Raw genomic sequence first — 69,547 nt, 5'->3', positions numbered from 1 at the left:
GATTTTCTGAGTATAGAAGTTAGCAAATTTGTTGCAGGCCCTTGTGGAGTGGAGTTCAAATGCCAGAGACAAAAGAGGGTCTGTTAACCTGATATAAAGTCTCTATAGATTAATAAATAAAGCACAAGTGTCTTGATTTGAATTAAATACACTGGGTCAAATCCCATCTATGACTTTCCATTTATTCATTTATTTTTCTGTATTTTGTTTCTGAAAAGGAAATTCATGTTTAAGAAACACTGACTCTAGAGCAGCAGAACTGCATCCCACAGAGGTTAGTGTATAAATGTACACCTGTTGTGTTAAAGTTTGGCTGTATTGACAAATGCATTGTGTCTTGCTTTCTGTATTTTTTGGTTCAAAACCTCTTTTATTATTACCTGTTAGGACATCATCCATGAAGCGATACAGGAGTATCAGGAGGCATCAGAGACTGCTATTTATGAAAACAACCCCAACAATGATTCAGGCTCGCTGGTATACTCTTTAATCACCTTTCATTCCCCTCCAACCTCCCAGACTGATCAGCCATCCAGATCTACAGACAAATCTCTTTAATCCAACAGTTAAGAAGACACGGCAAAAACAATAAAATAAAGAAACTGAACTTGTGCTTTAGATTCTAACCATGACCTTAGAAATGGAACTCAGTAAGAAGTGGAATCAGTCTTGAATTAACATCTTACATTTCAGTTTTCTTCTGTTTTAAATTTGCTCATTTTAGCTCAATATTTTAGCCTGTTCAAAATTTTGTTCAATTCCAAAAATGCTTTGTTAATCCCAAAGGGAAATGAAATGCTGGTGTGACTCTGTCATGATTTAGGGTTTTGTTTTTGGACTGTTTTGTCTTCTGAATGAAGACATTTTGTTGTTGCACAACAGTCCAAGGAAGAGGATGCTTAATTGTACACGAGCAAATTGTGCTTATGGAAGATATAAACATGTTTTAAAATGTTTCAGATCAAGTAAAAGTTTATCATTCTGTGTGTATTGCTCCTCCATATGTCAGCGTATACTTTTTCATTGCTTATTGGAATATATTTCTCTAGCTTGTTTACATTTTGCACCCAACACCCATCTTTATATTAAAATATTAAAAAAAAAATCCCCTCACTAATTGGTTTGTCTTTTCAAACTGAAGTACAGGAAAAGTTATGCCGGATGGTTACACATGTAAAAAGTAGATGGCCACCCACTGATTTTACACGTTTGCTTGCAGAATAATGACTCCCAAGCATTGATTATATACCCATGTGGCTAACAGATCAAATACTCCTGGACTTATGTTTACAGCACAGTTATGCACACGGTGACGCTAAAACAAATGCACAAGGCCAAAGAACCGTGAAAGGATGCCAGGGTAAAGATCCCGCCCGAGGCTCAAGGATAACCATCAGGACCCCATTTCAGAAAGAGTGGTCGATCTACCCTGAGTAGAAAGCAGCTACTCCGAGTAGTTCTACCTTATGCTGTTATACTGAGCGTTTTCAGTTTCAGAACAGGTGATATGAATTATATTATCATGGGATGGCACGTTCTTGAAATAACTGATATGTTTGTTCATCTTTTTGCCAGCATTCATCCATCTTCATCCATCGGCTTCATCCATCCTTTTCAAAATGAGTTGACGTGATGTTCTTGTAGGTGTATAATTTGTGCCAACCTCACTTTATATTAATCATATAGGCTATATTTAGAAGTTCAAGTAAAGGTGCTGTTATTTAAGTGAAGAAATGTGCTGTAGCCCTAATGGTGTGTGCATTGTCTTTGTTCGGAAATATGCTATACAAATAAATTTGCCTTGCCTTGCCTTGTGCAGATCTCTAAAATTTGTTGCCATAATGTGACTGAGGGTAAAGGCTTCTGAGCTTTCTGAAACGGAAAAGCCAAGGTATGCAGGAATTTACCCCAGAAATTACTCTGAATATCCATTAACCCAACTTTCTGAAACAGGCCCTGATAAGTGAAACATCAACCCACAACTACATGGGAGAGAACTTTTAAATGTTCGAAAGGCAACTAGGACCAGCATCACAAAGGATGTCATTGTAATCTTTACATGAATCTACAACATCAGAACACAATTAACAGGTAAATAACTGTATTTTTGCTACAAAAAGGACATTAAAAGGAGTCTAATGCTTTGTCAGTGGCAATGAAACTTTATCTGCCACTCAAAGAGTAAAAAAAATCTGCATAATTTATTTCAAGTTTAAAAATCTAATGTTTCCTGGGAAATTTTCCAAAATGCCACTGCTACGGTAAGGTTTTGTGAAAGCACATTTACCTCACAGTATAAAATGTTTGCAATGATGATGGCACAGTTTAGAATTTGAAGCACTTCTACTGGAAAAAGCACTATTTGAAAAATGTATTTCAAAGTTTATTTAGCCTTCTTTGACAGTATATAATAAGATCTATGTAGGCATATTAAAAAGTCCACACAGTAACAAAGCACCCAGTATTAGAACAACAATTGGAAACACGTTAAAGATTAAATTAAATCTAAATCTATGCCCTTAAGCCAAAGTTTTCTCTTCCAAGGCAGTTAACTCCTTCTATATATAAAAAAACAGCAGCCAGTGTTTAGCTCATATCCATGCTCTCTGTGGGGCCCATGCCCCCTCCCTCTCCTCCCTGAACGCTCTGGTAGATGGATGCCATGTCAGCGTTGGATCTAATCTGGTTGGCAAATTCAGCCATGCTCGGACTTCTCTCCACCTCCGGCACAGCCAGCAGGGCGGCGACAGCGCGCATGGCCGAGCGGCGCAGCTCCTCCTGCTTCTCAAACTCCTGCTTTACAGAGCCGGCCTTTACCTGCAGACAGTAGGATGTCATAAAGTTGAGCTCATGTTGTTATTTTTTTTCCACTTATTTGGTTTTCCTGTTAAGTTTCACGGCACTATACAGTGTCATTTGTCATTTGAAAATGGTCATAATGTTGGGTTTCAGTGATAATTTCATAGGATGTGTGTTTTTTCTGTACTTTGGTGGTGCATGTGGCCTTAAGAGGTTCCACCAGTCGGTCCAGTCTTTGGAGAACAGCAGCAGGACACAAAGAAGCCAGTCTGGCCAACATCAAGAAGGTCAACATCTACAGAACAGAACAAAAAGTGAGCAAATATACCAAACAGCTGAAGGGCTGGTTGCAAAAAAAAAAAAGAAGTACAAGCAAACTTTCCCTCTAGCAGATGTAATTCAACTATTTCATTTTCAGTCTATTTCTTCCTCACCCTGATGTCATAGTGGTCTTTAAGTCCTTCCACCACATGATCCAGAAACTGCAGGATGTCCAGCCCCTCTAGACAGCTGTCCAGCAAAGTGTACATACACTCAAATGCTGCTTTACGCACATCCAAACCATCATCCACTGTGTGTTTAAAGGGACCCATCTCCACCTGCAGTGCACATGCAAAGCATTACATCTGCACAGATCATTATTATCCTCAGAGTCCCTCTCAGCTAACACACCTCCCTGATGAGGTCCTTCTTGATCTGTGTTTCCTTGTAAAGGTGAGGCAGGACTGTTCCCAGCAGACCCTGGACCAGCGACGGTTTGTTATGAGCAGCAGAGTTAAACATCACCAAAGCAACACGGCGCACGTTGATGTCACTGTCTTGCAGGGTTTTGAGGAAGTCGCCTGTTACAGAGTGGAATAAAGGATATTTTTGTGAGACCAAAGTTGATCTCATGGGCTTTCATGCTATGTATAGAAAACTATGTATATGCATAGGAAAATAACACTTTGAATGGTTTCTTTGGCTCCTGAATGCACCATCTCCACCTTAAAACATTAGGCTGGTGGCATACTGCTATGGCAATTTCTTTCTAGTATATAATTATGCCCTAATTTGAGTTGGTCCCTCACATAAAAGTTAAAATACATAGCAGTTTATGTTTCCAACAAAAGACTAAATAAAGTTGAAGGTTTATGAATGCTTTTGCAAGGTATGATATATTCAGAATCTTAAAACAAAAACAGAGCGGCAGCTAAGTCCAACACTTTGGTGGCTGGGAGAAAGCTAAAAATGACTTTTGAGAAATATTTAGCTGAAAGATCAAAAAGTCTTAAAATAAATCAAGCTTGTGGCTTATGGGCTCTGACAGTAGACGACTACCTCAGTCGTCTGAGGCTTCAGTAAGCGCAGGCTCATCACAGCTGAGGAATGGGCACCAGACTGAGTCTGCAGAAGTCGATCAGACTCAGCAGAATTAATCCAAAATGGTAATATGTTCTATTTTATTTGTGCCCACAAGACCTGTTTAATGTGCCAAAACAAGTCTGAGTATTTCTAAGTCAGAAACTCACACTAAGCCTGCAAAATATTTAAAAAGGTTATAAAAGAAAGTAAGGCTCTTTGGACAATAACGGAGGCTTAACATTAAGTTCCCCAGAGATGTTGTGGTTGCATGATCTTGAGTCTCTTCACAACCATTTTTTGTGTGTAATATGTTCAATAAAAGATGATTGTAGGACTTGTTCTCAAAGGGGAACTAACACACAAAGCCGCTGATCCTATGTTTTACCTATGCAGTCTTTTAAAAGTGAGTCTATGGGAGCTGGATGGTCAACGATAGTGAACTTTACGGCTGTCACCACTGTGCTGCGAGCCAGAGGAGAACCTGTAAGACAACAAGGGAGGGAAGAGTATTAAAATAACTTCTTCATGAGAAGGATTATGTACAAATTACTATTATTGTTATTAATAATATGGTTAATGTGTCCTGTCTAACAGTGTAGCATTAAGATTTGCATAAAGAGAGCCCAACAGATTTTACTTAATCTGAAAGCATTACTGCTTTCGCCATCATGCTTCGCTTGATTTATATATGCAAAAAGCTTTATATCAATCAAGCGGATTCTGGGACTATTTCATGTTCAATGGACACAAAAACAGGATGGCAGAAAACAAAGGAAGTGGAAAAAAAAGAGACAAAATGCTAGAAGGGAGAAAAGGTGACAAAAATAGAGGAGAGGAAAAGGAGAGAACAAGGTAATAAAATTCAGGACCATGCTGGTACTGGGAATTACAAAGGGCTTGTCTTTTAAACGGACTCTTCATCAACCTTACAAAAGCTGTTTCAACATACATGCAGCAAACATAATCCATCCAACCCATGACATCACTTTTGAGTCATGAAAATTAAAACACAAAGTCCATCTGACAGTCCCTGAGTCCATCAGTAAGCAGGCTTCTCCCATAACTCTCTACAGGGAGCAGTGGTATGTACTAGTGACATCACTAATCATAACTTAAGCTGTCTTAAAGAGACACCACACAATTCGGACTGTTACACCTCCCTCGGCGGTCACCTCTTGGCGGACGTCCAGAGGTGGTAGGAGCAAAATGTTCACAATACCTGATGAAAGAAGGATCTAATGGTGTGTTCACACAGAACGCGGTTCCAGCTAAATTTCCACGTGAACCATGTTTTGTTGGCCGCTGTGCATTTCACATTCATAAATGGAGACAGTGGCTTCACCACGGGTCACAGCATCATCAAATAGGAGGAGCTTCTATCCGCTTGTCTTTTCAACCTAACAGGGCGGGTCGGGATTTTACAGAGCGAGTCACGGTGCTGTTTTTAATGGGGAAAGTTAAACCATGGCGCCGGCGTCCCTGCAGGTCTACCAAATCCTCCATAGATGCTCCCAGTTTGGTGAGTCCCTGCGCTACGGCTGGATCATGGTTGCTTCCCGCAGTGCCTTTGTCTGTCCAGGATCCGAAACTGTTATTCTGCTTCAGGGACGGAACTCCCATGCAACAGAGGTAAGGACAGAGGCAGAGAGAACCTGAGCGGGGCAGATGCAGCGGCTGGCCAGACCAGTTATGGCGCTACAAGAGGACGATTGATAAATGATTTAACAGTTCTTTTAAGGAGTAAATTGAAACAGATTTTTACAGAGCCATCCACAAACCTCTAACGAGGCCTCCTTACGTCATCCCATGTCAGCGTAAGTTTTTCTATCTCCATTGAATAATGTTTTGTCTTTCACCCTATGTCACAACCGCATCCAGTCCCTGATTGGTTGCCGTGAGGCAATTTGATAGAGAGGTTCATATGTTTTTTAACTCCAGCAAAACTCACCACTTTGCTAGTTCCATGAGGTCTGCAATTATATGTAAATACCCCACTCAGGCCGCCTCAACCGGGTTCGGTGAGAATGCACCATAAGAGAAAGGAGAAAGAAGAAAGGGATACTGGAATCTATGACTAAGAGACTGGAAATCCATAATGTGCAGAGCAGTGAATGCGGAGTCAACTTTAATGACCCGGATAGGTGGAGGGGGCTCAACTAGAGGGCACAAAAAACAGGTTTAATCTGTGCCATATTTAATGTGGGCTGAATACAGAGTTGAGGCGGTGGTTTGAGACAGACAATAGAAGGAAGAATGATGAACTCGATCTTGTATAGACCTAGAAATCTGAGGGAGAGTTTCCTGGAATACAGGAAATCTCTAGAAGAGAGGCAAACCTCTGGTCCAGGTTAATAGGTGGATGCAGTGTTATGCATTTTTGTTTATGATACTTTTGTGTGGATGACAGTTGAAGCATGTGGCTTGGGTCTCATTCCAGAATTCCCATTGATGGAGAAGATCTGACGGATGGAATAATGGTGTCAGAGAAAGATGAAAGGATGAGAGATGGCTAGTATCCAAGGGATGCTTCAACAGGGATAATGCAGAAAGCAGAGATGTGGGAAATGTGGGCAAACTCAACCCAGGTCAGACGATGGTTCCAGGAAGTTGGGTAGTTGGCGCATAGACATCACTGGGTGTTTTCCAATGCTTGGATTAAACGTTCACACCATCCATTGGTCTAGAGATGAAAGCCAAATAAGAGATGGGCTTTAGCTCCAAGATGAACAGAAGCCCTTCCAGACTTGTGTAAAAAACTAGGTGAGCTCTGTCTGAGAATATTTCAGTGGAAATATCACTGAGAACTTTTGTTCAGTGAAGGCCACTGGACAAGGAGCGGGATGTATGGTAGTGATCTCAGAAAGATTCCTCCAGTGATCCAAGGAGCGAGAGCAGTGGAACAGGGAACTTGGAAATGATCAGGGAACTGGTTCCTGGAGGAGCGGGAGACCAACTCTTGTTAGAGTAGGAGCAGGAAGACAAGATAATGCTGAGAAGAGGAAGGCCTGATTAACACACTGACTGAGCAAAAAATCTGCCATCTGCCTCATGACATCTGCTCCTCCTTAAGCTCCTCCTGATTATCCCTTACAAGCTGCAGTGGCAGTGCCACACCTGCCAGTCACACCCTGCATAGAAAAGGTAAAAGAAACACAACAAACACGCACCAACCTGCAACCTGACATCCTACTTTTCTTGTTTTCCTATAACTAGGTATATTAAAGCTCTTTATGTTTTACAGTGAGACATCAAAATATTTAAATAAATAAAAAAATGCTGTAAAACTTTGCAGGTGAGACAAGATTAAACATGCTGAACCATACCAGTTTTAATATGTTGTTTTAGTCTGGGCAGAAGCTGTGCAGGGTTGACTAAGGTCAGTTTTCCCAAACATTCAGCAACTAGATTCCTGGTCCCCTCCTCCTGACTTTCACAGTGCTGAAACAGCAAAGCCCAGATCGACTCCACATGAGGCGAGAGACTAGAGCCCGGGCATGCACTGAGTAGAGAATAAGAAAAAAAAAACATGTAGGCAAAGATCATAAATGAGACATTAGGGCATTAATGAGCATCAAACATAGTTAGCTTTGTACAATCAATGATATAAGAAAAAACATTTCAGGTGATGGAGAGGGAAAACCTCAGCAAGATCAACAACAACAGCAAATAAGTAAAAGATGTGACTTGAATATGTTGCCCAACCAAACCGTGAACACACCTGATGACCTCTTTGAGGGAGTGAAGCAGCAGGTATTGTCTTCGCGGCTGAGCTGAGATCTCCTTCAGCATGAAGGGCATAAAATCATTCAGGCTGCCGACTGCCATGCCTCCTAAAGCGCAGGAGGCCGCTGTTTTTATCTGGAAACACAACAGGATGATGCCCCGCCGCTTATAAAAGAAACTTGTGTAAGCATGTACACATTTTTTTTTTACCCAAGCTGTGGTTTCAAGGGTAAACAGTGATGGTGCTGCTCTGAACGATAATTTTTCTAACAGTCTTTTTTCTGAATATGTGAGTGTGAAATATGGATTTGTCCTTCATGTCTTAATGTTTTTTGCAGGTCTGGAAGACTATCAAAATGAATAGTAAAACTTAATATTGTTATACAAAACATTTTAGATGTTTAATCATCAGGATTTTAACAAAAGGCCTTGACGTATAGGTAATGTGGTAGACTAAAAAGGTGCCAAATATGTGGATTTTACATCAAAAACACTAGTCAACCAGAATATAAAAAGAAACCCTTATATGTGGATTTCATGTAAATTGTTTTATTGATATATATATAATCTATCTGAAGTATTTTTCTAGTATTATTTGTGGCTTACCTCCTCGTTGGTTGAGGAAAAGGCCTCTAAGATGACTCCCTGAACCTCCTTACTCCCTCCCAGACTGCCGTTCCTCCCCACCTCACCCAGACACAACAGAGCCAGGACACGAGCTGACTCTGGAGAGCTGGAGTTCTTCACCTGAGTGGAGAGAGAACTATTTTTATTGACAGACAAAAACCCAGGACCGCATAGTTGTGCCATATTTCACAAAAAGAAAAAAGAAAAAACTCTGTTATACATAAAAGGCATAATTAATGCATAGTTTTTACTGTAATGTAACAGATGACAAAAAACAGATTTGAGCTGTTTTTGTCATCTGTTAATTGTTTTCTGAACAAAAGCAGGTACAGAATGATTCATGCCACAGAACCTTTTTCTTATTTTGTCACATTACAACCACACACAACTATGAATATCACTGGGACATTATATGGCAGACCTTTACATCATAGTACCAGATACTTTGAAAGACACTTCATACATATTTTGAAAGAATTCGATACTTTGAACCATTATTAAGTGGATGCTGGCTTTTCCCTGCGCTTAAACAGAGTCACATACCTGCTGTAAAAGGCTGGTCACAGTGGCAGGCGTCTCTTTTGGAGAAGCAGAGCACAGAGCAGCCACGCAGCGAGCCACAGAGTAGTAGGACTGTCTGTGCAGGATGTCTGCAGAGGACTTAGAGCTCTGAAAAGGCTCCACGAGAGACTTCAGCAATTGACTAGAGAAGAGAGGAGGATAGGGCAGTTTTAAGAAAGAGAAGGAGAAAATTATAATCAGATGTACAGATTTTGGAAGACATTTGAAGTGATCAAAAAAAGGCCTTTATGTTGTGTTGGGTAGATATATGCTGTAATTTAAAGATTTTTATATCTAAAAATTTATATATAAAAATCTTTTTATATATATATTTTTATATATAATGTGCTAATAACAGTCTTGATTAAAAAAGTACACCCTCTTTCAATTCTAGGTTTTTAATGTATTAAAACCAAAAAGAATAGGACAGATGCCATGCTATAATTTCCTCAAAAAACAAACAAAAAAAGTGAAAAGGGATACTCCTCCTGCTCCCATTGAAATGAACAGAAAAGGTAGCATTAAGGTGCTGGTTATCAACAGGAACATGGCCATCACTAGAAAAGCAGCAGTTTTGGGGGATTAATGATCTGGAGCATACAGGTGTATGTTAACACAACGACCAAGCAGGAAGACTTCGCCAATGTGAAGCGACTATAAAAGCCCATCTCGGAAATGTGAAGGCCATATCCAAAACTGATAAACTGCTGTTCTAAAGTCACCAAAAAACAAGTCTATATGAGACTCAACAGGACTAAACAGTCTTGAATGTTAAAGGTGAATACTGGCAGTTTTGAAGTTAAATATTATTTATTGTCTTTCCCATACATGCCAAAAATGAGTTATCCTCTATTTACCACAGTTGCCTCTATATTAGTCAGTTCATGAGAGAGTGATTTGGGCAAATCCTCTGGGCGTGCATGTGGGTGTGATGCGCTGTGTGCTCTCGTTCGCCTTGCTACTTTCTTTAGTCTCCAGCGTAATTGATGCATTAGCGAGAAAACATGGGTAAACCTTAATATCTATAACATTCTTACCTCAGAACACATTATGCAACTTAACAAAAGACCTGTGCTTTTCCTCTTCTCTCAAGCATGTGCACAACACTGCTGTCATTTCAACTTGTGACCAGAGGGGGCAGACGTCTGCAAAAATCCTTGAACTTACGCTATGCTCCTTTAAAGTTTATCACAGTACAAATAGCAGAAGATTGAACATGTGTGGTTTGTTCAGGTTACCATGAGAAAGCGTGACCTCTCCATAATAGGCCTGCCACAGACTTCAGGGCTTTTTGAGACCAAAGCAGAAATCCATGACTATAATGCACTTCCGCATGTTTTACAAAAAGCAGACACAGCATATCAGTGCAGATATTTTACTGTCATCATGAAGCATGGTATCAGTGGGGTGATGGTTGATGATGTTTTGCAGGTGTCTCATGGCCTAAGCTTGAAAGTGGGTGTACTTTATTTTCAAGATGACTGTTTTCTATTAAAAAAAATTGCTAAATCAGATGTGAATTTCACACAATGTTTTATTATAGACTAAAGCACAGCACAGTTTGGATCATAGACTAGGTACACATACTTAAGAGGTTTTGAAAACCAGATACAAAAGTCTTCAACCTGGCCCTTTTCTAGCATTTTGAAAGTCTATATGAGAGACTTTTTATCTAGGCCTGTCATTTGGAGGAAATTATACTGCTTTAGTTGAACAAAGAAACTGTATGCAAAAGCATCCATGTATTCAACAGCTGTTCAAGGCCCAATAAAGGTCAACAGGTAAACATGACTGAAATGCTTTGGACGGACTTTACGTAAGCTCTGTAGATATGAATATCTATTAAAACCCATGAACTGCAGCAACAATATCAAGAAAAGTGAGCTAAATGTTCTCCATGGGGAGATTAGAGACCGATAAAGTTACACAGAAAACAGATATTGAAAGTTATTGGTGGCAAAGGTTGGTCTAGAAACGTTATAATCACTGGGTACACTTTGTTAAGAAGTACAACCAATAATTGACACAATTTTTTCATTTTGCCATTATTTTTGTTGAATGAATAATGACAGTGTGAGGTTTTTATAGTTTAGATTTTAGAACTGATTATATTATTATATGCAGATAAATTAAAGCCTAAGCTTGAAAGGGGTTGTATTTTCTTTTCACTGTGACTGTGGTCTGTAAGTAAAGGGCTGAATTAAATGTAAATGCGGACAGATGGATTTTAAAGTCTTCAACCTGTCCCTTTGCTTGCATTTTTTTGTATTTAGGCTTGGTTGAAGTCATTTGGAAGAAATAAGTTCCACCTTTTCGTGTTGCACAAACAGAAACTGTTGCTGTCCTGTCAAAACAGAGCAACTGATTAACACACACGTTTTACAGAAGCCTTCAGAGCTTAATCACATCTGACATGTCGTCCTTATGTCACTGAAAATGTCCCCCAAAAGGAGCTGGAACCCTCCACCAGGCAGATCAGGTTCCTTGCCACCACACGAGGCCAACAATTGAGGTAGGTTTAAGTGTAGGATATTTTACAGTCAGGTCATTTATCAGTTTTGGCACTGGTTAATGTTCTCCATACGTCAGCTCGGGACAGCCTTCATTTTGACAAAGTTCCTGCAGAGCCACAGAAGACATTACACGCTGGTTTTAACCAGACTGAGTATTACTGCCTGTGATTAGCAAAGTGATCTTTATCAGCAGCATTTGTGGAGTTCCCCTTGAAAACAGTAATCACATCATTATTGATTTCTTAAAATAACAGACCAGACCTGACTCAGTTGTGCCTGAGAGTGATGTCCACACACTGGAGACATGATTTAATCTGGACTGGTGACGTGAGGGGAGCTCTGATCGAGTTTCACTGTTTTTATTTTCTGTAATATAATATAATTGCTTTTAATCAGCTAAGGAGACTCTGACATTGTAAGTTTTGGAAGGTTTTCTTGTACCCTGATGAAATAACAGCTGTTTACAAGCCTGAGGGAAACACCAAATTTTGGCAAGATTGTAATTTTATAGAGCTTGGGGGAAAAAAAGACACAGCTATTTGCAACGTCAGCTGTAAAACTACCTGATTATTATCTACAATTCTTAACAGTTAATGGTCAACAAAAACATTAGTAACAAACTGTGAACAGTTATCAGTTCCGAACGACTTTCCCACCACATCTGTGTCGACCGAAGTACAGTAGTTTTAGCTTTTTTAGATGCTGGGACAGCTGAGCTCATCCTCTTACCTGTAGCCCAGGTTAGTAGCTTTGCTCTCCACCAGAGCCTGGAGGAAGTCCAGTATAGCCAGAAGTGCACCGCCCTGGAGCAGTGGGGAGTGGATGAGTTTGAAGACTCCAGGCAGCACAGAAGAGCTGATCTTTGCCAGAGAAGAGGGGCAGGCTTTTGCCATGCAGGTCAGCAAGGTAATGGATACCTAAACAAGGAAAGGCGTATAGTACATAAAGCATTTAATCAGCAGCAGTCTGGCCTAGAATAATGCTTCATCGCTGGTTCAAATCCTCATTTTACTTTCTGTATTTAGCAACGAGGTACACTGAAGGTTAACCAGAAAGGCAAGAACTCTGTACCTCTCCACCATCATCACAGTGGTACTAAGATGCTGAGTCATGAATTAAAACCTTCTTCTTGTATCTGATGGTTCAGATAAACAAACCCAGGCTGTCTTGATGTAAACAACAATGTTGATTTAAAGATACCAATAAAACCTTCCTATGTGCTGAGATAACAGCTTCCCCGCCGCTAATTACGCACAAGAACGAGAGATATTATTATGACCACTGATGGGTGAAAAACTGATTATCACTTTGTTTTGCACTTGCAGCTTGTATACATTAGGCAGCAAATGATTGTTTTTTTCCTCCAATCCGATGCCTTAGGAGCAGGAAAAATGGACAAGCAGACGATTTGCAGTGTTCAGTATTGGGAGATGCACAGTTTTGACCTACCTACCTGTGATACATGCATGTCGCTCTCATCCACCAGAGGGGGGACCTCACTTAACACAGGCTCCAGAGCGGCAGGCTTGATGCTGGCAGCGTGATGGGTAACGAGTGTCGTGAGACACGCCAACGTGCTTAGCTTCAAAACCCGCTGGTTCTTCCGCAAGAAAGACCCCAACACTGACAAAGCCTCTGGCAGGATGGATGTGAGGTCGATCTGAAGGAACAAGGATTATTATTATTTTCCTCTTTTCAAAACAAAGTTTAATTTTATTTTTTCTTTAGAAAAACTTTCTTACTCAACCTTTAATGCTGATCCAGAGACGAGGGTGAGGGTCTTAACCGCTGTCAGTCTCGTTATTTCGTTTTTTAACCTGTCCAAAAAGATCCCCAACACTCCTTTCAGCTCAGCCCCCAAGTGGTCGCCAAGATGACACACCATGTGACCCATACAGGAAATAGCTCTCTCCTTCACTTCCTGGTCGATGTCTGTTGCTTTGAGCCTCTTCATTGTTACTGGAAACACCTGCAGGAAAAAAATAAAAGTTTTAATAAAGAGCAGGTGACAAAATAAAACACATCTGGAGCGAAACAACGGCTAATCCAAGGCAAATAATTGAAAGAACAAAAACAGGAACAAAGAATAAATTAGAACAAAACAATGTAAACAACAACAGGCTTATCCAGTAAAGGAAAACAATCCGTGAAATGGCAAAAAGCCTGCAAGGATAAATGTCTATTTGATATTCGGGAGGAAGCGGGGACCTAATTTCTACTCAACACAAATAAAAAGGCTTTCCCAAATTACAGCGTAACCATTATACATTAGAATACAATCATTTTAAGGCAAAATGCAGAAATAATGCCGGGTAAGCAAAAAAATATCAGATGCTTACTGTAAATAAATCACAATCGCTTCTATATTTTAAAGTAGACGAACTTTGTTGATTTTAAAAGTTTCTTGTAAACTGCCATGGGTTTTCTGGCCCTAAAACAATATAGAATTATAACTTTAGTGGTTCAATGAGCCAACAGACATACAATACATTGTATATAAGATAAAAAAAATGAGAATCTACCTGGTTGATGAAAGGTTTAGGGTCAGATCCTCCTGCCTGGCCCTGTGGTCTCATCACTTTGATCAGCTGCTGAATGACCAGCAGAGCTTCAGAGGTGATCTTATAGAAAGTGTCCTCAACGCATGCTAAGACTGCAGGCAGCAGCATCTGCAGGAGCCACAGAGCGGAGAACCATGAAAACCTTTATGCCACTGGGAGAAATTGACTTTCCTCACTTGGTGAACTGATCCTTTTCTTGCAACAATGCAGAGTTAAGAAATTACAGGAAAGCTGAAATGAAGGAGTTTAGCCGAAACCAAAATATAAAATATCAAACAAGATGTAACTAATTACAAACTAGAAATACATAGTTTATTTTTATTCATTTTCAATGTTTGCTTCCACTTTAAGTAAATACATTCTATCGCACCTTCAAATTATGCAACCCTAATTAAATGACCACACAAGTGAGAACTTTTTTTTTTTCATTTAATGTTATGCATGTGTTCACAGACTAGTGGAAAGTTATAGAAAATAAATCCAGGGTTATGTCATCTCAACTAGTGGTTAGAAAAGACGAAGCGAACTGTTTGTTCTGAGCTTGGAAATGGCTCAGAGGAAAGAAAAGTCATACAGAAGTAAAAAAAGATAAAAAATTAAACTGCAAAAGAAAAAATGGGAAAGATACAACAAAAAAGATAAAAAATATTTTTTACTTTAAAAATTGATTTATAAAGATTGATTCAATATAAAAAAGCAAGCAAATTTGAAAATATTTTCTACTAATGTTTTATGAGGCATTACTTGCTTTTGTTTTTGTGTTTTTATTTTATTATCATTATAAAATTATTATTGAGATTTTCATTTTAGCTAACAGTTAAAATATACTTTGTATAATACTGTCATTCCAGTAGACACTGAAGATACCTTTAATATTCCAAAAGCAAAAGTCTCGATTTCTCTTTAAAAACTTTTCTTGATGTTTAGGCTTAACATTTTATCTTCAAACTGATCTAGACTGAGCATTTTAATAACCACAAAGGACAAAATATTTGTCAGGGTGCAATTCGGCCTGCTGAACCCTGAACCAGCTCTCCAACTTTCTCCAGTCCTCCAGCCGTCATCCTCCACCTGCTCTTCCCGGATACAGACTCTGTTTTCACCTTACACTACTCATCTCATTCAATAAACCTCACTAAACGAAGCTCTGTGTGCGTGGTTATGTTCGGGTTCATCAGGACAAATCCTGACAGTATTTCTGTTTGTGTGAAAGTGCAGGGTGTAACTTGTTTAAACGTTGGTAATCTTTAGCTAGCAAGTGAACTGCTTTTAAGACTGTTAATGGTGTAATTTAAAAGACATCACTGAAATTAGTAAGTTCACTTAAAGGAGCAATAAGTGAAATTTCATTTTTTAAGAGAGAATCTAAAAATAGTTTTGTGAATATCCAAAAGGTATCTTCTTAAGATATGGTATGACGTCACACAAACTGTTCTCTTGCTAACAGCATTATAAAGGTATGAGTCACTTCTTTACTAGACATGTTCCTCCGAAAGGTGATGCTGTTCTACTGTGCATTTAACCTTTGCAAATATGAGAGAGAGCCGTGGCTTGATACACATCTTGTTTTGGTCTACAGACAGTGCTCAAGCCCCACCTAGTGGTGAAACATCACTTACTGCGCCTTTAAATTGTTCTGATCTAAATGTGTTACTTCCCACAAAATGCAAATTCAATATATTGCTTAACAGTCTCCAGAGCAAAGGAGCTTTAGACAACCTGCATGTGTGGCTGAAAAGCTTGGGGAGAGTGGGAGATGAGGAGGACATGGATGAAAGAGAGAGCATCGATTCTCATGGTGGAGGAGGTGGACTTGTCTGTCAGGGAAAAGACAATGCCTAGGGGAAGGGATGTAGAAAACAAGACAAAGATGAAGGAAAGGAAAAGTAAAGGAAAGATAAAGAAGCTAAAGGAAAAAAACAGACAAAAAGAGAGTTTTAGTGTAAAAAGGATAAAAAAGTTCTAACATGTAGAACTTTCTGTGGGTTAGCCTACTTTGAGATTTATACCACAGAAAAAGGGATATTGTGTCAATATGACTGTGCATGTGTACCAGGTATGAGGGCAGGTATGTGCTCTTCCAGGGATCCAGGTACCGTGTGAGCGAGCTCTGTGAGAAGACAGAAGCAGCCCTGTCGAGATTTAAGGCTCTTCTCCTTAAGCTGTTTATGGAGAGCCTTCACAATCACTGGAATCTGAACAGAAATGGAGACACGCATTAATAATGAACATCCCAGAACCAGATCCCTACTTGTATGACACAGGTTTCCTTTCCCGTACTGGAACTGTCACAAGCATGACTAGATAAGTACCCACCTGAGACCACCAAGCAACCATTAGCCACGATCTACACACAACCAGTGTTTAGGAGATTCTGTTTTGTATCTCACCATAACAAATGTTACCATGAGTGGTTTCCTAAGCTCTACTAAATCTTTAAAAAGAAGAGTAGGTAATGGTCAGATAATACTAAGTTTTAGCTTTTCTGCAATAAAAAACCCTAGGGGTGGCTGGAATAAAGCAACATATTAATATGCGTAAAATTACTTCTTGCCCTTTGTTGGGTATGACAGAGAAACTGTGATACTGTGGGCCGTTTCTCTACTATAGCCCTTTAAGGCACTTTGTTATAGTGCATAGCTTTATGGACTCTTTGGAATCTACTGAAATGCTTCTTGAGCCACAACATATGGCACAATCGACAAAAAAAAAGGGTTCGGCAGGAACAAATTTAACTTTATTTCATGCACCGCTACAGTTCCCAGACAAGAATTCATTGGAAACGTGTCAGGTGAATTGAAGAGAAAAGGGCATAAGTGAGAACCCTGGATTCTGACCGATCTAGAGAGATTGTGCAGGGATGGTCACAAATCCCTCTCCCTGTAGGACTCTGGCCATGACCCGGATAAATGAGAACTTGCACAGACACCCTCTCCCTGGTGAAATGTTATAAGGGCTGTCACGGACAAAATGGGTTTGTGCCAGGTATCAACAGCTGGGGCGGAGATTAGATCATTTTAAGTATTTTCATACTTCTTGAACTCCTGTGCCAATAAGTATGAAGGCAACTATTTCTGTTACATTGTTTAACAAAAAAATAAAAAAAACTTGTGAATTTGAAATCTTAACTTAGGCAAAATCAACTGTGTCGAAATTTTAAGAAAGATATGACGACTTTAGCTTTAAAAACATAAAAACGCCGTTTCATCCTACAATAAATTACTCATGTTTAGACTGTAGAAGTGAAGTTATGAAGGTGATCCTTTAATCTCAGTTCAGACGTATTAAACCCCGTATTCAGCACCTGTTTCTTCAACAAAGCAACCGCTGGTTCTTCCTCCCGGCTCGTGCCCAGCTCAGAGCCGGCCGTGATGAGGCCGTGATGACTTGAACCTCCACGTGTTTGCCTCAGGAGGGTGGAGAAGGCAGCAAAAACATCAGCCCTCACGTTCTCCTCACGTTCCTTGAATCGGGCCAGCAAAGCTGGGCAGATGGAGGAGTAGAAGGAGAGGAGGAGGTCTCTCCGTGTGCTGATCAGCGCCTCCAGACACTTGATGGCAGAGCGGCGAACCTTCCAGCTCATGTCGTCATCATCGCTGTACTCATCATCTGATTCTGGGTTAGAACAGGTTTTTTTTTAAGTATCTTAAAGATTTATATAAAATGATATATAATATGATGTTTATATAACAGTTAAACTGAGAACTGAAATTCAGAGTTGTGGATATTCAAACTTTTGACAGAAATCTGTTCAAGGAGTACAGCAGATCAGACACAAACCTTCATCAGCTCTGTCCTCTATATCCATGCTGTCCTCGTCTTCCTCACTATCATCATAGTTGTAGTTAGGGTCAAAGGTCATAAACTTCAGACAGAGTTTAGTCACCATGGCAACGTGAGGGGACATCTCCTTTGGACACCTGACGACCAAACAACACAATATGAGTACAAGGGAGAAATAAATCTGTTCATATAATTATAGGGACGGCGAAACTGAAATCTTTGTATTTCTATTGAAAGAGGGAAGTTCATTCCAGATTTAGACATTTTTGGCTAAATATATAAATGTCTTCATTCCATCACATCTAAAGTAATCTAAACCGTGATCTGTGCACCTGGTTCTATTCTACATCAAATTGTTAAAGGTCACTTTTCAGAACACATCATATTTGAAGGATGGAAGTTAGATAAATATCACATACCCATTTACCAAGGTGTAACCTCAGCAATTCATCTCAAGAATGACAAAATAAGTAAATAAATAAAATCATGTTGCAATTTACAGAACCTATAGAGCCTTGCAACCGTAATCGTTAATTGTCTCATTCCAACCATAAACAGTGATGTATTTTATTGAGATTTTGGGCGATACAACAAAACAAACAAGTGCATGATTACAAAGTGAAAGAAAAATTATGTATGCTTTCCAAATCACTTTTACAAATAAAAATCTGACAAGTGTAACAGGCATTCCTACCCCCCCCCCCCCCCCACCCACCCAATTGCCACCAGAAGTTAACTTCTTTGTAAGTAACAGAACATCTGTGTGCAATTTAATCTCAGTATAAACACAGCTGCTCTGCAAAGGCCTCAGAGGTTTGTTAGAGAACATCAGTGAACAAACAGCATCTTCAAGATCAAGCAACACTCCATACGGGTCAGGGAGAAAGTTGTGGCAAAGTTTAACGCAGGTTTAGGGTATAAAACAATATCCCAACACGGCTCTCATGGTGCACTGTTCAGTGAATCCTCCCAAAATGGAAAGGATGTGGTGGACCTACCAGGACAGGCTAAACGTACATTATTCAGAGGAGCAGCAAAGAGGCCTGTGTTAATTCTGCAGAGCTACAGATATCCACAGCTCAGCGGGAAGAATCTGCTGACAGGACAGCTATTAGTCATGCTCTCCGTGACTCTGAGTGGCAAGAACAAAACTATTGTTGAAGGAAAGCCTTAAAGAGTCCTAATCAATTCAACGTTCAAGCCGGGGGCTACAGTGCACATGTGGATGTAGGACCTCTGGTCAGATGGGACCAAAATTTAATTTATGTCTGAAATGCAAAACGTCACGTGAGTCCGAAAACTAAAACTAAACATCACCCTGAACACGCTGAGGGCCCACTGTGAAACATGGTTGTGGCAACATCATGCTCTGGGGATGCATTCCTTCAGCAGAGGCTAGGAAGCTGGACAGAGATGATGGGAGGACAGATGGAGCCAAACACAGAGCGCTCCTAGGAGAAAACTCTTTGGAGGCTGCAAAAGGCTGCAAGAGAGGTTCATCTTCCATCAGGACATCGACCCTACATGCAGCTAGAGCCACAACTAAATAGTTTATTAAAAAAAAATCATGTCAAGGAGGTAGAATTACCCTGTGAGATTAAAAGTTCAGACCGAGTTTAGATTTTGTGGGGAGACATGAACATTAATGATTCTTGATGCTCTCCATTCATTTCAACTGAGCTTTAACTATTTTACAAACAAGAAATTACTAGATGTGAAAACTGATGGAGTCTGTAAATGCAGCTAATGGCGGCTGCATTAGTATTTTCTTAGGAAGCCTGGATATAAATGCGCGCCATAGTTTTCTGAGTTTTATTGATGTGTTTAACTACGTAACTTAACCGTGCTGCTGCTGCTGATCTAAACCAGGACTTCCTTGAAAAAGAGGTATTTTAACCTAAATGGTATTTTCAGTTTAATATAAAAAATATTTTCCTTCCAATTCACTATTATGCACTACTTCTTGTTGGTTTCTCACACAAAAAAGTCTGAAACATTTAACTTAAGCAATGCAGTACTTTGTAAATGAAACCTTTAAGTTATTGATGTTTTTGACACTCATTTTCCAATGGTTGATGTTTTTTTTTTATGTGAAATAATGATTCATATTCAATAAATTACTGTCATTATTTTGACCCGTGTTGCATTTAAGCACACAACTGTTTACCAAATAAGGGAAATGCACTAATACAGGGAGGACCTGTTTACAGATATCCGAAACATAGAGAAAACAAAACACAAACTCACACAGTTCGATGTAAATAACTCTAGTAAAAAAAAAAACATTTAATAACATTCACGTGATTGTTGTGAGGACTTTTTTATCAACAAACACCTGAAAGCTTTACCCAACAAACAGCCTTTTGTGATCAGAGCCAAAGAATGGGTCTTAGTCTAAGCAGCTGATCAAGTTACTTTTATAACATCGGTTTCGATGAAAAGCACGCTTGTAGATAAATTACAGGCTTTACGTTATTAACGAGTTTGTTTGTTTGTGACTCTGCATGTGACTGATGCTCTTCATGGAGACCGTTCGCTAGATTTCCCCAGATAAATAACCTGCCCGGTGGTTAAGGTCAGGGTGAGGTGAATGTCAGATTTGCAGCATCAGATGGGCGGAAAGGAAATGAGAGAAATTCAATACAAGGTTTCCCGAAGTAAAGGAAGCGACGTGTTTGTTTGTACCTTCGAATAAAGGCTTCAAACGCCTGGAAACAATACTCCCTCAGCTCGTCGTCCTCAACGCTGGTGAACTTCACCACCATGGGGATCAGTTTCTCTAAATGCTCGCCTACAAGAAAAAAAAAAAGAAAAAAAAAGGAGGGGAAGGAAATCTACTGTTACAACAAACTATGACACAACACCGCTTTCATTTTTGTCTGCGTTCTGTTCGTTACGAAAGACAAACCTGTTAGCGTAACACGCAAAAAGGGAAGTTTGCCATGAGACCAAAGACATTTCTGTAGACAGTTGAACTTGCGCTGAACTTTATGTGCAACATTTTATCAACCAAGTTTAGAACCATTACAGCTATTCTTGAATAAGAAAATGCTGTTAGAATAACACATCACTCGTTTCTTCTTTTTGTGCAACCATTTTATTATACCTGTGAAGGACATGCGGCCCAGACATGTAAATGCACACTCACACCCACTTCCTAGATGAGATAATCCTTTGAATATAGGAAAAGTGCTCAGGAGTTTGTTCCTTAATGCTGAGTTGGTTTGTCCTATGTCTATACAGCAATTAAAACAACTAAATGTGCAAATAAGCTTTTTAGTAATGGATAGCTTTGGGTTTAAAGAGAGAGGAAAACTAAAAAGCTAAACACATATTATTCAAACGGCCAAATTGAAAATGTCAACACCTAAAAACAGTTTGCACTAAAAGGAGTGTGAATCTGCAATGTCATTGTGTCCAGCCATTTCTATTTGATTTCAGTTGAATGTATACATGCCTTTATTGTTAATGAATTAGATAAATCTTCACTTCATGGTGTTTTTTTTTTTTTTTTTTGGTTGACGCTGAATGCACCCTCAGTGAAAAGTGAAAAGTTCTCACCAACTCGATGGCCGCCCTGCCGGCTGACGGTTGCCAGGCACTGGATGTACGTCCTGGTCAGCGAGGTTTGCGGATTCTTTGCCAGTTCCTTCAACAGGTGGGCAGTCAGCTGGGAGAAGAGGGCGGGGCTACAGCAGGGCACCAGGTGACCGAGGGCCAAGATGGAGCGCTTCCGGACTGCCATTCTGGAGCTGGTAAGCTGGATCATGAAGGTGTAAAATAAATTGCTGAACAGATTAACTGACATGAAGTTTCAACCAACTTTTTACCAAAACTGCATGTTTTAAAACAAAGAAGAAAAAACAGCGCTTTGAAGGGGGTTGGAGCTTGGTGACATTGTTCCTGGGTCTGCTTTCGTGATTGGTTGGAAGAAAGTAATGATTGTAATATTAACTTACATGGCTAAAATGCATAATGAAGGAAAATTTTTATTCTATTGCACTTTTTATTTACCCTTTATTTCTATTCCCGATATACGTCTTATCTATCAATATATATCGTTATTGAATTATCATCCAGCCCTAAACACAATCGCATCCTAAGACAAAGGCCACCTGATAAAAGCCTGTAAACTCTGATTCAGTTTGCCCAAAGCTGCTCTGAGCTAAATTTACGGTGTGTGCCGAGGTGGAGAGACAGGTTGGAATCTTTTTGTGTTTCTAAACGTGATCTTGTAAGACAATAGCCTTCAGAAGAGAGGAGAAATAGAGGAGTGCCCTGCTACTTAGTTCTTTTTTGTTTTGTACACAACAGGTAACAGACATTTTATGAAGATAACAAGAAGGGATTTGAATCTAGGGGAAAAAACACATAATGGTTCCAAATCCAGTGGTAACAGCAGACCATATCTTATTATGTTTGTAATTCTTTATTTGAACAACATGTCCTCTAAATGTTTTCTAAACTATATCCAATTTTCCAAATGATCTGATGTGCAGCATTTAATCAGTTCCATGTTTCCATGTTTGCTTTTGTCTTTTAAGTGGCCTCTTGTTGTATATCAGACACTCTTGATTAAAGTATAAATACACTGCTGTGAACAAGTGGAGTGCCTTGCAAAAAAAAAACAGTAACATTTGTAAATGTTATACAGATAAATAACTATGTAATTGGGATTTTATCGGATAGACTAACACTAATTAGTGACGTTTGTCAGGAAGAAGAGAAAGGAAACATGTTCTCTGCAGACTTTCTGTGCTTCAGTTTACTTTATTTAATGGGGGGTGGGGTGGCGTCACCACACACTTGAATTCAGGTGCACAAACTCAGTCACACTTTAATGTCAGTGCATACTTTTAAGGCACATTTATAGGATCTTGTAACATTAGGGGCTTCGCCCTCATTCCTCCTCTTTCCTCTTTAAAAATATTGTGTGTCCTTATATTGTTTATATTTTTTTTGTAGACTATCTGCATGCAAACAAATCATATTTCCCCATTAAAAAAAATATTAACTGTAATATTCAGTTTAACAAAATAATATGAAAAAGCTGAATTTCTCCATTTAATTTACATTCAGAAATGGAAATAATGATTTTGACAGGCTGCCACCGTTTATTGGAATGATCCAGAGGTTACTCCATGGTGTTTGTGGCACCATGTCGCCTTATAGGTGATGAGTCCTGATTGTTTTTTTCTTCTGCTCCATACTAATTAAAACTGCCATATGTGACTGACCAGATGCAGGCCAAGGCAGGGCCATACAGTTTGTTCGGGTGGGGCACTTTAAACCCTGGTTATAAAACAACATCCCGAGGTTTGACTATCACACAGGGCACTGTTTCATCCGTTGTTTCAGAAGAGAACGAGTACAGGCCTACAACATACGGCACTCCATGTAAACCAGGGCCTGGCTATTTACGGTCCTTAAGTGCCAGCATGCTGCATGTTTTCCACATTTTCCAAAAACAATGGCCGTTATGGAAGAACAGCAAGAAAAAAGGAAGTGAGAAATCACCATTTGTTATGAGCCATGTATGAAACCCAGCAAACACATGGAGGAAAAGCAACTTTTTGAACTCCACACAAAACGCTATGAACAAACCTAACACTGCTCATTGAGCCCCACTGTAAAACATGGTGGAGGAGACACCGTGCTGTGTTGAGGCTTTCCTTCAGCAGGGACATGGATATGGTGCTTGGTGCAGGGACATGGTGGTCTGGCAACACTGGGAGGTCGCCAGTCCACCACAGGCCAACACAGAGACACACAGGACAAACAACCATGCATGCGTACACTCACACCTAAGAGTCATTTAGAAAGACTAATTAGCCTAAAAGTTATGTTTTTGGATTATAGGGGGAACCCAGAGAACCCAGAGGTGCACAGGGAGAACATGCTAACTATGCAGAAAGACCCCAGGTCAGGGTTCTAACCCAAGAGCAAAGAAACAGTGGTGCCTACTGTACCACTGTGCAGTCCATTTATACAGAACATATAAATGTTTTTGCAAGGAACTGTACATATTTGAGTTTTCCATGTGTTTGTTACCTGAGGCAGCAGGCTGGAGAGGAGAGAGCTGTGAAAGCCAACCAGAGCACCACCAAGCCTGCAGGGGGGGGGGGGAACCCAAATACTTAAAATACACAACAAATACTTGAAATACTTCAGTTTATCTGGTTAGTTGTTTTTGTGTCTGTCATGTTCTGTTGACCTGATAACATCAAAGATGTCTAAGATGCAGACAAAGAGCTTTGCAGGTGTGGAGCTAGCAATGCGCTGACCCGTGGTTAAAGAGTAATTACACCCAAAGCTATCGACACCCGTCCACCACCGCCGCAGCCAGCTGTCTGCCCCATATGTCGTCCTCCGGCAGGGTTGTTGCAACATACTTTCAATTACTTATATCTCAATTACTTGATGATTTGCACCTCATGTGATTATTAAAGTAGACTCAAACGTACCTTCCCAACATGTCAGACAGGATGTCCAGAGCCTCTAACTGGACGGACATGTCTTCTTGTTTCGCCAAGGCACCAATCAGCTGGGAGGTGATCTTCTTACACACACTGGCTGTCAGACTCAAACCTGCCAAATCCATGTAAACACAAAAACACAGAAATAAATTTAAGAGGAAGCAAACGCAGCACTCTATTCACAACAACAGTCTAATGAACATTCATCTATGTGGTCAGGTTTGATTCCGTCTTATCATGCAGCCACGCTTTTAACTGGAAACTTCTAGCATGTTGGGGCGCCATCGGTAACGCGGGACAGAAACCGGATCATCGGCTCTGCTGGCGGAAGGACAGCTAGAACAACAACCAGCACTCACCTGAGGCCGACAGCGGCAGCTCGGCGATCACAGCCTTCAGTCCCATGCTGGAGATGTCTCTGAGCTGCTCCTTGTCTGACGTCATGTTGGTACACAATATGTCCACCATCGCCTCCACCTGAGGCTCCTTCACCTTACTCACCAGAGGGGCCAGACTAAAAATCGACAATATTCACTTCAGTCTACGCCTTCACAAAAGCTTTGTTTTAATGCAGACAAACAAATGGAATTTTATATGATTGTTCAAGTGAAATTAAAAGGAGTTTCCAGTATACACTTATAAAATGAAACCTGGTTTCTTAATCACACATATAAGCATTTTGACTTGAGTCTCAAGTGATTTTTACTAGTTATTAGGGCTGGACAATATAGAAAATAAAGCATATTGATAAAATATAAATCATATTGGATCAATATCAATAATTATCAACAAATTCAGAACATATATTTTAAGTGTAGCCCTGGCCATTTCATACAGTTGCTTAGCAACCTATTTTTAGATACAGAACACACAAATACTGAATTCAAACTCAACCCTTTATTCAACCAACTTTTTACCAAAACTACCAGTATTTAAAAAATGAAAAATAACGCCTGCTCTCTGAATTCTGTGAAGGGGGCGGAGCATTCCTGGGTCTGCCTTTGTGATTGGTTGTGAGGATGTAATGACTGTAATATTAACCTACATGAGAGGCTAGAATGAAAACGGGAGGAAAACTGTTCTATTGAAACTTTTATTTACCCTTTTTTTCTATCATTGATATATGTCTATCGACCTACATATATTGTTATTGCATTATTGTCCAGCCCTACTAGTGACATCATTAAAGTTTATTAACGTGCACATTAATTAAAACATTTTGTTAGGTCATAAATTCTACTGTAACATTCTTCGTTAATATGAAAGTAGGGAATTCATTTAATAAAACACTGGAAAACACTGGTTCAAATTTAGCATTAAAATATTTCAATTCCATTCAATTAAATTTTATTTTATTTATATAGCGCCAATTAATGATACATGTCATCTCAAGGCACTTTCAAAAGTCAAATTCAATCAGATTATACAGATTGGGTCAGATTATACAGATTGGTCAAAAAGTTTCCTATCTAAGAAAACCCAGCAGATTGCATCAAGTCTTGTCAAGCAGAATTCACTCCTCCTGAAAGAGCATAAAGCCACAGGGTCGTCTTCATTGTCCATGGCTTTGCAACAATCCGTCATACTGAGCATGCATGAAGCGACAGTGGAGAGAAAAACTCCCCTTTAACGGGAAGGGAAAACCTCCAGCAGAACCAGGCTCAGTGTGAACAGTCATCTGCCTCGACCGACTGGGGGTTAGTGGTGAAGTGTCTAATTTCACTGCATCTAGATATATGTAGACCCCCCCACCCTTTGAGTGCATGTCTGTTGCAGGTTTTACCATTTAACAGCCAGGTTCTGCACCTCTCCGTTCTTGTCTTCCAGCAGTCGAAGCAGCATGTTTACTACTTTTCTCTCGCTGTCCTCGTCTAGTTTGATGCTGTCTTTCTGCAGTTCCAGCATCAGGTCATTGGTGGCCATGAACCTGGACGCACACAGAGGCAACACAGACAATATGAACACAAAACACATAGATCCAAAAGATCAGGCAGTCTAAATGAACAAGGCAAAAATAAATGAATAAAAAATAAATCAGTAAATAAAAAAAAATCAATATGTCTGTTCATATTTCCGCACCAGCAACCCCCGCGACCCCATGAGGGATTAAGCGGGTCAGAAAATGGATGGATGGATGGATGTTCTTATTTCCATCATGATAATTGTGATAAATAAATAGTCACTCTACACTGAGAACTAAGCCGGTTTCTTTATCATTCGATTGTCAGTTTAAGATATTGGGGCTCATTCTTGTTCTTCTAACTGGTCTGTGTTTGACTGCAGGTATTAGTTTGGCATGATGAACACAAATTATATTGCGTTTCCCAAATAATTTTTTAAATGCCACTTTTAAAGGGTTCAAACGTAACAAAGAATTATGTCATAATGTGTAATCTTGTTTATCTAAAGAGAATAAGTCTAGAAAAAAAGCAGAGAACATATGCTTTTGTGGACATATCAGGACACATTGAAAAAGATAAGAAGAAAGGAAAATATCTCTAACTACTCCGATCCGTGGTCAGACAAATTGTGGGAATAAGCAAATAATCATATTGACAAAATAGACTTATAAAAGAAAATGCTGGTGATTGGGTTTGACTAAAACAGATATTTTAGGTACTAATGAGAGGTAGCAAGTTGTTACAATGACAAAAAAAAAGACTGTGGCAGTGGTGGCAACATGGGTTGGCCATGATCGGCTGTTTCTGGGTCAGGGAAGATGTCGTCACAGATTAAAACTATTCTTAAAAAACTGATACATTCTCAAATAATACAATACAATAATAATAATAATAATAATAATAATAATAATAATAATAATAATAAGCTGAAATGTGCTTTGTGTCATTTTGTTTGACAAAAATATTACTAAATCAACTAAACACTAACAAATTTCACTGAAAGAATTATAAATAAAATGCTAATGAAAGCAAGCCAATTAAGCAGCTGCATTCTGAAGAAACTCAAAAATGTTTGAACAAATATTAAGAAGTTATCAAATAGTAAGTAATCATTTTGACTTTGTATTCAGAATGATAGTTTTGTATATCATTTAACTTTTTTTGAATGAATTGCTATTAACCCCTTTTTCTCTTAGATTTAGCTGACTAATACGTCACAATTCTTGTTAAATAACAGAACTTGTGTCAGCAACTTAAAGAGGAAATGAGAAAATTAAACAGGTTTTACTTTGTAAAGAGGACACAGGCATCCACAGTGTGATAAAATGGCATTCGCATGGCAACAGTCAGACTAAAAGTGTCATGTCACTTTCAGAGGCGCTGACAAACTTTCCTACTTTACCTGAAATCTTTGTCAGTTGATGTCATTTTCTCCAACAAGCTGGAGATGTGGTAAGACACGCTCGACATGGCGGTAATTTAACAGCTGACACTTTTCGCTATGAAACTTATGTGGGTAAAGTGTTAAAGTGGGGCAACGGATTTACCCCGACAACATGGCGAGGCTGGGGGGCTGAAGGGAAAGGGGGACGGCCGGAGTGGAACCTGACACCTGCTGGGCGCTGTTAAAAATAGATGGTGGGTCAAAGTGTAGTGGTTTCTGTCGCCTCCGTGTGGACATAACATGTATCACAGCTCAGTCATTTATAAGAATAGAATAGAATAGAATAGAATAGAATAGAATAGAATAGAATAGAATAGAATAGAATAGAATAGAATAGAGGTAGGTAGTGACTAGTTGTATTTACTCAGTTACTTTTACTTGAGTAACTTTAAAAAAAAAAAAATACTTTTAAGAGTAGGTTGACTTGTTTTAACCAAAAAATGGACCACAGAGACACAAACCTAGAGTTTATGTTTAAGTGAGACTTCTTATTTGTGCACAGGCTTTGTTGTTTAAATATAATTTTCTATCTGCTGAGCTCATTGAGCCATTTGGAGGTGAAATTAACATACAGTCAACAGTAGATACTGTCACTGGAAGTACTTTGCATTGTTCTAACATACTGCATATACATTAACAGCGGTAAGTATTGCTTTCAAGTTTAATGTTGAAACAATGATTTAGAAAAGTGCTTATTTGTCTTTAAAATACCAGAATTTGCACATAACCTTATATTCTTGTCTGTCTGGTTACATGTTTTTAAAATCTTAAATCATCAGATGCTATGATTAGTTACTCAGTACCGGAGTAGCCTTCTTACTGAATACGTTTTTACTCTTACTTGAGTAATTTCTTGGCTACTCTACCCACCTCTGAGAATAGAATAGACAGAACTATGCCAAAAATCTGAGAAGACATTGATTCAACATTAATAACCCTATAAACAAACAAAACAAATGTAAATGCACAAAATGAAAATGGCCCCTATTGTTTTAATAAAACAAACAACATAATTTTAATTTAGATTTCTACAGTTGACAGCTGCATTGAGAACATATATTCACAATAAGGTACAGGTTCATCATGTTCTTCAATAACTTGGATTTTCAGTGGTCACAATGCAACTGTCCACTGTTGCTGCATGTTCATCAAAGAGAGAATGCTGCAAGTCAATGACAACAATATCAACAAGTACAACAATCAAGAACTACAGTATCAATGCAATTTGATGGGTTTTCTTAGGTAAAAAACATGTTGATAACTAGCAGCACTAAGAATACATGCAATCAAATTGGGATCTGTTTGTATAATTTGAAGTGACTTGAGATGGCATGAGTTGTGAAATGGCACAATATAAACAAGCTGAATTTAATTAAATTGTTCATGCAAATGTAAAATATCCCTAATCCTAACCCTAACCAAACTTACCCTAACGGTAACTGACCGGAATGCCTCATAATTTCACAAATAACCATAAAATATGAAATAGAATAAACTGTAAGAAAAATAACAAAAACAGCACACAGATGAACTAATAATTTTCTAAATATTACTTGTGTTTTTAATTGACATGTAAATATTTTTTTGTAAATATTTTTTGGCCACAGCAATTACTTGATCCCCTGTATGTCCTATCTTTGATCTAGCTGCTTGACTGTAATGCTCCCATAGATATGTGGATGTTGAAGAGATCTTGTGGATAGGATGGGGCTTGTACATTTGAACTTGTACTTTAAAAATGAGCAATAACGCTCTAATATCAATGTGAACATAGACAGACAACCAGTGAGATCTTGTGTCCTGTTCTTAACCTTGTTGGGACTTCTGATCAAAGCATGAAGGAAAAGCTCTGGTACATTTCTCCTTGTTGCATCTGGGTCAGAGCAGACTGCCACTGGAAGACCTTTAAGACGTGGTCACTGTGTCATCCACACCTATAGTGAGCTTCAGAAGTGGATATATATATATATATATATATATATATATATATATATATATATATATATATATATATATATATATATATATATATATATATATATATATATAAAAATATTGTGGGCCACAATCTGGGAGCAAGGTTAAGAAGTGCCTTGCCTTTTTTTGTCCAGAAAATACAGTCCTTCTAAATGTGACAACAGCACCCCCTGCTGTTTGGTCTGTACCTGCGGTCAGTAGTATGATGAATACCATTAATAATATTCTAAAAGTAGAACAAAACGTGATGAAATGTATCCTTAATATTAATAACTTAATATTATTTTTGACATATGGGGTTCATAGTTAGTTAAAGGTTTACTGCAGGTATGAGTCAGGCTAAAAGTCATTTGTATTGTTGTTAATATGTGACTGTAAAACGTGCGCTGATGTTGAAACAGTCTAGTTGTTAGAAACCATTGTTATATTTTATAAATTACCCATATATTTGTTATTGTAAAATTGTAAAAGGGATTCTGGGTGATCTTCAGAGCTCTAATGCATTAAAACAGAAGACGATAAAAGTTAAATTTTGACCCTTTTTTGAGGGCTTAATAATTTTTTCGTTCTTCAAAGGGGGGGACAACAGAAAACATTTGAGAACCAGAGGTCTAACTTAACTAAACTTCAGTTACATGAATAGTCACAGACACCAGAGAGATTAAGACTGTTTATCTATTTCTCTTCTGAAAAGAATAATATTGTTGTTTGTTTATGGTACTTTTAGAAGGAACATATAAAAAGCATTATTTAGTCTTTACCAAGCTAACAGTTCTAACAGGAAAACTAGTCTGCATGGTGACTAAATTGTGGTCTGTGTCTTAAGTTGGAATTAACGTTGTTAGTTGTTGTTATTATACGTTTGGAATAACTGTTATATAAATAAAATTATGCAAAAAGAAAATTAAGCAATATTTAGACCTCTGATCTTAAAATAAATATTTATTTTGTTTGTTATTATGTGTTTGAGCTGCACAGTGGTGCAGTGGGTAGTGCTGTTACCTTGCAGCAAGAATGGTCCTGGGTTCAAGTCAACCCTGGGTCTTTCTGCATGCAGTTTGCATGTTCTCCCTGTGCTCTGGCTTCCTCCCACAGTCCAAAAACATGACTGTTAGGTTAATTGGTCTGTCTAAATTGTCCTTAGGTGTGAATGGTTGTTTGTCCTGTTTGTCTCTCTGTGTTGCCCTGCGACAGACTGGCGACCTGTCCAGGGTGTACCCTGCCTCTCGCCCAGTGTACGCTGGATATATACCCTGCGACCCCATGAGGGATAAAATGGATGGATTATGTGTTTATTGAAGCAGAATAAGTGGCAGTGTCAAGTTGCAGAAGTGGTTCCAAGAGTTTCAACACTAATAGTAAAATGCATTTATATTTTTAATTTCTAGAAAATGTAACGAGTAGAATAAAACAGAATATTTTGTATATGTTCCTACAAAGAAATTTTGCATAACTGCTGCATCGCATGAAAGACAGAAGCACACACAATAGAAAGTCATTAAAGGAAAATATGCCAAAAATAAAAGACAAAAAAATTACAAATGAAAATGTTAATTTTACACTATTCAGCAAGTAGGAATAAGACAGTCACATATAAACACAGATCTAAAGTCTTATTTTGGATAGCGATTGTCTAGGAATGCAGGAAAAAGGCACTGCTTGTTATGAGCAGGTTATCACTTTTCTCTATTTATCCTTTTATGTTTTGTCTTGTGGACCATTGGATGATGTAGAAAAATGCAAATTATTTCAGTAATTTTGGTCATCACCCTGTCTCGTCTGCGTCTGTTGGTGGAACCTTTCTCGCTCGTTCTTTGTTCCTCCCGGTAGGAAGGGAGGAGGGACTCGCTGGAAGCGGTTTCTGTACTTGTTGCCACGTCGGACTGTTTGGTGAACCTGGAGAATTACGTTCAAAGAGAGTCGAAGAGCGTATTTTTAGGAGGGTTAAGCTGCAGTCATGGTGAGTTTTATTTCTTTTAAACGGAGCGGCAGGCCGTGTTTCTTCTGTAAAACAGTGACGTCTGTCATTAACCGTTAGCTGCTGACGTGCTCACAGAGTTAGCCATTCATTAGCACGGTGGCTAGTGGCAGCAAGCTAATCTCTGTGTTCAGTGCATAAATATCATCTTTTTTTTATTGTGTTTGTGATTTTAAAGGTTTCTGTTATTAACACGGTGGACACCTCGCATGAGGACATGATTGTAAGTATTTCAGTGCTGTTTTTATTCATTTAATACGTTGCTGTCGTTCTGAGCTAATGCTAGCTGTTAGGGTATAGGATTATCTATAGTTAAGCTTTATTTTACGCCAACCGTGTCTGTGCAAAAATATTCTATCTCATTTTGATCGCTTTTAATCCAAACATATTATTTTGAGAAATCTCATTCAAATTATAAATTGGTTGTTTTTCATGCAGTCACATGTGTTTTTTATTTTATAAAAGACAGTTTTACATTATACTGCAGAAAAAAAAACACAATGGTAGGTATAGTTATAATATTCATATCATTTTAGAGGTATTTTGATACATTCACTTGAGAAAACCTACAAAAAGTTGCATTTTAAGTCGTTATTGTGCAGAATGTTCTTCCTTTTTGCTGTTCTCTAATTTGTAGAGTAACAAAAGCGTAGATAGCTAATATTAAATAGTTGTGTTAAGAGCTTGCTGTGGACTCGACTGCTTAGATTTGCTTTTCTTAGCTTGCCAGCTTGATGCAAAAGCAATTTTTTCTAATAAAAGTGATGGTTAACTGTGTTGTGATGTGTAGTTTCCCCATTTTGAAGACCAATAGGTTTGGTTATTATGAATAACTATTAATACGTGTCAGAGGCAACTGATGGCTGAAAAAGGTCTGTCTTCATCAGTTATTGTTTTATGACCACCTGCCTGGTGTGGTGTAGTATTATAGAACCATAGATAGAGTAAATTCCCACACAGGCATTATTAAACACAAAGTATTGCACACATATGCAGAATAAAATTTAAACAACTTCTCTCCAGATCATAAGAATTAAAGAGCAAAACACTTCTACTTCCAGTTAAAATACTTTCATCAAGAAACACTTTAGTTGAACAGCCAGTTCACAATAGAAAGTAGAAGGGGAACTAAAACACAATTTTAATTAAATATTTCAAAAATCATTTGCATTATTATAAATCAGTAAAAATTTGGACCGTTGATTCTTGATGTTATGTTGTAGTAATAACTTTAAATCATGTGGAGTCTTTTTACATCCTTTGTATACTTCAACATTGGCAGCTGCCTCATGTCTTATTCAAATCCATTTAAATAAAAACACTGTATTAATCCCAAATATAACGGCTACTTACTGATTAGAATCTTGTCAGTAAGTAGCTGTTAAGAAATTAACTTAGTTATGCGGGCATCATGTTGGGGTCACCATCATGATGCCCGCGGGCACCAGGTAGCCCCCAAGGACCCTATGTGGTGCCCTCAAGCCTGTTCAGAAAACAGCAAGACCTCCAAGTGAGCTTCATTTAAAATGCTATTTTATTTAGTTGCTCTTCCTTTTTAACCACACTCGTACTTACATAGATTTGAAAGCATTTAAAAAATGTTTATATTACATGACGTTAAGGTGAACTCTGACTCTTTAGTTCAAAGTGGCATCTCAATTGAGCAGCAGCTGGAGATTCTTAAAATTAGGTAATACAATTGTTTTTTTACTGATGTCAAGCCCCTTATCCTGATCATTTTTACCTTGGAATTTGAAAGAAAGTATAAAATCAAGACCTCGGCATGACTAAAACCCTAATCCTTAATGTCACTTTATAGTGCTGCTAAATAAACTTAACTGCCACATATAAGATGTTTTCTTCTTAAAGTGCAGCACTTGATAAGCATAAAGTTACAGGGAAACCGTAACCTAACTTATTATTACAGAAGTGTAAACTGAGTTCAGAGTGGTTTCCAAGCAAGAGTTAAAACCTACAACTGGGACATTTGACTTAAACCCCAAATATTATCTCTAAATCAGATAAGTAAACTTTTGATGCCACTGTTTTGAAAAATAAGATAGAAAATCCATGTTTTGTTCTTTGCAGTAAGCCTCTTCAGATGCAGGATTGTCTTTGAAAATCCCAGAACCTGAAATTTAGCGTCTCGTACCAACTGTTACACTTTACTTCGGTTTCATGTTTTGAGTTTATTTTTTCAAGATTTTTTTTCCCCACTGGTAGTGTAGAAATTAAAGAAAAGGTGAACATTCCTGGTTGTGTTTGTTTCAGCATGACGCCCAGATGGATTACTATGGGACTCGACTTGCAACTTGTTCCTCTGACCGCACTGTCAAGATCTTTGACGTCAGAAACGGAGGACAGATACTGGTGGCTGATCTCAGAGGGTAAGACGCAGAATCAGGGGGACTAAAACTAAAAGAAAACCAACTATTTCAGACTCTTATGGTCCAAACTTTAATGGCAAATAAGGTGTTTTCCACTGTTCATGATCTATTATTCTTTTCTACTCCTATAAAACGACCATAATGTTGTCATTTTAAAGGGTAAATTCATTTCTTGCTCTCTTTAGACACGAAGGCCCCGTGTGGCAGGTGGCGTGGGCTCACCCGATGTTCGGCAACATTCTTGCTTCTTGCTCTTACGACCGAAAAGTCATCATCTGGAAGGAGGAGAACGGAGCTTGGGATAAGATGTACGAGTACACCGGACATGAATCGTCAGGTTGGTAGTTAGTCATGATGAGGATTTAAGTAGCTTTCTCCTTCTTCTGCGGAGCTGCCGGCGCTCCAGAGAAAAAGGCCAAGCTTCTGTCTGGCTGCAACGTTTTTGTTAATATTTCATCTGTCGGGCATTTGTTTTCCTTTAATGAATAACACATTCAACAGCAAGGTAGTTTCATTAGTTCAGAAATTTGAATTTCAGGCATATCTAAACTGTACACTCTAAATAAGCTGTTAAACGTTAAAGTTTGAGCACATGTTAAATTCCAACTCCTCTTGATTCTAAAATAATTTAAATATTTCCATTAGCATTTTTAACTCTTATCTGGCTTTTACACAAGCTTCATTGTCACTTTTGTATAGGATGCATTGCTGTGAAACACAAACACTAGTTTCTAGGAGCTGTATTATTTGCATTTAGGAGCAGTCTGGGGCTGCAGGCCGGCTCATATATGTTTTGAATAAGGAGAGAGAGTGTGGTGTGTTTTCTGTCCTGTTCAACAGCAGTCTGCATATTTCATAGCAGACATCAGATGATGAATTGGTCCTAAGAGAACCCTCAACAGGCTGGAAGATGTTGATCTTGTTCTTTTCTCTGCCCCCTGTGTCCACAGTGAACTCAGTTTGCTGGGGTCCATATGAATTTGGTTTAATTCTGGCCTGTGGCAGCTCCGATGGGGCCATCTCTCTTCTCACGTTTACTGGAGATCAGCAGTGGGACGTCAAGAAGATCAGCAACGCACACACTGTAAGCCAGTGTTACGTCATTCCTGCCATCATTCTGTCTGTCCTTTGCTGCACGTTTCGAGGTTGAGGCGTGTATTGAGTGGAAGTCTTAAGTTTCCTTTTGCCGTAGATCGGCTGTAATGCAGTGAGCTGGGCTCCTGCTGTCCTCCCAGGCAGCCTCATTGATCAGCCGTCAGGACAGAAACCAAACTACGTCAAACGTTTCGTCTCCGGGGGCTGTGACAACCTGGTTAAACTCTGGAAGTAAGTTTGTTGTACAAATTTTCTATATTGTTTAGTCTCTGTTTGTTTAATGCTGTGTAACTTCAGACGGAGTCTAAATCTGATAGTTTTACTCAAAACTTTAATTATAGGTATGACTGAGGTCCATATCCAGCCTTTGATGTTTAACTGCTTTTGGGGAAATATCAAGTTTTTTTAATGTATGTATGGGTGTGTTTATTTTATTTACGTATTTAAACATATGCTGGGCTCTCCTGCCTACAAGGCAAAGTTTCCTGGAACTTTTTTTATTATTTCCAGGAAAAAGAAATGATCATAATTCTTCTGACATGATGGAAAATTACACATCCAGCTGGTAGCCTTTGGAGACATTTTTTTTTAAGGGCCTTACCTGAAAATGTGAGGCTTAATCCAATCGGTTCACACTGCATTGAATGGGTAATACCCATGAATGGTTATGTGGACGTTTACGTTTTTACTGAAGTATTTACAGAATAAATGTCTAGATACCCAGCGTTTTATGCTTCAAGGGCTGCTTTTTCCCTGCAGAGAGGAGGATGGTCAGTGGAAGGAGGACCAGAAGCTGGAGGCGCACAGCGATTGGGTGAGAGACGTTGGTTGGGCTCCTTCCATCGGTCTTCCCACCAGCACCATTGCCAGCTGCTCTCAGGTAAAATTCAAGTTTTAAAGAGACAGTTCCTGTGGCTTTCCTAGAAGTCCAGATTCATTGTCTATAATGTAAATTTTTTCATCTCTTATCATTATTAAATGGAACACATAAAAATAAAACTGCTGTTTTTTCACTTTTATTTACCTTTACCACTAGGGGGCGCCAGTGGTAAAGATTTTTTTTCATGACCAGGATTAATTTACCTTAATTTCTAATAGATTGTGACGTAAAATGTCATTAGATAAATTTTGAGTAAGTTGAAAATGCTCGTTGAAAAGGTTAATCCTCTGAAAGTGGACCTGTTTTCTTTTTGTTGCTTCCAGGACGGCCGTGTGTTTATCTGGACTTGTGACGACCCCGCAGGCAACACCTGGACGGCCAAACTGCTCCACAAGTTCAACGACGTGGTTTGGCACGTCAGCTGGTCCATCACAGGAAATATACTGGCAGTTTCCGGTGGAGACAACAAGGTAAAATAGTTTTACAGCTATCACGCTCTTCTAGGAGTCCTGATGAGTTGCGTCTCTGTACAAATATATAAATAAAGCTGAAATTAACATTAATATTATGCCTGCAGGTGACGCTGTGGAAGGAGTCCATGGACGGCCAGTGGGCGTGTATTAGCGACGTCAGCAAGGGCCAGGGCGCCGTCTCCACCATCACAGACACTCAGCAGAACGAGCAGTGACAATCTAAACTTACACGAATGACCCCAGCTTTAAAAAACAGATTAAGAAACACGCTGAACATTTGGACCGACGACAAACTGTTGTCTAGAGCAACGCCGCCCCATCTGATCTGTTTCTGACTGTTGGACGGCTGCTAAAGCTTACACAAGATGAGAAAAATGTTTCTAAGATTCAAAATGAAAGTTTGAAAAATAAATGTTTTTGTTTTTTTATCTTAAAAAAAATTCTGCCATCATTGAGAACTGTGGTTTTCTTACCATTCACTCCAGCCTCAGTATTTTAATTTCACCACCTTACACCTTTCACTTCCTCCTGAATGCTGGTGCAAAGGAAACTTCAGTACTCACCTGCTCTACCTGTCCATGTAGCTTTCTGTTTTTAAACATTCCACCTTCATCAGGGATGATCTCATCCTCCTCCAAAGCATCTGGCCATTTACTGTCAATGTTTGACTGATTCATCCAAATAAGCTTTGAGTTGAACATAGGTAGTCACCCATGCACAAATGTTTTGTTTTTTTTCACTAGTTTCCTGCTAATTCAGCTTCACTTTTCAGGCCGTGAACAGATCCCTGTGTTCTCGGTCCGCTAAATTGAATCTTAATCTCGTAGATTAAAACCTGCCTTAATCATTTTCGGACATAAGTTAATTACTGAACTGGGTGCTTGATCGCCCATGAATGCAGTTTGGATGTTTTGCATTTAAGTTCATAAACCATGAGTTTGTTTTTTTTTGCATTTGATGGTATTAAATAACTTAATGTCAGCATCCTTCTGTCTTTGTTTTCATTGTTTTATTAATAATCTAAAAATAAGAAACAATGTTTCTGTCAATCGACTACAAATCACCTGTGGACCAGCTTACATCTCTTCCATTGTTTTAACTGTCCGTCCGTCCGTCCGTTGTCTTCCGCTTATCCGGGGTCGGGTCGCGGGGGTAGCAGCTTCAGTAGGGAGGCCCAGACGTCCCTCTCCCCAGCCACTTGGGCCAGCTCCTCAGGAGGAATCCCAAGGCGTTCCCAGGCCAGCCGGGAGACATAGTCCCTCCAGCGTGTCCTGGGTCTTCCCCTGGGCCTCCTCCCGGTGGGACGTGCCCGGAACACCTCACCAGGGAGGCGTCCAGGAGGCATCCTGACCAGATGCCCGAGCCACCTCAACTGGCTCCTCTCGACGTGGAGGAGCAGCGGCTCTACTCTGAGTCCTCCCCGGATGACTGAGCTCCTCACCCTATCTCTAAGGGAGAGCCCAGACACACTACGGAGAAAACTCATTTCAGCCGCTTGTATCCGGGATCTCGTTCTTTCGGTCACGACCCAAAGCTCGTGACCATAGATGAGGGTAGGAACGTAGATCGACCGGTAAATCGAGAGCTTCGCCTTTTGGCTCAGCTCTCTCTTCACCACAACGGATCGGTACAGCGCCCGCTTCACAGCAGACGCTGCACCAATCCGCCTGTCGATCTCCCGCTCCATCTTCCCCTCATTCGTGAACAAGACCCCAAGATACTTGAACTCCTCCACTAGGGGCAGGACATCCTCCCCAACCCGGAGAAGGCACTCTACCCTTTTCCGGTTCAAGACCATGGTCTCGGATTTGGAGGCACTGATTTTCATCCCGGCCGCTTCGCACTCGGCTGCGAACCGCTCCAGTGAGAGCTGTAGATCACGCCCTGATGAAGCCAATAGGACCACGTCATCCGCGAATAGCAGAGACGCAATCCTAAGGCCACCAAAGCGGATCCCCTCAACACCTTGGCTGCGCCTAGAAATTCTGTCCATAAAAGTTATGAACAGAATCGGTGACAAAGGGCAACCTTGGCGGAGTCCAACTCTCACCGGAAACGAGTCCGACTTACTGCCGGCAATGCGGACCAGACTCTGACACCGGTCGTACAGAGACCTGACAGCCCTTATTAAAGGGTCCGGTACTCCATACTCCCGGAGTACCCCCCACAGGATCCCCCGGGGGACACGGTCGAATGCCTTCTCCAGATCCACAAAGCACATGTAGACTGGTTGGGCAAACTCCCATGCCCCCTCAAGAATCCTGCTGAGGGTATAGAGCTGGTCCAGTGTTCCACGGCCAGGACGAAAACCACACTGCTCTTCCTGAATCCGAGATTCGACTATCCGACGGACGCTCCTTTCCAGAACCCCTGAATAGACCTTACCAGGGAGGCTTAAGAGTGTGATTCCTCTGTAGTTGGAACACACCCTCCGGTCCCCCTTTTTAAATAGGGGGACCACCACCCCAGTCTGCCAATCCAGGGGAACTGCCCCCGATGTCCACGCAATGTTGCAGAGCCGCGTTAACCAACACAGCCCCACAACATCCAGAGCCTTAAGGTACTCAGGGCGAATCTCATCCACCCCTGGAGCCTTGCCACCGAGGAGCTTTTTAACAACCTCGGCAACCTCAGCACCAGAGATGGGAGAACCCGACCCAGAGGCCTCAGGCTCTGCTTCCTCAATGGAAGACGTGTTGGTGGGATTAAGGAGGTCTTCGAAGTATTCCGCCCACCGACGCACGACGTCCCGAGTCGAGGTCAGCAGCACATCACCCCCACTGTAAACAGTGTTGGTACTGCACTGCTTCCCCCTCCTGAGACGCCGGATGGTGGACCAGAATCGCTTCGAAGCCGTACGGAAGTCTTTCTCCATGGCCTCTCCGAACTCTTCCCACGCCCGAGTTTTTGCCTCGGCGACCAGCCATTGTTTTAACTGATGCAACTAAATTCTTAGCTACATTGGTTTTTAGCAGTACAGGTCCTAATCATAATTAGAATATCACGAATAAGTAGATATTTTTCAGTAACTCCATTCAAAAAGTTAAACGTGTATTATATTCATTAATTACACACTGTGTTTCAAGTGTTTATTTTAATTTTGATTATTATAACTGACAACTAATCCAAATTCAGTATCTCATAAAATTTTTATGACTTAAGACCAATACAAAAAAGGTCTTCCAGGAATGTTGGCCAACTGAAGAGTATGAACATGAAATGTATGAGCATGCACAGCACTCAGTACTTAGTTGGGGTTCCTTTTCCCTGGATTACTGCAGCAATGCAGCGTGGCATGGAGTCCATCAGTCTGTGGCACTGCTCAGATGTCATGAGAGCCCAGGTTGCTCTGATAGTGGCCTTCAGCTCTTCTGCATCGCTAGATCTGGCGTATCACATCTTCCTCTTCACAATACCTCATATTTTCTATGGGGTTGAGGTCAGAGGAGTTTGGTGGGTAATTAAGAACAAGGATACCATGGTCCCTAAACCAGGTACTAGTGCCGAGTCTGTTTGGAAAATGAAGTCTCCATAAAGTTGATCAGCAGGGAGCATGAAGTGCTTTAAAACTTCCTGGTAGAATACGGCGTTGACCTTTGACCTCAGAAAACATAGTGGACCAACACCAGCAGATGATATGGCACCCCAAACCATCACTGACTGGAAACTTCACACTGTACCTCAACCAACAGAGATTATGTGCCTCTCCTCCTCCAGACTCTGAGACATTGATTTCCAAAGAAAATGCAAAATTTACTTTAATCAGAGAACATAACGTTGGACCACTCAGCAGCAGTCCAGTCCTTTTTGCCTTTAGCCTAGGTATGACGCTTCTAACGCTGTCTCTTGTTCAAGAGTGGCTTGACACGAGGAATGCATCAGCTGCAGCCATGTCTTACATACGTCTGTGTGTGGTGGTTCTTGAAGCTCTGACTCCAGCTGCAGGTCACTCTTTGTGAATCTCCCCACATTTTTGAACGGGTTTTGTTTCACAATCCTCTCCAGGCTGTGGTCATCCCTATTGCTTGTACACTTTTTTTCTACCACATCTTTTGCTTCTCTTCGCCGCTCTATTAACACAGTGCTCTGTGAACAGCCAGCCTCTTTAGCAATGACCTGTTGTGTTTTGCCCTCCCCGTTTGAAATGGCAGCGGTCGTCTTTTGGACAACTGTCAAGTCAGCAGTCTGCTCCATGATTCTGTCGCCTACAGAATTAGACAGACTATTTAAAGGCTTTTGCAGGTGTTTTGAGTTAATTAGCTGATTAGAGTGGCACCAGGTGTCTTCAATATTTCACAATATTCCAATTTTCTGATATGCTAAATTTGGGGTTTTCATTAGTTGTTGGTTATAATCATCAAAATAAAAAAAAAAATAAACACAAGTTTCACTTTTTGAATGGAATCACCAAAAAAAAAAAAAAAAGAAATCTAATTTTTCATAACATTCTGATTATATGACCGGCATCTGTAAATCTACTTTCTGAACTGGAGCACCAGCTGCAACAGGGCAGAAGTGGTGGGAGATCTGTTGCTTTGCTGTGGTATTTCTTCCTGTCATTTTTCTCACTTCCAGACAGGAAATCTACCATGCGGACGAAGGAAGGCACTTCCCTGGAAATCAGATAAGTGGATGTGGTTAAGTTGTAAGCCGTGCCATTCCCAGCCATTTCTTTTTGTTGGTACTTTCTCCAGTGAGTCGAAACATAATGGAGACAAACACATACTTAAAGGACAATTGTAGCATTTTCGCCTATTAAAGAAGTTGATTATTTGTTTTCTGTGAATACGCGGCTTCTGCTTTAACGGCATGTTAAGAGTTTCTGAAGGAAAAATGTCTGAAATTTTCAAGATGAAGAATGCAGCCAGCCGAGAGTGATGATTTACCATTATTGAGCTTCCTATCTCACTGTGTACACAAAATGTCAGAGCAGATGGACTGACCTCTGATGGATTTTAGGTCAAATAAAATACTCAGAGGGGTTGGGGAGGAACTGCTTGTCGTTTATGTCCTGACAGATCAGGACAAAGGCAGCTGCTCCACTTCCTCTTTTTTTTATCTATTCTCTCATTTCTCTTTTAGAGCACTGCTGAATGAGAAACTTTTTTTTTTTTAATAGGAATCTGCAGCTTCAAATGAAAAACCTCAAATGAGGAACTTTTCCTTCGAGTCTCGTGGGACAATTAGAGCAACAATGCGAAGGATGAAGAATATCCTCTTAGAAGAGAAGTTTGTTGTTCCTTGAAACTTTCAGAAAGTCCACATGTGGGAACAAGTCAGCCGCCTGAATTAAATCATGTTGAAGGTTTCTTGAGTCGGTCGTCCAGTGTGAAACTTTTGTCCCTGTAGTGCAGAAAAGTGCCCTCGCTTTAACTCGCCCTTACAGAGGCAGGAAACTGGTTCTTAGTGTGATGATATATGCAGATGGGCGGGCTGCAGTTCACATGTATCTCTGTGTGGTTGTCGGCAACAGAGACACTTCCTGCAGGTTTGACAGCTGTTGTGTTTCTGCCGAGCACAGCTTCTGTTTGTATTGAAGGGATCACTTCTGAATCTGCTTATTTTATCTACGACGGTAAGAACTATTTCCCTTCCTTTATTAGTAACGGTCGACTGGAGATGCAAGTTTAATTTATAAATCTGAAAAGTAAAACACCTTTTTTTTTTTTTTTTTTTTTTTCCACTGCCTCAGGCACTTTTGAGATGGTTGTACTGCCATCCGGTAACTGTTGTCCTTTTACTCTCACACAATGAACAAAGAACCATCCAAATGCAACACGTATAGACATTTTCATGCAAAATATGTCTGGCGGTTTAACTGCATTTCTTATCCACCATGAGAGTTATCAGTAAGGCACAGTTGGCAGTGAGGCAGGATATATTGACTTGATAAAAAAAATAAAAACGCCACCAAAACACACTTTCCCCAAATGTAATGTACTTTTTCTAAAATAAAATCTGTAAAATTATTGAGCCACAAAGTGTCTTAAAAGTTTATTTATTTTATTTTATTTTTTAAGAGGTATTGATCAAAAGTTCTCAAGGCATTCTGAAGCTCTTTCGAAGTTTCTCTTTGGACCTTAACTGCTTTTTCTGCCTAGATGGTAAGTGGTGGTCCAGTGGTTAAAGCAGGGTACTTGCATCCTGGGAAGGCTGCAAATTGCCCAAATTGAATCTAGGAGCAACACCCTTAGCCCAAAATGCTATCCGGGCGCCACACAGTGGCAAACTACTGCTTAAATGAATGGCTTAAATGCAGACTGCATCTGTTGCAATGATAAAGATGATTACCTGTTTTCAACAAAACATTTTTTTTTCTTTTCTAAGACAGTCAGCTTTGACCCATAAATTTAAGTGTCACTGATAAAAAGCCTCCAACATCTGAATGATGAACCAATTCTCTCATTTCTAATTTCTCCTAAAATGACCAACAATAATAACAATGTTACAGATGTACAAATGTATTTAAGTACCATCAGATTGATTTCTAAAAGGGTATAGCTGAAAAACCTGGCCTACAATAACAGATGATGGGTAATTTAGTAATTTTTTTTGCTGGATTATTTTCTTCCTTTTTAAAAGATTTTTAGATTTTGTTCTCCTGTAGAGAGCTTGTTAGGCCCAGCAGACTGTTTTGCTGAAGACTAAACGGATAAGCGTCAGTCCTCTGCACAGAGGACAAATAGGAAGTTAGCACAGTCCACTTTGTCTGATCAGAACCATAGTGAGCATACAGCCACCTACCAGGATATCTTAGAGCACTCCATGCTTCCGTCTGCTTACATAATATCTGGAGAAGATGATTTCATATTTCAGCAGGACTTAACACTAGTTCACACCAAAAGTACCAGTGACTGTTTAGTTGACCAGCAAACTAACCTGATCTAAACTTCACATCTATGGGGTTTTGTCACGAGGAAAATGTGAGACACCAGATCAAAGAATACAGATGAACTAAATGCTGTTATTAAAGTAATCCAGGCTTCCTGAACGCCTTAGCAAACTGCAGGATAATTTTATTTATTCCCCACAAAACAGATGTTGGATTTTAAAAAAGTGTCTTGCGTGTACAGTATATACTGTTCAGTACATTGACATACTTTCCACTAGACTGCCATTGCTGCATCAAAAGTTTTTATTTTTTAGACGTAGATAAGGGCTATTTTTCCAATTTATTAAGACACATTTTTAAGGAAACTAGTTATGGTCTAAAAATGTTGCTTAATTATTTTCATTTATTTTTTTAGGCTGTATTGATCATACACAGTTTTAAATAGGGCAGTGTGACTGTGTGAAAGAAACAGCAGCAATACATAACGCAGTCTAACCCAACCACAGAGCTTCCTCTTTGGTTAGGTTCTGATGGTTGTCTTAAGCTGCTGTCTCGTGCTTCATGCTGCTGTCTAGGCCAGGTCACTCTCAGAAAATAGGTTTGAATCTCTATGAGTATTTTCCTGGTTAAATAAAGGATACTTCTCATTTTACCAAATTCATTTCGGTAGCAAATCTTTCTTTTCATTTTTAGAAATCTGTGAACTACCTTTTTTTTGTTCTATAAACAGGTCAACATGAAAGTAGCAGCCTTCAATGTGAGGAACTTGGGACGTCATAAAGTCACAGACAAAATGGTTTCCCACTACCTCACTGAGGTAATGATGTATATTTTTTATTCTGCACAGTATCTGAAAAGAAAATGGATAGTAGCAATGTATATTTTTTTAACTGGCTTGTTTTTTTCTCAGATTATCTCTCAGTACAGCGTGATTGTTATCCTGGAGGTCGTAGATAAAAGTGGCAAAGCCATGGAGCTGTTGCTTAGGAAGCTCAATTGTGCTGCGTAAGTGGAAAGTGCAAATATAAAATATTTCTTAATTTAGACAAAATATAAAATCCCTCCTAGTAATCTTGATAGCTTCCACAGTGTGGTCTACAGATTATATATATATATATATATATTTTAGTTTGCATGTTAACGGAGTTGTCAGCATGGCTGAAGGGTTTTAGGGTAATATTAGTTTTGGAAGTATTAAGATTAGTAAAAAAAAAAAATAAAAAAAAAAAGATAACTCAGAGACTCATGCAAACATTGTGTGTCCTCATAATGTCTTCTTTTGTTGTATCTGTTTCATCAGTGACCATGAGTATGACATGATCTGCAGCTCCAGTCTGGGCAGAAACACCTACAAGGAGCAGTTTGTTTGTTTCTACAGGTGGGGAGAGATTTACTACAAACAATGCATACATTAAAAATCATTTTCGAACCTTCATTTCTCTGTTAAACCTATGTGTCACAGCAACTAAATCTAAACTTATTGTGGTTCAGATAAAGCCAAAGTTAGCTCTAAAGTGCAGATAACTGCTTTGTGGATATAGAAAAGCAACCCCTGAATGTTTTTAGGTGGATAATTAATATAACTTGTGTGTTCAGTAAAGTCTCAGTGAAATTGCTATACTCCAAAATCATAACCTCCAAGATGCATGCTAGTAAAAGTGATGCTATTATTATTAGCACGTTAACCTGTCTGTGAAAACCACTGAGCTATATAATACACTGGAGTGCTGATTTTGCAGAAAAACTGAAGTCACTGGCCGCCATCTTGCTACTCCCTACTCTCACATAATCCCATAGGATTTGGTTGCAACAACAAGCACTTTTCTGGCTGTGTGAAAACGTGTCACAGGTAATTCTACAGTCATTGGATGTACTAACACTATCAACTACTAGGAAATTAGGTGCTGAAATATTTTACATGCTATTCATATTAAATATACATATATGTATATATAAATATTTGTACATGTGTGTATATATATATATATATATATATATATATATATATATATATATATATATATATATATATGTATGTGTGTATGCATATGTAAATATGTGTTTTTGTATATTATTTATAAATTTATAAATGTTATATATATATATTTAAATAAATAAAATGCAAAATATTTCAGCACATAACTTTCTCAGTACTTGATAGTTTTAGAACATAACATAAAAGTATATGACATTTTAAAAGTTTTAAGCCCCCCCGAACATGAGAAAATCCTTGTTATTCGATGCTGTAGCGCATATATTCCCTTTATTACTGGGGGAAAATAGGGAGTACCAATATGGCGGCTGGTGGCTTCAAAGCGACTCGTTCTAACAGCGGGCGATTAGCCCTCCAGTGTATAATATAGCTCAGTGGTGAAAACCCACCATGAAAAAACCCTTTTAAATAAACACTGAGTAGTTCAGAATCTGCTGATCTACTGGGATTTTCATGTGCAAAACTCCCTTGTGTCTGAGAACAGTCTGATAAAGAGGAAATATCTGTGAGCATCAGTTGTGTGAATAACAAAACCTCTGTGATGTCAGAGATCAGAGGAGAAGAGGCAATCTAGTTTGAGATGGTAAAAAGGCAACAATTAATGAAACAATCGTCAAACCTTCAGGCAAATTGGCTGTGGCAGGCGACCACATAATGTGCCACGCCGACAAGCTAGAGGAAACTGGAAATATAATTCCCACAGATGCACCATAACTTAACAATAAAAGGTGGGAAGGACATCCACTTTGCTCAGATGAGTCTTGATTTCAGCTGCACAATCAGATGTTACCGTCACATGGTCCCTGTTACGTTCACAGGGACCCTGTGAACGTAACAGGGTACAATGGTTTAAGTCCACGTCTTTGATGCAAGGGTGTTGTGTTTGAACCCCCAGTCAGGAGGACTGGCACAAAAACTATTCCAGGTCTCTGTGCAAATTGTAATGACTTGCTGTGGTGACCCCTGAACAAGGGAGCAGAAGAATGGACTCACAATTCAGATGCTATGGTCACAATTTGGACACTGAAAGTGTTGCTCTATCCTATGTCTAAGCCTGCTGCTGGTGTAAAGGTGCTGGGTATTGTTTCCTATCACTCTCTGAGCCCCATAATACAAACTAAGCCTCATTTAAATACCACAGCCTACCTAGGTTTTGCTGCTGACCATGTTCATCCCTTGATGACCATAGTTTACCAAGCTTCACGTGGCTATTCCTTGGAGGATAAACACAAAGCTCAGATAATCTCAAACTGGTTTTATGAACATAAATTTGCTGTACCCCAATGGCCTCCACAGTCCATTGACATCAGTTCAATAGAGCACCTATAGGATGTGGTGGATTGTGAGATTCTCATCTTGGACATGCAGCTGATCAAACTGAAGCGATAAATTACAGTAATATGGATCCAAATCTGTGAGGAGTGTTTATAACACCCTGTTTAATCTATGTCATCAATAATTAGCAGAAGTTTAAAGGCAAAAAAAGGGATCCCATCTCAATACTAGAAAGATATACCTAATAAAGTGGCTGGTGAGTGTTTGTGCCGAACATATTTATAAAGGTTTTATTACTGATATGCTCTGACGAACCTATGCACCTAAACGTTTTGAAATCTTATTCATACAACAGAAGCTAACTTTTTATCGTTGTTTGTGTCTCAGAGCGGACGAAGTCAAGCTTACAGCTCAGTATCAGTATGAAGATAATCAGGTTGGAGATGAAGATGCCTTCGCCAGAGAGCCCTTCATCCTGCGCTTCCGCTGCCCTTCCACAGGTGTGTGCTGTTTCATGCCTGTAAAGCGTCAGATCATGCACTGCAAAAACAGAACTAGAAATAAGTAAAATCTTCTTGAAATGAATGTCTTTGTCCTGGATTTGAGCAGGTAAATAAGATGATCTGTCAATGGAATAACATTTTTGTACCTAAATCAGAATCAGAAACAAGTTTATTGCCAAGTAGGTTTGCACTTACAAGGAATTTGACGTGGTGTTGATGGTGCAGACAAAAAAAAAAAAAAAAAAAGTGTGTGTGTGTGTGTATATATATATATATATATATATATATATATATATATATATGAGAGAGAGAGAGAGAATCTAGAGCTATATACACAGTAGACTGTGCAATAATGTAATGCAGAAGGTCTGGAGATGCTACGTTGGTGTAGCTTGTAGGTCCTGAACGGGGGAGAGAGAGAGGAAGCGTTAAGGTTTTGGTCCTGATGGACCGCAGCCTCCTGCCAGAGGTAAGTGACTGAAATAGTCTGTGACTGGGGTGCAAGAGATCAGCCACAATCTTCCCAGCATGCCTCAGAATCCTGGAGGCGTGCAGGTCCTGGAGAGATGGAAGATTTCAGCCAATCAGCTTCTCTGCAGACCGGATGACACGCTGCAGTCTGCCCTTGGCGGTGGCACCAGCGTACCAGATGGTGATGGAGGAGGTGAGGATGGACTCAATGATGGAGGAGTAGAACTGCACCATCATTGTCCTTGGCAGGTTGAATTTCTTCAGCTGCCGCAGGAAGTACATCCTCTGCTGGGCTTTCTTGGTGAGGGAGTTGATGTTCAGCTCCCACTTTAGGTCCTGGGAGATGATAGTTCCCAGGAAGCGGAAAGACTCCACAGTGTCAATGGTGGAGTCACAGAGGGTGATGGGGGTAGCTGGGACTGAGTTCTTCCTGAAGTCCACAACCATCTCCACAGTTTTTACAGTGTTGAGCTCCAGGTTGTTCTCCCTGCACCAGGTCGCCAGATGGTCAGCCTCCCACCTGTAGGCGGACTCATCACCATCAGAGATAAGTCCAATGAGAGCGGTGTCGTCCATCATCCATCATCTTATTAAGTGCAGTATATCTAATTGTCTTATTTTAGGGGTCAAAATACTCATTCCCTTGACAGATAATCTTATTTACCTGCTCAAATAAAAGACAAATACACTCAATTCAAGAAAAGTTTACTTATTTTTAATTACGTTTTTGCAGAGTATACGGAATCAAATGATAAACTATTGCATCTGATAATTTTGTGTGTAAATATACTGTTGCAAATCTAAAGTTTGACATTTTAACAAGACATAAAATGACATAATGATGTGTTTTATTTTTCCCCTTCTATGGTTCAATCCACATTTTTTTTTCAGGCATTAGCTTGTCATCATTTGAGATGTTCTGTGATAAGATGTAAAGGTCACAATGAAACCTTTAGATTGAAATTACTTAAGCCACATATTCTGGCAGGTGTGTTCATGATCATTATGCTACAATAAAAACCATTTAATGACATATAGTTTTATTTTCAGGTTTTAAAAAGTTTGCATCCAGAATTTGCAGATGGTATTTAAGAAAAGTTCCCAGCCAAAGTCTTGCATTATTAACAACAACAAGGCTCACAGTATGGTTTTACCAAAGTCAAAAGTGTTGTGATTAATCTTTATTTTATTATGTTTCATTTAAATGTGCTACAAATTCCCTATTTTTTGTGATTAGTACTTCCTGGATGTCCTATTTGTACAGCAATGCCCAAATGTGGTTCTTCACCATAATTATTCTAGGCCAGGGTGTCCTAAATGGTACTGGAGGTCTTTTTTTACTGTCGAATGACAGGAAAAAGCTTGGAATTTTACCTAAGTATTTTCTAACTGTATGAAAGTATGGGGGAAAAAAAGAATATAGAAAATATTTATATGAATGGACATTGTTCTTTATCATATTATAAACATTTCTGTCTGCCCGTCATCCTACTATCTATTGCAGTTTTTGCAGAGTAAATATTTTATTTCTGCCCTTGCTGACATACCTTTTTATAAATGTACTTTTTACTATAAGCCAACTATACTTATTTGTGCTCACATTCGTTTAGGTGCACTGTGTGTTTAGGTCTCTTATATCTGCTTCTATCTCCGCTTTCAGTTATAAAAGACCTGGTCCTGATTCCGGTCCACACCAAGCCAGATGACTCAGAAAAGGAACTTGATGAGCTTTATGATGTGGTCAAAGCTGTCAGAAGGAAATGGAAAACTGATGTAAGTTGTATCACTTTAACCCCCAGCTGGTCGTGGCAGATGACCGTTCACACCTGGTTCTGCATGAGGTTTATTCCTGTTAAAGGGGAGTTTTCCTCTCCACTGTTGCTTCATGCATGCTCAGTATGAGGGATTGCTACAAAGCCATCAACTACGCAGACGGCTGTTCACTGTGGCTCTACTCTCCTTCAGGAGTGAATGCTGCTTGTCAAGACTTGATGCAATCTGCTGTGTTTCCTTAGATAGGAAACTTTTTGACCAATCTGTCTGGAGGATTTGAATGAATTTGACTTTGTAAAGAGCTTTGAGATGTGTTGTGAAATGGCGCTATATAAATCGAATTGAATTGAATTGAAAAAATATATGCATGCTTTAAATTTTGAAGGTGAAATTAATTAGATATATTAATAGTTTATTTGAAATTTAGCCAGCAGCTAATAATTTCCCTGCTTAATTGTCTAAACCCTTTTAACCGTGTAATTTCAATGGAACTCAAAAGAGACCTCTTCAAACTGTAGGTGTCACTGTAATGTTAAACATCTGTAAAAAAAAAAAAAAAAAAAAAAAAAAAAAAAAATGTGAGTAAGGTGCTGAATAATCTGTTTGGTTCGCTTTTAGTGTCATGTCCATAAACCTGTCCAACTTAAATGGGACACTCTGTGCTTTTCAGTCTTGTTGCAATAGTTTATAACCCAAAATTTCAATTTTACTCAAAAGCTCTTAAAATAGTCATTACTCTAAATAACTGTGTACACCAATGTGTGGTTTTGAATTATGTTCTATGTCCTTGGCAGAATATTATGATACTGGGGGACTTCAACGCAGATGGCAGGTATCTTTCAAAGACGAAGAAGAAATCAATTCGCATCTCCTCTGATCCCTTCTATTGGTTGATTGATGACGATGTTGACACCACTACTAGCAATTATAATGACAACACCTACGACAGGTGAGGCACATGTGAGGAGATTATATGAGCAGATTTATCTTCTCTACTAAGGATGACTTTTTTCTTAGTTCAGATATGGTTAAGATAACAGCAGATTCATGTTAACTCTATGTCTTCATTTCTCAAGGCAAGACAATAATCACTTTATCTTGGAATTAGATATATACATGACAAGCATCATAATATATTAGAGCAATCCATCCATCTGTCATCTATACATGATTTGCACTTTGTACATTTTTAACCCTATGTGGATAAAAGTAAATGTAAAAGACCTTATTTCAATTTCTTGAAATACATTGAAATGATTTAGAGGGCCATTCAAATCCTCTTTAAAAGGCTTGTTGAGGTTTGCTGGTACTCCTTCCTGGCAACTTCTTTTGAGTTGCAGTCCTTTACCTGGTTTATCTTGATTACCTGGAAGTTATTATTATTTTTTTCTTTATCATTGACCCATTCTGTTTGAGACTCACTTCTGTGTTTGGGCCCATGTCCTGTTTGAACCGTCACATAGATCAACCTCTTGTGACTAATACTAATACAAGCTCATGTTATCACCCGTCCACCACCATGTCTAACAGTTATTAAGACGTCTTGGTGCTGACACGCAAAATTAGATTTTCACAAAACACAGGGATTCATGATCAAATGTATTCACTGTGATCTTCTCTGAAAAAAAAAAATAAATACATTGTTTTCCCAAACTTGTGATTTGTTCACATAAAACTTGTCATTTACCAAACAAAATTTTTTGACCTTGCAGACATGTTTGTAATCGATCAATTGTTTGTGAATTGCTCATGAACGTACATATCAGAATGGATGTGGATCAAATTCATAACAGAACTGTGTTTTTTCCTCGGATGGTCTTAAATTATTTATATTAGTTAAGTCAGGTAAGAAAAGTAGTGTTAGATGTGACCTAATTTATTATATTATATATATATATATATATATATATAATAAAGTTATTATAAGACCACGGTGAGTGCCGGAACTGTACCCTGTCATAATGCATTAAAGTTGGAGGTGAAAAACTGTGTACTGTCTTTTTCACATGACTCAATCTGCATGCTTGAAGTTACATTTTTCTAACTAAACCAGAGCTAGACAAACAAATCTGTTAAAAAAAGTTCTATTTAATAAGATTACACGTGAATCAATTTGCTGATTTGTTTAAAACCACACTAATAAAATGCATTGTGATGCATCGTCTGCACACAGGATTGTGGTCTATGGAGAAAAAATGCTGGATGCCATCATTCCCGACTCGGCAAAGTCTTTCAACTTTCAGGAGGAGTTCGGGCTCACGGATGAAGAAGTGATTATTATGTTTATTATTATCATTGTTATTACAGCCGTTCATTTTGTGCATCTGAGAGAAATGGTTCACATTTTGCAAATATTTTAAAGGACAGAACAAGTGCTAAGATTTATCTTTTGATTTTCAAGGCTGAAGACATCAGTGATCATTATCCTGTGGAGGTGGAGCTCCAGACGGTCCCAGGAGCAGCAAAACAGAAGAAGGTGGCTGTGCCCCGAGCAAGAAAAACAACCACTAAAGGAAAAGCTCCAAAGAAAGGTACCCTTTACTTTACTGGTAGTTGTGACAGATTTTGGGGTCCAGCTGACCAAGGGAATTGCATTGTTGTCAGAACTTTGTCAGCATTTACAAACTTTACATTACTTTGTAATAAAATTTGATCCATTTATCTTAATTAATATCTTCTTTATCTGGACTTACACACCATGAAGAGTCAAAAACTCAGCTCCACTTCAGTTTGCAAGGAATTGAATTAAATGATATTTCGAACTGTAAACAGTGGAATTGTCCATTTACAGTTTCCTGCCGTTATTCTTTAATCAGCTTTTTCACATATTGCCATTTGTCATTCACCAACTTTAATATGTATGCCATTGTAAATGTAAGCGGTAGACCAAGCACAATTGTGAGGTGTTAGGGAAATGTATACATGGTTTCAATTTAATTTACATGTGTTTTTAGCCATGTGATTATTGGTTTGTAAAACCTCAAATTACTGCCACAATTACAGCTACAGATCATTTGATGTACAAAATGTCTCTATCAGAGACTTAAATGTTTTATCATCTTCTTTTTAACAACCTCTCAAATATCAGATTGGATGGAGAGCATCTCTGGACATAAATTTTCGTTTCAAAGAGATAAATTGGGTTTAAATCTATACCATACAGACAGATAGATATATTTTTAAGTAAAATATTTTATTATAGCTCTGGCTGTATAGGTTAACTTCTTACTTGCTTCCCTGTCCCTGATGAATAAACACATTACAGCATGATGCTGCCACCAACATTTTTTCCCCTTGGGCATGGTGTTTTCAGGGTGTCTGTTTTCCACCACACATAACACAAAAATGCTCTTTACATGTTTTCTGTATCCCCCACTTTGATTGCACGACAGATTGCGAAGATAAATTGTTTTGGCATGTTTTCATTTCAGGGTCTTTCTGTGAACACGGCCCATTACTCTCCTTTTTAGGCATGCCAGTTTAATAAACAGCAATGTGTTAGTTTTAGTAGTTTGCAGTAATGCCATACTCTTTCTATTTTTATGTTAAGCACACATGAGCTGTGTCCCAAAATAAGTTTGTGGCACTTGATTTTATTTACAGGTATCATACTAAAAAGGGTCAGAATTCAAATGTGCACTAAACTTTTCAGATTCTTATGTGTAAAATAAATTTTTTTTTTAAAACTATATTGTAATTTTCTGTTCATGTCACAAGCATGCACTGATTAGTGTTGGTCAATCACATAAAAGTTCAATAATGATATATTGTGGCTTGTCCAGGGTTAAGAATACATTTTCAATGCACTGTAAGTGCAAATCACCAGTTTCAACATTAGTTTAGTGCAAAACTCAGTCTTTGTTTATTTCCACCAACAGGACCGCAGAAGAGGACCATGCCGTCGGGATCCAAGAATAAAAAGTCACCAGCAAAGAAAAGAAAAGGACAGCAAGTCGCATCCACAACGGCAACAAAAAAGAGACGTTGAGCTAATATAACTAATCTTTACCTGAGGCATAGTTTGAAGGCCTTCTACTAGTTTATATTTTCATGTCTCAGTGTCTGGTAAAGCAATCTATTAAGCAAGAAAATTAATTCTTAGCTTAATTAGAAAATATAGACATCAAATAAAATGTTTTTAAAGATGGACGTTTGAGTAAATTTATGTTCTACTTTTATTTAATCGCTTTAGCTCGAAGCAGTTTTTTTAAAGGTGTTATTTTGGTCATAAAGGTTCCCATAGTCATTAATCCTAATGACACTCTTTCCTAATGTGAGATAAACATTAGGAAATACATTATAAATCACACAGACACAGTACAACTATGACCTGTTACCTATGACGTTTTTTTTTCTTTTTCTTTGCTGGAAAATTCTTTGTTTTTTTTGTGTGTTTAACCTGTAAAATTAAAATAAAATATCATGATAATAGGGAACTAAATGAATGGATAGATTAATAAAGACTTTTTGCTCAGTCTTGTGTGGAAACCAGAAGAGAAATGTGGATTAAGATGTCTGAAGGCTATCCTTCTGAATTTAAGAGTGCATTAAGCACAAACTACAAAGCAAACCAGCAGCCAGCCGCTCCTAATAAATCTTTCAGCAGTGGTGACAAGAAACAAAATGAAACAAAACAACCTAACAGTATGTATTATGGACATTATGTTATTCATGGAGATGAGTTATTGCTAGAAAGTTGACTCCCTGCTGCCTCCCCTACCCTGACATGATAAGACCAATTTACTGCCACAATTTCTAGTGGCAGTAAAGTTACAAATGTACAAAAAAGCAAAAACTAGAAAGAGACTAGAAAACACAACTTGTTTGCTTTGTTCAAATATTTTTGAGTGTACTTCAAGAAGTCCAATGTTCCCACAGTGCCGCAACTGTTTTTCAGTACAATTGTGATATCAAAGTGAAATACTAATGTCAGATAGCTGGTTCAAGCCAGAAAAAACATAATCCTTCCTTCACACAGTAACAGGTGCCTTATTTCTCAACCATGTGTAAACAACTGGACTTCAAACAGACATATAATGAAACTCTAATATGATTATACATTAAAAAAAACCCACTTTTAAACAGGGGAGTAACAAAGTCAATGAGTGCATGTATTTCATTAGATGGGAGGCACAATCTGTACACTCATGTCATCGTTTAATATGTTTACAAAGGTCACCACTGACAATGTCATCTGGTCAGATTGATAGATAGTAGCTCAGATGATTGTGACAGCCTGGCGTAAAATTCTGTTGTTCAACTTTAACAGTAGCAATAGCAAGGTATAGTCACCGTTAGCTGTCACTGCATGCTCATCCAGGAGGAGGGAATGCTGCAAGTCAATGACTTGACATCATTCGCTGCGTCTCTTTAGATGGAAAACGTTTTAACCAATCTATCTGTATGTATTGAACTTGTAAAGTACCTTGAGATGACATATCGTTGATTGGTGCCATATAAATTAACTGTATTGATTTGCTTTTGACTAGACTTGAAAGGCGACAATCTACAGTATATGTTTACTATGCTATATAAAAGATTGAATGATTACAAAAAATTATGAGGGCAACAATAAAAACCAGGGATTAAAGCAGCACCGTGTAAGTTTTGACCTAAGAAATAGCTTAATTTGATATTGATGCTCCGTGCAGGCTGCCCTTCTCAAAAACTCGCCTTGAGAGGGTAACTTGAGGGGGTTGGGTCCATTACTGAATCAGTCATGAGTGCCACTTTAGCTCACATGACCTAAGTTACGGCATTCTGAGCTAAGACTGCCATAACAACAAAACAAAACAGATATGACATGTAACTGATCAGACATATTTTTGGTTCTTTGATAGAGGATTCAATCGAGAGGGGTGAATGTGGCCTTGTCTTTACAAGTAACTGGATGACTTCTCAATCTGCTGGTCCGAACTGGTCTGCTATCAGATTCCAAAACACGCAGGGAGACTGTTTAATTTCTGCGACAGGCCTTCAGGGGCTCGAAACCTGGATGTTACAGGTCTAGCACCCGTAGTGGCTAAAAGTGTCACAGCACAACTATAAATATTGTGCATTTAAAAATAAGTACTATTTTAAAATGATTAAAGATATAGTAAATAATTTTCGTTTCGCTTCAAGTTCTGGGGGACCATCTTATCTGTCGGTTGTCCCACATGCCAATCATTGTGACACAGTCACCTAATGGCAATGTGCTCGTTCCTTCCTAATTTCCTCTGCTTATGCTCACTACGTATGAACGACTGAAAGCGTTGGTTTCAGCCGTTCATTGTAGCTCCGCTGCTTTCATTGTATACTTGAAAATGGCTGAGATTCCCAAGAAGCAAATTGTCTTACAAGTTTTTGAGAAGAAGAGGAAAGCCTCAGAACAAAGGAATAAAACCAGAGTGGATTTGGGAGATTCTTTCACGCGATCCCCCTGAGGAGCATAAGAGCAGGTAGGATGGTCTTGCGCATGTCCAGTAATTCAAAAAGTGACGTCTTACCTACATTTTCGGAACAACCGTCCACTATACCTTTAACAATTATGATGTCTGACACAATGGTTTTTTTGCATTTAAACCCTTAATGCCCTTTTAGTGAAGACTTTTTTTTTGTTTAATTTTTTTTTTTTTTTACAAAAGACAGAGTTAGATTTTAAACTGCTGAGTAAATAAAGTATTGATCTCTAGTCTACATAGGACATGCATAAAAACATTTTGCAAGGGTGACAGGTCTTAGTGACAAATACATCACCTTGATGTATTTCGCAAGCAGCCCCATCATTCTCTCAAAATAATGTTTTTCTCAGAGGTAGTCGATGTGCATTAGAAGCCAGAGTGACTTTGGAAATATGTTTCAACACCCTCTGAGTCACTATAATGTGTGTTTTGATAACAGTGTGAGAAAAACACAGGTGCCTAGTGGATTTAAGGAAAAAAAGAAAAAGAAAAAGACACACATATCAACACAACTTCAGGTATAAAAGACAAACAGAAGCATTCGTTCTGCAAAAATAAAACAGACAGAATACAAGATGCTCAGATTTCTGGTTTTATCGAGTTTTACAGCCTTGGGTAGGATAATGACTGACATTTAACTGTGGTAGTAATTTATTTGTTATCTATGTTTAATTTACTCAGCTCAACCCGTTCTTTTAACCTTAATATAGTTTATAAAATAGGACTATGTAATAGGATTGCTGGTGTCTAAATTGAACCTTTACATTTTTTAACAAGTTCTAGCTGAGCTGGAGCTCCAGCCCAGATACCTGAAGAACACACAAGGGAGGTTAAATGCTGAGGTGGCCATGCCTAACTCATGGCCATGGCAGGTAAAGTATATTTAACACCTAGTTTAAATGTATGCATTGTCACTGATTTTAAAATGAATTTATTTGTAGACATATTTGCAAATAAAACTTAAACGAATCTAAGTGGCCGTTTCAGAGTTACAAACATATCTCAGATCTGTTTTCTCTCTTTAGGTCTCTCTTCAGTACAAACATGTAGCTGCGTAAGTTATTGCCACTAGACATCCCCGTACATTTTCCGTTTTAGAGCACAAAGTCTCCGTCTTCACACTCAGACGATGGATAACTTTTGCTAAGACTTGTAATTTCAAGCCAACAAGAAATAATTTCTGCCTTCTCTGACAGTTTAATATACCTCAAAGTATGCCGCTCTTGGATGTCGCTCCTATGAATGAGCTTTACTCAGGTTTCACTCATTTTCGTTGTGTTCGACGTGTAGATAATGTGTAGATAAACAGATTTTACAGCATTACACATCTGATGCGTAAATGCTGCAGAAAAAGAGAATTTCTATGCCATATAGTAATGCAATAAGAATGTCTTGAAGAAATGCATAGTACATTTTTGAACTTTGAGTTTGATATGCAGACCAACACATTTATTGGTGACAATTTATTAGAAGACACTAAGAAATGCTGCTCTTAAGTGCAAAATGTAAACTCCAAAAAAAATGTCCTTCCATAGGAGTTCCTATATTCATTACTACCACTACTGTGGAGGAACCCTGATTCAGCGACGTTGGGTAATATCTTCTGCTAGATGTATTGATAGGTAAAGTAATGATATAACACATCATTTTATACGCTTTATTTCATTGTAATTTAGGATTTTGTTTTTTTCAAATTGTGCCCAGAAAACTCCTTTCTCAATAAGGAAATGTAATACATTTTTGTTGGTCTAAATGTATTGTGAAGCTTCTCATGACTTGTTTTTATCTTATTCATTGCAAGGTAAAAACTGGAATGACTTGCTTATTTTCTTCTTCCCTCTTATCTTCAAAACCCTGCAGTGTTTCCTTCGTAAGGTGGCGTGCTGTTCTCGGCGAACATGACCTAGGTGTAAGAAGTGACGCAGAACAAATCATTGCTGTTTACTCCATTCACATTCACCCCAAATGGTCTGGTCTGGCTTTTGATGGGTGAGATTAATATTTTTTTTATATTCTTTCAACATAAATGATAGGGTCCCAAACCAAACACGGCTGGGGCCAATCACGTTGCAGTATTGTGGTTTAAGGCGGAACATACAGCTGTAACGAAAGCAAGAGCTGACGAGCCCTCAGCTGAACCAAAATAAACACGGCAGCGCAGGAGGACGCACACGTAGCTGCTGCTATCACATCTGTTTGATCGATATCTTCTTTGAAAGAAGAACAGCAAGAAGTGCCTTGACCAGCGTATATGTGTAGTTTCTTATAGTGTCTGCTGCTTACGTATTAATTTGATACCGTGATTGGCTAAAACCAACCTTTGGTAGGCGGGCACTAAGTGTCGCTTCGCCCAATCAGCTTGGAAAGTTGTGCTGAATGTCCCTCCTTGAATGGATTTGATGGGAACAGGCCCAGATTGATAATGTGCTGAGAGCAACATATTACTAATCTGGCTTTCCTGTTTATATATGACTCCAAGAATGACCTTTATGTAATCTACGTGCTTCCGTTTACTTTTGCTGCTAAGACATGTGAATTACCTCAATGAGGGACAATAAAGGTCATTTGTATTCTAAATGTTATCCACAGTGAACGTTTTTTACTGAAAATGGGCGTTCAGGGCTAAAGGTCTTTCACTTTGTTTTAGCCATGACATTGCCCTGGTGAAACTATCGTCTGAGGCCATCCTGAACTCCTATGTCCAGCTTGTCTCACTGCCTTCCCCTGGCCAAATTCTGCCACACAACAACCCATGCTATGTGACTGGATGGGGACGAACATATGGTAGGTTTTTTTTGTTTGTTTGTTTTTGTTTTTTTGCATTGCAGTTTGATCTCCCAGTGAGCAGTGCTGTGGTCCGGTCTTGTTTCACACATCCTATCATTTTGCTTTGATCAGTTGAAAAGGGAGAGCCTGCTCCACTTAAGCAGGCCTTCGCTCCAGTGGTGGACTACCAGACCTGCTCCAGCAGAGGCTGGTGGGGGACCGTCATCAAACAACAGCATGATTTGTGCTGGAAGAAGTGAAATTTCCTGCTATGCGAGTATTTATGAGAGACGAGTGAGTTTAAACTTTGTTTGTTGACATTGTTTCAGCTTTTTGCACGTCCACGGGGGTTAAGGGTACAGGGTTAGAGAAATTAGAGAGAACCCCTCATCTCATTTTTGTGCTGGTATGCTCTAACTTAATCAGCCGGATTTGCATGAATGACTGGGTTTGTTTTGCCTGCAATAGTTGATTTAAGTTAACAACACTAAAATTAAGGATTCAATCAGAAGATTGAAACAGAATGCTGCTCTTAAAAAACATGAAATAATCAACCAGTTGGAAGTGCTCCCAGTCTTCTTTAGAAAAGCCTCTGTTTTCTAGATTAGACATTGTCCATTTTTACGCTTTTGTCACTCATAACTATGTGCCACATACCTTAAATAAGTGTTGAAATTGCTACTTTGTCGTCCAAATGTTATAACATGATTTTTTTTTTTCTCTCAGGGTTATCTTGGTGGCCCTCTGAGCTGCCAGGTTGATGGCAAGTATTATGTTCATGGTAGTTTGAGTGTTACAACAGGATCAGGATGTGATGATAAAGAAAAGCCTCCTATCTTCACCCGTCTGTCTGACTACACTGACTGGATAAACTCGGTTAGTATAAAACATATACCCCCTCTCTGTTTTCAAAAGCATGGCGCCTAATCAGTTTTCACTTCTTTTTAACAGACCATCTCCTGAATGTTGCCTCATACAGTGACAGAGACCATTTATAACCATATTTGTGTTGATTAAAACCTACACACATACCCAATGTTGTTCTAAATAAATAAACTTGATTAAAGTTTGTGTGAGGACTCCTTTTTGGCAGACTTTTTAATGGATTTCATATTAACGGGAAAGAAAATACTGTGTTATCACTTACTGAAAAAATTTGCTTTACACTTGAAAACAGATGGAGATTCTTGGGTAAAAATAATGATTATTTTTTCCATGGAATTATATGAGATGTGGCAGTTTACTAGTGTAAAGTGTGCCTGTTTGACAAAATCTAGAAGTATACAATTGCCTGATGTCAGGCTTTGCTGTAATAAAAATCAGCAATAAATGTTCATCTACTGCTGAGAGATCTAATCTGTCACACTGCTAAATTTAGAACACAGTTACAACAAGTGGTAATCCTTGTTATTTTTTTTCAATCAATGAGTCAATCAAAGTTTATTTATACAGCACATTTAAAAGCTGCTTACAAAAAAATTAAGTAAAAAAAAGATAAACAATAAAGCAGAAACTTGAATAAATAATGGAAGACTCTGCTTTTGATCAACATTAACGGACAAAATTATATCTTAAAGCTAGGTTTGGTGATCTTTCCAGAAGATTCCCCAAGTCCCTGTTTTAATAACCGCGTATGTGCAAGACGCTTGCTCTTTCGCTCTTCAGGGGGACCACGTATTAAAAATCTCCCAAATCCACTCTGGTCTTATTACTTTCTACTGAGTCCTTCCTCTTATTCTCATAAACATGAACGGGGTTTGCTTCACGCGACTCTCAGCCATGTTCAAAAGTCTGCAGTGAGAGCAGTGGAGCTACGATGAACGGCTAACCGCTAAGTTGACTGCTGCATCTGGCACTGGTTGTCTCAGGTCTGTGCCAGGTTCAATGAAATTACAATCTATCAAGGTATTCTGAAGATAAATGTGCCGCTTGGTCTCAGTTGTAGGACATGGGTCTTTCAACAGCATAATGACCCAAAACACACAGCCAGACCCACCCAAGAACGGCTATACGACTATTCTGAACCGGCCTTCTATGTGCCCTGACCTAAATCCAGTTGAACATCAGTAGGCCAAAACACCTGTTGACAGGCGCAGAGCTCTCATTAACAGTTGCATAGATTGCATGATTGCAGTGATTGCCTCAAACGCTTTCACAGCAAAATATTAAGTTATAGGTGCCATCATTTCTGTCCAGCCCTGCTTAATTTTTTTTTTATTTTTCTAATGATTTTATTCAACCACAATTCAAAAGCAATGTCTGATTTTTTTTTGGTTGCCTTTCAGTAAAATGTTATTTATTATTACTTTTGTCAGTTTCAAGATATTTCAGTTACCATTGTGGGGTTTTCTTTAACCAACAGAGGGGGTGCCAACAATTCTCTCCATGACTTCACATGTGTCTAATGTTTCTGTCATTATTCTGCTGCAGCAAGAAATTATACGGACCAGCATCTTTTATATACACTATATATGTTGAAGCGGATTTCTAATAACGTTTCCCTGTAGCAAGCTTGTACAGTGTAACATCTTCAACTTTTATATGATTTTTAAAATGGCAAATATTGGGCCACCCATCTGATGGAAGATTACATTCACTGGTCACTGCATGGCATTCCTACCCTTCATTTAGCATGGGAAACTTACCCATTTGAAGTGATGAGTTTGATTATGTGCTAGTTTGAAAGATTATTCTACAGACAGTCAGATAAAAGTATTATGTTTCATAGCTATTCAATAAAAATCAGTGTTGTATTCCTTTTTTCTAAATGATATCATCATTTGCAGAATCAAGTGTGCATGTGAGCAAAGCAAACCAATTCATAATTAGCTCTCATGGGTTGTTTTCGAGTTCTTGTTGCATTAAAACTAGTTTTAATCATCTTCTAATATCTTAGAATGATGTTCTACATTTCAACAGAGCCAAATATACAACTTCAAGATAAAATTGAGAATTTGGGTAAATTCTTTAAACTCTCCGGTGTGATCCAGCCTTTTACATTAACTATTTTCGCTTTAAAGCCGCATGAAACCTTCATCAAAATTTAACAAGTTAGCAAGCAGATACAAGATGAATACAAGCCCATGTAGGATAATGGGGTGAAAGAGATTGACTTTTCTTTTTAAAATAAATCTATCTGACTATTATATAAGTGTAGTAGTACACCGTGTAGCCATTTTCTGGTTTCATTGTTCGTTGTTCTTTGCAATTACTGGCCTCCTGATGTATTTCAAATGAAATTTGGTAATATTCAGATTGAAAGTCTAATAAAGAAAATTGTTCTGTTCCATTTTCGGAAAAGAATAAAGAAAACGTAGAAGGTATAAAGAAAAACACTAAGAGAGGTCAAGCAAATATATGACGCAACATGTTCTGATGTTATGGGAACTAAACACATGTTGGAAAGAGGCTAAAAAAGCTGGGACTTTGTTAAATGTGAAACTTTTCCCTTGTTACAGTTTGTTTGTCAATTTTTTGGCTTGTACTTTCCCCTAATCTGAGTTTTATGTAAAAATAATTCAATTATCCCAGAGGAGGCCTATTAGAATATTCAATACATATGGTAAATCCCTAACACTTATATTATCTTATATTTGTGCATGTTTTTGTTACGTCTTTTAATGCTAATATGAATCTTCTACTTCACAAACTAAAGGTGGGTTAATGTCATAATGTTAAACTACCGTAGATCAATTAGGAAAATCTGTTTTAAAGTTTTAAGTCATGATTTATTACATTAGTACAAATGCTACTGTCAAATCAAGTGAATCCTTGATTCAGTTGTGGTTTCAGGTTTCATATATCCACTTCATTGTGATATCACAGTGTTATGGAAATAACATGTAGGTGCATGAAATCTACCATCAGAAATCCTCTGTATTTCTGGACAACAGCAGAAGATTATAACTACTACAGGCGAATGTCAAAGGCAACTGGACGTTGGTCAGTTTTTGTGAATACATTTTAACATCTATCTCCACTCATTTAGGGACCAAACTCTAGCCTCAAAGATGTCAATGCTCCTACAAAGCTGGGTTGATGAGAGATTTCCTCCCGAATGTTGGAGTGGAGAGTAAGGAGTGGCCTGACCTCATTCCAACTAACACTTGTAGGATCAGGCTTAGGCCTGCTGTTTGTTCCGGAGGGACAACTAAAACCATATTGACTGATTTGTAGCAACTTCTGACTGTGGAATGTGTTGCCATCATACAGCAGTGTGACATAGCTGCTGATCAGCATGAGGAGGACGTGGTAGACTGCTGTGGCTGTCTACGGTTCTCTCATGTTCTATTGAAACCCCAGTTTGTTAACCAATAAACTGGCAAATCAGCCGCACCTTTCTGGTTATTCAAACTCCAAACATTGAAAACGAACACCAAAATCAGTCAACAGCATAATAGGCCGTATGGGAGTGCACAACAGGATTTAGTTTGAGTTATTTTATAAGCACAGCCTACATATACAACTCTGCTGGTCAACGTACAAATGCATTTTCCTTACGTATGTTGCACCATTTAAAGGGAAATGAACAGGCTTTCTCGTGGTATTGGAGTTTTCCACAAAAAGCATTATACAAAAATAATGAAACGTCAATCGAATTTTATTTATATAGCACCAATTCACAACCTGAACTAAAGTAGCTCTCCCTCAAACATGCAACGTTGCACACATTTGTCATGTGCCGTGTGTGCAGTATCTTATTTCTGAAGACACGTGACACAGACTGATAGCCATTGGTTATCGGCTAGCAGCTAGGATTAATTCAATTTAATTGTATTTATATAGCACCGATTCACAACACAGGTCATCTCAAGGCACTTTTCAAAGATAATTCTGTTCAATCATTAAGACAGACTGGTTAAAAAGTTTTCTATCTAACTAATCCCAGCAGATGTCGAGCCTTTGACTTTCAGCATTCAGTCCTCCTGAAAGGGCGTGCAGTTGACCTTGCAGCAATCCCTCATACCAAGCATGCATGTTGCAAGAGTGGAGAGGAAAACTCCCCTTTAACAGGAAGAAACCTCCAGCAGAACCAGGCTCAGTGTGAACGGCCATTTGCCACAACCAACTAGGGGTTAGTAAACCAGAGCAGAGACACACAAATAACACAGAAGCACTGATCCAGGAATACTTTCCATGTTAGAGAGGGTCATGGCATACTAGCGCCATAAGTGGGTCTAGGAACACAGTTAAACAGATATGCTCTCAGCCAGTTTTTCGGCCAAGAGAACGAAAGAGACAGCATAAAGTCAGTTGCAGTAAAATTTCAGCCAGAAATTCACACAACAAATTCAATCTAGAGGTGAGTTTCAAACTGAGTGATGAGTAACCAGTAAATGTCTCCTTGCATGTGGGCATGGATGTAATTTATTTTACTATAGAAAGTAGCAAAACAGTTCATAAATTAGAAATAAAAATCAGTCTTGCTGTTGAACATATGCTGTGTAGCTTAAATACAGTTTTAAGTAAGAATAGCAAAGGAAATCCTTCGGTCATTCCTAGTAACTAAAACTGACAGATCCAGCGCCAACTGTTCTTTTAAGTTAATGGAGCCTGTCCTTGCTGCCCTGACGATAGCTGTGGGATCTGCACAGGTGGACGTGCGTTGGAGTTGGACACGTAATCTACAAAACCACCAGTATGAGCTGCCCTGAGAGTATAAAAGAGTAGTGGACAGAGGTTGCTCAGGCAGAACGCTTTGAGGAGACTGCAGACATGCTCAGGTTTCTTTTGTTGACCTCCCTCGCAGCCCTGGGTAAGCACCTCTTTTTTCTATTTTCTAGATTCCCCACAGAAGCCCCAAAAGTCCTTAAATGTGTTATTTGACATGTCCTTTCTCTCATGGATCTGGGCTTTGCTCAGTGCTGGCTGAGCCCCAGCCCAGGTACCTGGAGGATGCCATTGGTGAGGAAAGGGTTGTGGGAGGAGAGGTGGCCAGACCTAACTCCTGGCCCTGGCAGGTATACTTCAAACCTTTTCTCACCCTGTAACTCATGTGTTGCAAGCATTTAAAAGTATGAAAGAAAATTCAAATGCATTTCCTCTTACAAACAGTTCATTAATCACAACTGTCCCATTTCCTCAAAACAAGAACGGCTTGGCAGCCTCTCATCAAGTGTTGGATCTAATTTCTTTTAAAGGCTTTTAACACATTTAAATACTGTTAAAATGGAATTGGGAAAAGTTTTTTTATATTCGTTTTTTTTTTTTTACTTGTGTTTCTAAATCTCTGTGTTGGCATTTCTTCAGATCTCCCTTCAGTACAAATCTGGAAGCTACTACTACCACACCTGTGGAGGAACCCTGATCAGGAGAGGATGGGTCATGACTGCTGCTCACTGTGTGGACAGGTGGGAGTCTTACGCATCACAGAAATGTTGCAGAGAACAAAACCAAGAGAGGCAGACGTTCTCATAGACTGGAATACAATCGTTTCAATATGGTCAAGCTCATTGGATATTTAACTTATAATAGCAATTGATACTTTAATTGTTAAATAGTTATTGTAATTTATGTTGGGATAAGTCGGTCAAGGCAGATGACCGTTCACGCTGAGCCTAGTTCTGCTGGAGGTTTTTCCTTCCCGTTAAAGGGGAGTTTTCCTCTCCACTGTCGCTTCATGCTTGCTCAGTATGAGGGATTGCTGCAAAGCCATCAACAATGCAGACGACTCTCCCTGTGGCTCTACGCTCTTTCATGAGGAGTAAATGCTGCTTGTCAAGACTTGATGCAGTCTGCTGGGTTTCCTTAGATAGGAAACTTTTTGACCAATCTGTATGATTTGATTGAATTTGACTTTGTAAAGCGCCTTGAGATGACGTGTATCATGAACTTGCTCCATATAAATAAAATTTAACTGAATTGAATTAAATTAAGTACACCTGAATAAACAACTTTTCTCTTCTGCATGGCTAAAGTTCCAGGACTTGGCGTGTTGTTCTTGGAGATCATGACATCAACAACCACGAGGGAAAAGAGCAGTACATGAGCGTGAGCAGGGTCTACATCCACCCCAACTGGAACTCCAACAGCGTCGCCGGAGGGTTAGTAGGAACACGGTTTCACCCATTTCATTAGGCACAAAGAACAAAAACACAGACCTATACATACATCATCTGTGATATGTTATAAAATGACATGATAAGACAAGTTAATTTATAAAGTATTTTTCGGTAACGACAATACATACATTTAAGTTTTAAAAACATGAATATTGGTAAGATTTATATGTTTAGTTGTTATTCAAGTGTGAACAATAATATCAGTAGCTGTTTTTATTAGTTATTAATAATCTTTATGACTTGCTTTGCATAGATCTATTATTTCAAGTTATTAGAATAACATTCATGCAAAGAATTATGCTTTATAAAAAATAAAAAGTATTTGTTTGGTTTGCTATTACTAGAAAAGTGCAGCCAAAAAGGAAAATATAAAAATAAAAAAATAAATATTTAACAGGATTTGAAACAAAAAAAAGGGTTTTGTCCCTTCTGTTGAAACTTAAACGGTTTTAGAACAGAAGAGCAGTTCTGTCTGGTGGTTGAACCGCTTCTAATATAAAAACAGGATTGTGTTTCTTTGATATTTATTTATAATTTTTATTTTTAATCAGACATAGAGCTAAACATTATTTCCCACTTTAAGCTTTCCTCAAAACGTTTCAAGCATCTTACATGTAACTGTGCCTCCTACATATTACAGTTACGACATCGCCCTGCTGCGTCTGTCCTCTGACGCGGTCCTCAACAACTACGTCCAGCTGGCAAATCTGCCTCCCTCTGGCCAGGTTCTGCCCCACAACCACCCCTGTTACATCTCTGGATGGGGACGCACTCAGAGTGAGTCTAGCATAATTTCACATTGACGTGTTTAACCTTTAGGACTTACAGACAGGCTCTAATGTGATTGGCTGCGTTCCCCAGCCGGTGGCAGCCTGTCTGCTCAGCTGAAGCAGGCCTACCTGCCTGTCGTTGACCACAACACTTGCACCAGCTACGGATGGTGGGGCAGCACTGTGAAGAACACCATGGTCTGTGCTGGAGGTGCCAGCGAATCTGGCTGCCAGGTGAGCCGTCTCTTTTCCACACAATGTTAATGGATGTTAATAAATGTTAGACGCATGGTCGAAAATGACGCACGGTGCTTTTTAAAAGTACTAACACACTAACTGAGTTTGTGTCACGTTACAACCACAAACGTCAACGTATATTGGGATGCTAAGGGACAGACCAACACAAACAGACAACTATTTCTTCCAAAATAACTCAAGCAGTGTCAGAATTTTCCAGTCTTGTGATGTTTTTTTTTTTCAGTTGGATTTAAATCAGGCTTTTGACTGGGCTACTTAAATAATATTGTAGTTCTGGATGTCTTGTGTTGTCCTGCTGGAAGGGGAACTCCATATCATGGAGTCTCAAGTCTTTTACAGCCTCAATAAGGTTTTATTCCTGTGTTGTCCTGTTCTTAAAACAATCTATCCCCCCATCTACTCTGACTAGATCCCATGATGCTGCAGCATTCATCCCGCAGATAGTGAGTGTAGGGCAGGGATGTCTGAAGTCAGTCCTTCAGGGCCGTTGTCCTGCATGCTTTGGATGGGTTTCTGATTCACCACGGCTGATTCAAACATCTTAGTTAGCGGTTTACCATGTTATCAAGTTCTACGGGAACATGCTAAGTGCTCATTGATTTGATTCAGGTGTCATGAAAAAGGGGAAACATCTAACAAATGCAGAACACCAGCCCGTTGGTGACTGACTTTGAACACAACTGGCATAGGGCAATGTGCAGTGTTAGTTTTCACCACACATTGCTTTCTGCAGGTAGAGCAAACCGTTTAATTCTTGTCTCTTTGAACAGAGAACCACCTTCCACGTGGAAGCTGGGTCCTTTATGTGTGTTTCAGCAAATTACAAACTGAACTTTCCATGGCTTTCTTTCCACCATGACGTTCATCTTGTTTCCCTTCTTCGGCCTCTTGGCTGCTTCTCCGATCAATGCATCCCTTGCCCAGTCCGTCAGGTGGATGTCCATGTCTGGGTATGTTTGCAGTTGTGCCACATTCTCCCAATTTTCAAATAAAATGGACGTAACTCTCTGAGATTTTCAAAGCCTTTTACGTTCTTTGTGATTCAGGCATGTTTTAAACTTTTGATCAACTTTCTTCCTGACCTACTGCTTCTTGATCTTCATGATGGTCTTCCTCCATTTATTTTCTTTACATCTAAGGCTTTGTTGACCAGTTGTATTTGAACTGTAAATAATTTAAACACAAGGGGATTCTGGAAGTGAGTTCAGATATATACCCCATTTTTGTAAGATTTCAAATGAAAACAACTCCTATAGCTAAATATAATTTTCCTGTGCTGATTTGTTGGCCTAATACATACCTTTTTGTGGTTGAAACAAACTATGAAAATATTCAAGGGGTGTGAATACTTTTCCAGAACTGAAAGAGTGAATGAAGGCAATCAAAATAAGGTGATTGACAGTATTAATGATTGATTTTGTTTGTGATTTAAATTATGCAGGGTGATTCTGGTGGCCCCCTGAACTGCAGCGTCGACGGCAAGTGGGTGGTCCACGGAGTGACCAGCTTCGTGTCTTCTCTCGGCTGCAACACCTACAAGAAACCTACCGTTTTCACCCGTGCTTCTGCTTACATCAGCTGGATGAACGGCGTCAGTATTTGACACCTCAAGAATTACACTGATATAAGCATTATTTCTTTGAATGTTGTAAATGATCATTTTGTATTTGCCTTTGCAGATCATGGGTTAAGAAGAGGAGCGATCAATGTGGGAATAAGAGAACATTCTTTATTCTTTTCTCATGTTATCAAAATAAAAGTCAGAAAAAATGGCACCATCTACTGTACCTTGCTTCTTGACGTTCATTCAAAGTTTTGTGATGGAAAAGTATAGATTATTGTCTAATTATTATCTGCAGTATTCCAAAAAACATTTCTGATGTGTTAAAGATTTCAACAATTAAGGGAACTCATTTTTATTTGTAATAAATATTTCTGCTATTAAACTCATCACATAATGAAACTGGTCCACTGACATTTCTGGATCAAAATCTCTGCAAAACTCTGATGCTGAGCGTTTCAGAACACCGAGTCAATTAGATAATCACTATTATTATTTTTTTTAATTATTTCACTTTTATATAAATCTAATTGAGACATGAGGTCTCCTGCAGCCTGTTTTAAACATACCTAGAATGAAACAGTCACATCTCTGCCAAAGTGATGGACCAACCACTCTAGCCGATAACAACATTTGGTTTTCTGTGAGGTCTAATCATTGAAATTTGGGGTGGTTTGGTTTTCCCAAAGAACTACAACACAAAGACATGTATCCGCACACTTTCCTTAAATTCAACAATTTAATGCAAGAGGCATTGATCACAATGGATGTGGTGCAGGTTCCTTAAAACAGGTTGTAGCTTTTATTGAAACTAAGATAAAGATTAGCCCGATTTCCACGCTAAAGTATGGTTCCCTTACCTTATACAGATTTTTACAAAAAAGTGAAAAAAAAAAATATTTTCATGAATAAAAACTGATTTTTCAGTATTTGGCTTGCAGATCAGAGCATCACTACTACAACAACAACACACACACAATAAAAACTCTTCTGTAAAAAGCGCACCTTCCTCTGTTTTGGTATAATATTATTAATCCATGTCCATTTCATCATTGGTGAGGTTCTTGAGATAAAACTAATTATTTAGTACATATAATTTAATTTGAATGGCCCGACTATTACATTAAAACTGATCTGTGGAATCAGTTACACTAAAGAGTTTAAGTAACTAAACAATTTACTTCAACCAAAATATTAAATTATATTATTTATGATATTTTCCTTAGTCGATTATAAAAAGAGAACAATGGTTTACTGGTTTGGAGATTTATTTATTTTTTTGTTTTTTTTCTCTTTGGGTCCTTCAAATCTAATTAGCA

General features: G+C 38.9%; 5 protein-coding genes across 5 annotated transcripts; 4 read left to right on the top strand and 1 right to left on the bottom strand.

Annotated features, from left to right (window-relative positions):
• Window positions 1-2,366: 2,366 nt before the first annotated feature.
• Window positions 2,367-27,883, bottom strand: cand2 (cullin-associated and neddylation-dissociated 2 (putative)). Its single transcript, XM_012882919.3, has 24 exons — window positions 27,691-27,883; window positions 26,171-26,314; window positions 24,747-24,901; window positions 24,376-24,499; window positions 23,963-24,020; window positions 21,473-21,671; window positions 20,597-20,702; window positions 17,909-18,048; window positions 17,433-17,743; window positions 16,182-16,323; window positions 15,848-15,966; window positions 14,090-14,236; window positions 13,315-13,536; window positions 13,021-13,227; window positions 12,297-12,484; window positions 9,037-9,196; window positions 8,473-8,613; window positions 7,862-8,001; window positions 7,467-7,642; window positions 4,529-4,624; window positions 3,472-3,641; window positions 3,234-3,398; window positions 2,987-3,094; window positions 2,367-2,817 (listed from the first exon to the last, which is right to left on the bottom strand). The coding sequence occupies exons 1-24, from the start codon at window positions 27,756-27,758 to the stop codon at window positions 2,587-2,589; spliced, it is 3,717 nt and encodes a 1,238-aa protein (XP_012738373.2). The 5' UTR covers window positions 27,759-27,883; the 3' UTR covers window positions 2,367-2,586.
• A 3,640-nt stretch (window positions 27,884-31,523) lies between these two features.
• On the top strand, window positions 31,524-37,508 carry sec13 (SEC13 homolog, nuclear pore and COPII coat complex component). Its single transcript, XM_012882924.3, has 9 exons — window positions 31,524-31,669; window positions 31,866-31,910; window positions 33,959-34,074; window positions 34,260-34,411; window positions 35,025-35,158; window positions 35,267-35,400; window positions 35,929-36,049; window positions 36,373-36,519; window positions 36,627-37,508. Exons 1-9 carry the CDS (start codon window positions 31,667-31,669, stop codon window positions 36,735-36,737), a joined length of 963 nt encoding a protein of 320 aa, XP_012738378.1. The 5' UTR covers window positions 31,524-31,666; the 3' UTR covers window positions 36,738-37,508.
• A 4,230-nt stretch (window positions 37,509-41,738) lies between these two features.
• LOC105940398 (deoxyribonuclease-1) lies at window positions 41,739-54,011 on the top strand. The gene is made up of 10 exons (XM_036134765.1): window positions 41,739-42,097; window positions 44,085-44,171; window positions 44,265-44,359; window positions 44,655-44,732; window positions 47,010-47,122; window positions 49,257-49,369; window positions 50,164-50,318; window positions 51,543-51,639; window positions 51,771-51,900; window positions 53,248-54,011. Exons 2-10 carry the CDS (start codon window positions 44,091-44,093, stop codon window positions 53,355-53,357), a joined length of 972 nt encoding a protein of 323 aa, XP_035990658.1. The 5' UTR covers window positions 41,739-42,097; window positions 44,085-44,090; the 3' UTR covers window positions 53,358-54,011.
• A 2,372-nt stretch (window positions 54,012-56,383) lies between these two features.
• Window positions 56,384-59,392, top strand: LOC110366618 (elastase-1). Its single transcript, XM_036134748.1, has 8 exons — window positions 56,384-56,427; window positions 56,590-56,684; window positions 56,838-56,866; window positions 57,348-57,434; window positions 57,673-57,801; window positions 58,460-58,596; window positions 58,711-58,872; window positions 59,305-59,392. The coding sequence occupies exons 1-7, from the start codon at window positions 56,388-56,390 to the stop codon at window positions 58,836-58,838; spliced, it is 645 nt and encodes a 214-aa protein (XP_035990641.1). The 5' UTR covers window positions 56,384-56,387; the 3' UTR covers window positions 58,839-58,872; window positions 59,305-59,392.
• A 4,798-nt stretch (window positions 59,393-64,190) lies between these two features.
• LOC105940400 (elastase-1) lies at window positions 64,191-68,454 on the top strand. Its single transcript, XM_036134763.1, has 8 exons — window positions 64,191-64,333; window positions 64,441-64,538; window positions 64,828-64,928; window positions 65,496-65,621; window positions 66,280-66,416; window positions 66,501-66,643; window positions 68,109-68,258; window positions 68,347-68,454. Exons 1-8 carry the CDS (start codon window positions 64,294-64,296, stop codon window positions 68,356-68,358), a joined length of 807 nt encoding a protein of 268 aa, XP_035990656.1. The 5' UTR covers window positions 64,191-64,293; the 3' UTR covers window positions 68,359-68,454.
• The last annotated feature ends 1,093 nt before the right edge of the window (window positions 68,455-69,547 follow it).

This window comes from Fundulus heteroclitus, unplaced genomic scaffold (genome assembly GCF_011125445.2).
Source record: "Fundulus heteroclitus isolate FHET01 unplaced genomic scaffold, MU-UCD_Fhet_4.1 scaffold_90, whole genome shotgun sequence".
Lineage (NCBI taxonomy): Eukaryota > Metazoa > Chordata > Actinopteri > Cyprinodontiformes > Fundulidae > Fundulus > Fundulus heteroclitus.
The sequence above is the reverse complement of the archived record's forward strand: the minus strand, read 5'-3'. Positions and strand labels throughout refer to the sequence as shown.

Bases quoted from the DNA above. Each gene is read 5' to 3' on its own strand.
- cand2 (XM_012882919.3), bottom strand. From the start codon at position 27,758: ATGTCGAGCGTGTCTTACCACATCTCCAGCTTGTTGGAGAAAATGACA. The intron at 26,315-27,690 runs GTAAAGTAGGAA...GTGTGCGTCCAG, and splicing joins TCAACTGACAAAGATTTCAG to GTTCATGGCCACCAATGACC. The intron at 9,197-12,296 runs GTAAGAGGATGA...TCTCTTCTCTAG, and splicing joins GCTACTAACCTGGGCTACAG to TCAATTGCTGAAGTCTCTCG.
- sec13 (XM_012882924.3), top strand. The intron at 36,050-36,372 runs GTAAAATTCAAG...TGTTGCTTCCAG, and splicing joins CCATTGCCAGCTGCTCTCAG to GACGGCCGTGTGTTTATCTG. The intron at 36,520-36,626 runs GTAAAATAGTTT...TTATGCCTGCAG, and splicing joins TTTCCGGTGGAGACAACAAG to GTGACGCTGTGGAAGGAGTC.
- LOC105940398 (XM_036134765.1), top strand. From the start codon at position 44,091: ATGAAAGTAGCAGCCTTCAATGTGAGGAACTTGGGACGTCATAAAGTC. The intron at 44,360-44,654 runs GTAAGTGGAAAG...CTGTTTCATCAG, and splicing joins AGGAAGCTCAATTGTGCTGC to TGACCATGAGTATGACATGA. The intron at 47,123-49,256 runs GTGTGTGCTGTT...CTCCGCTTTCAG, and splicing joins CTTCCGCTGCCCTTCCACAG to TTATAAAAGACCTGGTCCTG.
- LOC110366618 (XM_036134748.1), top strand. From the start codon at position 56,388: ATGCTCAGATTTCTGGTTTTATCGAGTTTTACAGCCTTGG. The intron at 56,685-56,837 runs GTAAAGTATATT...TTCTCTCTTTAG, and splicing joins CTAACTCATGGCCATGGCAG to GTCTCTCTTCAGTACAAACA. The intron at 57,435-57,672 runs GTAAAGTAATGA...AAAACCCTGCAG, and splicing joins TCTGCTAGATGTATTGATAG to TGTTTCCTTCGTAAGGTGGC.
- LOC105940400 (XM_036134763.1), top strand. From the start codon at position 64,294: ATGCTCAGGTTTCTTTTGTTGACCTCCCTCGCAGCCCTGG. The intron at 64,334-64,440 runs GTAAGCACCTCT...GGCTTTGCTCAG, and splicing joins GACCTCCCTCGCAGCCCTGG to TGCTGGCTGAGCCCCAGCCC. The intron at 65,622-66,279 runs GTTAGTAGGAAC...TACATATTACAG, and splicing joins TCCAACAGCGTCGCCGGAGG to TTACGACATCGCCCTGCTGC.